The sequence below is a fragment of the Prosopis cineraria genome, unplaced genomic scaffold, assembly GCF_029017545.1.
Source record: "Prosopis cineraria cultivar Desert tree isolate PC_DT_omini unplaced genomic scaffold, ASM2901754v1 PC5, whole genome shotgun sequence".
In the NCBI taxonomy this organism is placed as follows: domain Eukaryota; kingdom Viridiplantae; phylum Streptophyta; class Magnoliopsida; order Fabales; family Fabaceae; genus Prosopis; species Prosopis cineraria.
This window is the reverse complement of record NW_026555336.1, coordinates 35004427-35076515: the sequence shown is the minus strand read 5'-3', so window position 1 is coordinate 35076515 and position 72089 is coordinate 35004427. Positions and strand designations below refer to the sequence as shown.

Genomic DNA, 72089 nt, shown 5'->3' with positions numbered 1-72089 from the left:
GCATTAGGCTATTAATAACAACATATATGAATTGTACGCTAGGTGACTGATGAATTGCCTCTGTGAGGGCCGGCCAGCTATAATGAATTGTGATTTTCTCTATGTTGTTTTTTTCTTCGTTTCCTATGTGTTCTAAACTAAATTACATCCTTCTTAGGGACTCTATTGTATCTGACTGCAAGGTGAGGCCTAGTTGAAGATCCAGAGCCTTGTTACTGTGGCTCTGGTTTGAAGCTGCAGGGAAGATGAGAGGCCTATTATCTGTGTGTGATAAAGTGAACATACAAGTATCTTGTTGAGAAGGAAGGGAAGGGGGTGGATGAGAATTCCATTTTGATTTCTGATCAAAACCATTAAGAATATTGATGGCGTCTTGATCATTGGCTTTGAAGCTAATCTGAGGTTCTTCATATGAAGAAAACCCAGAGTTATAAGAAGAGGGGTCATAGAACCAAGGAGAATTAGAGCCATCGAAGGAAAAACCAGGGTTGTTTTGAAAAGGCTGAAGGTAGTAGCTTAAGCTAGCCCTCCTGGCTTGAAGCTGCATCCTCTTCTTCTTCATTCTCTCTTTCTTGTGAGCATTTTGATGGCCTCCTAATGCTTGTGAGTTTGCAAATTCCTTGCAACAATATTGGCACTCGAACTTCCTCTCATGATCTGAGGTGTCTCTTGTCGCAGGTGAACTCTTGTCCTGCTGTTCAGTTTTCTCTCCTCCTGATGAAACCGAGTTTGAAGAGTTCACACTTTCATCTCCTTCCACAGGGTCTTTGACACAGCCATCGTTGATCTTAGATGGGTTCAGCTCAAACCCAAATAACCTTAGCCTCTTCTCCACAGAAGAATGGCCATTTTCTGCACTATCCCATGAAGGAGAAATATCACAGCCATGTTCTTTATCCATCTTTCTCAGGGAAAATAAGATATATCTAGGTAGAAATGCACATATTATTGTCTGGCTTCTCTTCCTTTTATAGACGCTCTCAGGGTTCTAGGTTAACATGCATTGCATCTATTAAATTACAAGTAGCTTTTTTAATAATACATGGACATACAGTACAGGGGGAAGGGGAACCGAAAGGGTCAATAGCAAAAAAGGATTTGAAAGAAAAGTCAGATAAGGGAAAAGCCGTCTCTCATGCAATGTTTGGTTAATTTAAAACTTTCATATTGTAGTAGATACACCTCAAACTTCTCAATCAGGGTGGATTCAGTGTGATTAGTTTAAGGGGAAATTAGATGGCGTAAAAGCACTTGATAATATATTAACATGTAATTATAATACCACTTGGCTTTTGTTTATTCCTTACGAGAAAGATAAATATTCCATACTTAAGACATGATTAATGTTATAAACTAACTGTAGCTGCAAAAGTCAAAGAAAGATAGGATGTAATCATCTGGAAGGCAGGGTCCTATACCTTAATTAATTAACAACATATCTGCTTCTGTACTAAAATGCATATCTAGTATTATTTTACCTGACCAACCAATGACTTAGTGGATTCCTGTATTGTCCTTTAGTGGATTCTAGCATTGTCCTCTACCTAAGCTCTTCGTAATATTATTAAGATTATTGTTTATGGATGCCAATGTTGCCCAGTTTCATCTACTACTGTTCTTTCAATTGAAGTTAACAATTAAAATTCTCAAAGTATCTGTAGCAAATGAGATTATTCAGCATTAGTTGAAGCTTCTCAGTAATTGTCCCACCACCCACATATACAAATAATTAAAAAAAAAATCTTAGTCTGTTCATCTTGACCATGTTTTATTAATGCTACGATAATGGTAAAGAAGTGGCAGTTGCTAAATGAAGGAATATAAGAAGTGGGGTTATGATGTCAGCATATATACTAATAAAATGTCGTCCACAAGATCTGGGCATATCTTCACAGAGCAAGCGAAGCCTACATCTTATACTTTTTGCAGCATAAGTTTCCAGGGGAATTAGGTCATCAAGTAATCTTTATTCTACAATAATCCTACAAAAAATAAAAGGCGGATTAGCGTTGGACAGTTGTTTCTTCTGGTTGGACCCCACACTTTTGTTGCTTTTGGGACAATTTAAAAACCATGAGATTGTGTTTTATTCCATTGTCTCAGCCCATATCTTCAATTGTTGGACTTCTTCTACCAATTAATGTTTCATGCTCATCAATTCCCTCTCCTTTTTTCTTTTTATTACTTCAAGTTTATTCAAGTTGCTTTTTCTTGCTTTGTGAAGGAGAATTTCCAAGTAGGAATGCTGTCATCAAGCATATCGCTATCCCAATCTGTGGAATAAAAAGGCAGCTTCATGGGAGAGATTGGGTTATGGTGGCTATTGGCTAATCAATGTAAGTGGGTGGGTTGGCTGATTGATTGATGGTTAATCCAATTACATTACACGTTGGTTTTTGGAGTATCATACAGTGGTCCCTACTTCTCATCAGGTACAGTTTCTCCCACCACTATCTCATGGCTTCTCTTCTGGACAAATTCAAAGTGGGTTTTTTAATTATCCTGTGAGTCCTCACAGAATGCCAAAACTGACTAGGGTTTGAAAAAACTCCATTAGAATTTCAGAACAACAAATATTGTTCCTTCTCAACAAATATTGTTCCTTCCGAGAAGGAACACATTGATTTGAAATGTCTGCTCATACCAAATACTGACGTATCAAGAGCACTCAATTTGTTTCTAAAGTTAAGTTCTCTCACCCGGAAATTTCACCCTCCTTTTTAGTGCCTGGCAGGTTTGTTGCAATAAGCTCCCCACTGTTTACAATATTTTAAGAAATATTTGTTTTTTATTGAAAATTATATCTTATATATATATATATATAAGTATATCTATGTATATTTTGATGATTAGAGAATGGGGTTTGAATTGAAGGGGTATGCATATGCTAAAGATGACGTCAGGATCATTGTTGAATGAAAGCGTAGTCTTGAAGCGCCAAGGAAGGTACTTCCCAACAACCAAATTCCATTATAATTTTACTTGAAACTGACTTAAAAAGAACTGCTGCTAAAGAGAAGTGTATTGATGAGAGAATCTGTTGATTCTCAATTAAAGTTGAAAAAGAGAGACTATCTTGGTTTTGTGGGACTACGAGACTGTTCAAGACAGCGTTGAAGAAAGAATAATTTAGAGCTGATCCACGTAGACTGGCAAGGGAATTCAAAGACGTCGTTGACTATGCATATTTTTTAATGATTGAGCACTTGAGACTTATAGTTATCTGCATTGTCTTTGCTTAAAATTACGCAATAGAAATGAACTGGGTAAAATTCATGACCTGGATGAGTTACTATACTTTTAATTAGCTCGGATTCTCTCTTTCTTTCTTTCTTTCTTTTTAAATCAAAGAATAAGGTTGGATTCTAACATAGGGATTAAAGAAAAAGAGAGAACTTTGATCACTGGTTAGAGATGATTATGATATGAATTTTAGTCTAGAGATATGCGAGACCTGCAAATGATCCTTCGTTGTATCTAGTGTAAAATTGAAATAATTTACAACTGCAACAAAACTTATTACATTGAGGCTCCCCACAGTATAATTTACTGTGCCAGGTTAACAAATCTTGTAATTTTTCATTGTATTGTAAAGCACTACTGTATAATTTTCCTTAACTTATTTAAGTAACGAGAAAGATAGAAAGCATAATATTTTCATTTATTCTCTGTTGTTTTTTTAAGTGATCCGCAATAGAAATCACGGAATAGAAAGGTGACACGATTACAAGACTGATATATTAAATTGTGAAGAGTTCCTTTTCAATCTCATTATAATAGCAAGAATTCACAGAATATGGGGATTTGACAATACATATTAAGTACAATAATAAAAAAAAAAGAGTGCTTTCTCTTGCGTATTGCCAAGTGGCAGGAAAATTAAGGGGGAAAAGAACAGATGGCAGCATTTGATACCATTAGTGCTTTGCGACTGTGGTACAAGACATTCACACCATCTTCGAAAATACTGCACTAACTTACCATGAAAATGTGAAATCAATTTGTCTCAACAAAGGCGATGATATCTTCAAGGAATGAATCGCCTACCAATTTTGAGGAAAAGTAGGCATTTGATGCTTACAATGAATACTCGTCACGAAAAAAGGGGGCTGAAAATATTCAATGTGTTTTGCTGACACAACAAAATCTTGCTGAATGCCAAGCACTATCTTCAGACAAAAAGTTACACAAACATCAACTTCTGTTCAGGACATTTTAAATAAATCCATTTCATACTCCCATAGAAATACAAGAAAGAGAATCCTTTACACATAAATACTTCTCATTGAAACCTAAAAATAGCGTTCTTGAATGCAAAAAATGAGCAAGTGGATACATTGGAGCTCAACCCCACAAGAGGTCAAGGCACGCTATTCTCAAGTGGTGATTCTCAGAAATGTGTGTTCGTCACCCATAAAAACCTGGTGATCCCAACATGCATCAGCCTCTACATCATGCAGGATAGATGTCATGGTTGACGTTTGGCACGAGGCAAGAGAGCAAGCAGAATTTTTTTCCGCGGACCCTGTAACTCGAGCAACAAATCAGGAACACAGATAAATCTATAAACCAACTCAGCATATGCACTAGAGCACGTAAATAAGAAGCAGAAGCAGAAGCATGTAGCAACGAACAGAAGCAGAGAACCTTAGATTAACAACCATCATATGATTAATGATGCATGAACAAGACAACTTTTAGCATGGCCAAAAAATGACATTGAATATGCATATGTGGCTCAAAGTGATGTTCACAATTCAACCTAAGCTTCATCCTCCTCCATATATGTGGTTGAATATTCAATTGAAATTAACAAAGCATATGGCATAAATGAAAAAAATAGTAACAAAATGATAGTTAAAAGAAAAAAGGTCTATAGCCTATTACCATGGGAATCCCAATCTCTTTAAGGTCATTTTCTCTCATCTGCTTTAGTGCAGTCATATCCACCTGCATGACAAATAATCAAATTATATTATTGTCATTATAATAATTATAATTCATACTTTTGTAATCATAATCATATTATCGTTACAATTCAAGAGGTTGCCAACTGCATAGTATAGACTCTAAAAGTCAAATTGTGCTGAAAGTTCAAGCTGTCAAGCATTATAGCAGGAGATATACTTTCAGCCATGAGCAAATCAGGGTCCTTGGAAGATAAAATGCATCCTTCTCGATTTAGGCCCGACTTCCCAAACATCTATTCAAGGGCTAAAATTTCATGAGTTTCTACTCCCCACTAGATGGATTGAAATGACAGCCTAGAAATGAAGGGGGAAAAAAGGCTCAAAAGTGATGGCAAAATGCAGGAATGTCTCTTTTAAGTCATCAAAGACTAAGATTTTCCTTCCTATATTCCTAATTTATAAACCCTATGTTAGGGGATGAAAACTAATTACTAAAGCGAACACAGGGACAAAAAATAATAAATAAAGACTATAGACACCATGTTATTTTTAAGTACTTTGGATCATGGAGTGAGCCTTAGGCTGTAATTATGAAAGATTCAAAGAACCAGAGATCTCATTCGTGTCATGTGGAAAATATAAAACTCTAGTGACATATCCCAAAATTTGGAAACGGTCAAAAATAGACTAACCCATTTGGTTCAATTACAGACCTACATGGGAATGCAATGGAATGTAATATTGATTACAATAAGTTTGTTTTGGTATGGTATAAAATTCGATGGAATGATATTTTTTTATCAAACAAAAATTTAAAAAATGCGAAATGACACTTTTGGCCCTAGACAAGGTAAATTTCCCCTTCCCTCTCCATCAAAATCTTCACAGAAAAATCTCCGCAGCAAAATCACATATCAGAAACCAGAGGCCAATATACCCCCACAAAATTTCTTCCTTCATCCCTATGGCGGATACAAGCTCCCCTTCAACGGAGTATTATAAAACCTCCCTATTTCTAACAATCAAATGCAAGACACAACATCATAAAAATCAAATCCGAAACACAGATCTGAAAGCTCAAATCTGAAACTCATTTCAAAGATCAAGATGCTAGTGGTGGCAGGCAGGTGTGAGCAACGCCAGGAGGGCAGGTGCAAGCAACAGTGGAAGTGGGGGAATGATAAAGGTGGAGTTGAACACGGGTCATAAAGGTTTGTCAGTGCTGGAGAAGAAGGCTCCACAATTAGGAAATCCATGATCTGGAAATCCATGATGCTGGCACTAGTGACGTCAATGGTGCAGATTCTGACATTGGAGAGGCAGGAAGGAAGGAGGAGGAAGGAGAGGAGAGGTAGTGGTGGCAGTGCAGAGGGGGGCAGCAGATGATCAGGAAAGGAGAAAGGGAAGGGAGGAAAGACGCTGGGAAAGAGAGAGAGAGATGATTTGGATGGTAAAACTGACTTTCTCCAACCTGCAATCATCATTCATAGGAGGAGGAGGTATGAATCTTGATTGCCATGTTTTTGGTGATCAAGATTACCATGGCCCAACCCCAAAGCACAACCAAACGCATCTTTAATGGTAATTTACCATCACCATAGTAATCTGAATTGAACCAAATGGGCCCTTAATCCACTGTGCATTGACATGGGAAAAGAATAAAATAAAGCAACAAAAATAAGAAAAAAAAATCATGGGGCAAAAAAGATGCTCAACGTTAGTTCCTATTACAGACAATTGAAAAGTCAACGTGCCCCATTCAAATAAAAGACATTCCCAATCACATTACGAATCCTTCACTGGTCAATGACTTGATAACTTTACATTTCTTTGAACAAAGTATAACTCAACATGAAATAAGGTTGAAAATATACCAAGACAAGCCATTAGATAAATAAATAAACTACGTACTTCCTCAGCTTTAAAAAGAATGGCATATTTTCCCAGTCCCAATGCATGCAACAGGCCATCAACAGTTTGGGGTGTCTTCTGTTCATTGCCCTACATGATAACCAATTCACATGTCAGTAAAACACTAAGCTTGCTCTGCTCAGAGAACTTGATAGAATTACAACTTTAGCCACTTTTGATGTCACACGTGCATGGGAGATGAGACTATATAAAAATAATATATACTTGTCTTCAAGGCACAATACTCCTCAATTTCAAAGATGTCAAAGTTCCTACAAAGAAACTAAAACTAAGACGCCAGAAACTGTCCACAATATAAACAGAAACTATCTTCCCCAAGAAAACCAGCATCTCACTCAGAATATAACTACAACTAAACCAGCATTCAAGCAACTAGCAATAGAGAAATGCAACAGGACTTGTTTGCCCGTCGTTTCTGCTTGAATAGCACTGAATAGCCACCATCACATTCACAATTTGTTCATTGAAGCATGCTTGCTAGCTCCCAATAGTAACAATAAAAGCAAACTTTGAAGAACAACAACCTTTCAATTGCAGATTCAAAGTTAAAGTAATTCTTACTTCTTACATCAGATGTTCAATAACAACTCTAGCTAACAACATCCAATCTGTACACCCACAACTTATGGCCATCAGATCATCCATAAATGAAATATAAGGCAAGGTAGAGGGGGGTCAAAACTATTACAAGCTCATTTTTTTTTTCCTTTTCAAATTACAGCCAAAGTTAACTCAAATGGACCAATTCTACAACTCCATTATGACCTCAAATTTGACCAGTCTACTGGAAAGCATTTCAACCAGATGTGGAGCTTCTAAGATGATAGAGCACAATGGCATAATGCAATCCATGCAACCAACCCCACCTAGTGGGATAAGGCTTGTTGTTGTTGTTGTTGTAGAACTGAGAAAAATCTCAATGGGCAGGGAGATTCAAAATGTACTGACCCTCCTGATTTAGCTCCCAACATGGAAATCACAATCAGTAACTTACTGTTAAAGGCACTCATTTGCATGAGGCAAGGTGCTAAAAGCTCCCCACACCTCTTGCAGGTTGAGGCGAGGCATCTTCAGCCAGGTGCTTGCCTAAGGCACCTTGCAGACACCAATTCATTCAGTCCTAAAAGCCTACTTTGAATATTTCAAAACGATACAGTTAGTTTAGGGATGTTATATGGGTAACAATGACCTTTCATTCCCAAAAAAACAATACAGTTACTTTAGGGATAGCGAAAACCCTAAACCCAACCCAATAACTCATAAAGATTACCATGGAATTCAATTAGTTCTTTAAGGTTTCATAAACAAAGAATTTTTCAATTTCTTTTGGAAGGGGGAGAGTTGACAGCCTTGGACCACATCACATGGGGCAATGAACTCTAGATATAACAGAAGGAAGAAGTCAAGATAAGCAGTTAATTGTGGGAAAAGTTTCTCCATTAACATTGGGAGTAGCATCGGAGAAAAGCAATTTGGAAAGTCAAATGCTAAGTAGAATTTACCACATATGGAGTCCGTGGTGCCGGAAGTTGCCCTTGATGAGGTGCTACAGGCTTAGCAGTTGCTAGAGGTAATGTGGATGCTGTGGGATGTGCAACAAAAGATGGTGCAGTGCTCGGAGGTCTTGAAGTCTCAACAGCATCCCTGTTTACATATGGGGCTGACCTGATATTATCATATTTCTTGTTTGAAGGCCTTCTCTGCAGGTCTTCCATGTTTCTTTGAGGGGAAATTCCCCTGGAAGTGCTTAAAAACCCATCAGGTGATCTTCTCCTAATATGATCCAATGTCCAAGGTGAATATGAACTTCTCACTGATTCCATACGTGCTAAGTCACCAGAACTTCTAGAAGAGGGGATTCGGCCCAACATGCTTGTTTCCCTTGGTTCAGGCAAGTTCTGCTTTGAATTAATATTGACTGCAGCAGGTTGAGCTGCCTTTGACAATTTTTCACGAAGGTCCATATGCCTCTTACCACCATTGCTCTCAGCCAATCGAGATGCATTTTTTCGCATAAGCTTCAAACGAAGGTCATCTTTGCCAATTCGCCCATCTAATAAATGATGGTGATGTGATTAAGACTATAGAAATTAAGCATCATAAATACTGTCCAAATAAAAATTCATGGTAGAGGAAGCTTACCACCATTGAACCCATTTTGCAAGCTTATATCTCCCCGCTGTCTGCAGTGGAAATGAACAAAGTCTTTGATGTAAAAAAAAAAAAAATGATATTGCATATTTTAATAATATCCAGACCCACAAGCAGCACTTCCACAAACATTACTGACTATTAGAGGGTCCAGTACACCATTTTTTCCCAATTTAAATAGCCTATTGACATATTATTCACGGTGAAGCTTCTGAACAAAACAGAGAATCTCAATGCAAATGATGTGTATTATGCATCACCGTCCTGACAACTACAGGAATAGCAATAGGGACAAAAGGAATAGCAAACACACCGTTTATAATTGCTGAGTTCATTTCCATTCCAAAAGGAACTCTCTGCATCATTGCCAAGTCTATCTCTCACAGACCTTTTCGTGCCAACTGGGGGAAAGGAAGGGAAAGAAACATCCGCCGTAGAGTGGTCCCTCTTGACAACCTATATCCAAATGCATGGTAGCTCATTCGAATAAAGTCGGTTAAACCCATCATGATCCAGAACAGAACTTATAATAGAGTAAAGTAAAAAAGTTGAAGTTCTTTCATATATTTTCCACGCATAGCATCTGACCATTAAAAAAAAAAAGGATTTCAACAATGACTGAGTTTTTCTCTCTCTTACAAAACACTTCATAAAAGACAAAAGTAAAGAAAAAAGAACTGAAATCAAAAGACTTCAATTAAAATCACCCGCCATCATTCAATGAAGCATTTACGAGAAAAGCCAATTCAAATTAATCCAGTTCGTAAAAATTCGAAGCAGCAAAAACTACACTGAGAACTTCTAAGAATGCAAAGCAGAAAAGAAAATTAAAAGAAAAAAAAAAGATATCAAACATTTGAAGCCAAAAAATAAAAAAAAGTACCTGACCACTACGCCCAAGTGTAATGGTAACTAGACTCCTCGAAGTATCAGACATATCGATAACAAAAACCCTAAACAATGAACTTGGAAGAGAATTCTTCAAAGACAAATGCTCCAACTCGCGCGAGATGCATCAATACAATGGATCGGAAAGCAAACAGGGATGCCCTAATCCCATGCTTCAACTGGAAGCTCAAAGAGAGAAAGCCACTCGAAAAAATGGAGCACCTTTTACAGAATATAATTATGCCAGGACTCTAGAGGTTTGAATAGAGGATTCGCGGCAAGAGAGAAGGATAAAGGGTTGAGGTGTACTCAACTTTTAATGGAAGCGGAGAGAACAATAGGACAACGAAGCGATAATAATATCGAAGGACGAAGAGAGATAGTCACAGCGCACGCCGGGAAAACAATGGCCGTCCGGTTAGCGCACGACGGGAACGCCGTGAGCGCAGGTCGGGGTTGTAACTTGTAAGAACTTGGGAGAAGACGGAAAATAAATAAAGTAATAAACAACCCTGTGCAGCTCCCGATCAGAAGTATGTGGGCCAGGCCGCTTTTTTGTCGTTTCCCTCTAGTCCCAGTTTTCTACTGATGGGCCCAGATTTTGGGCCAAAAGCCACAAAATATATAGGCCCAAATAATAAAAAAATATCGGCCAAGCCCTTGAACCCGGAAGGATAATTTACTTAGCGCGTTGGCGTCTATTTTGGGCTACCAATTCTCAGTGGGCCAGGACGATTGTTGATGAAGTCAAATCAAGGTTTTAATCAATCAGATTAGTTTTAAATTGAGAACACAGGTACGACAGAAGCTGAGCCAGCTGATGAACGCATTGCAAAAGAAGAGGATAGGAAGGTGCGAAGAAAAGAAGGACGCGTACAGCTGTTAGAATATTATTAGTGAATAATAATAATAATAATAATAATAATAATAATAATAATAATCCCTCCCTCATTAACCAGTCGCACTGCTTCAGCAATGCTTCATCGCAATCCTTTTAAATTTTTCATGTTAAATTATGTACAACGTGTTATTTATTGTTACCACAGTTCCTTATACAACTGATGTCATAATTCAAACCTTCTGGATGTGATTAAAATAAAAACCAGTGTGTAGAAGACCTTTCAAGCTTATAGTTAAGTTTGGTAATGGTATTATAGTTCATTCAATTTGAAGTAATAAAATTTAGTAAGTGTAGATATTATTTGACTACCTAGCTTGCTTTCTAAGCCTTTGTGCCAGCTTCATAGGATTTCAAATGGAGATAATTCTAATTCATAGGATTTGTCTCAGGAATCTATAAGAATGATCAATCTTAACAACAATTAGATTGAATTAAAGATTAAAGACTAGAAATTCATTGGGATGGAGATACATGCATGAAGGGATTTCAAATGGAGAGGACACAAAAAAAAAAAAAATACATACATGGATATTTGCACATTATTCTTTCAGCATTCAACAACCAACACTGATCACTTGCGAGCATGAAATAATATGCTTCATTAGTTACAGTTAATTAATTATAGGAAGCACCCCAAGCGGTATGAGTAACACGGTTTTATGAATAAGGCGATTTATTATGAATTTTAATTTATTGACTAATATTAATATATATATATATATATATATGGGCTTAAAATAAATTTCAAAGATGGCAGTACAAGTACAAGACATGAAAATTAATGGAGACGAGTGGGCGTGCTTAACAGCTATTATTGCGTTTAGGAAGGACAAAGCAAAAGTGTAATATGTTGACCCAAAATGTAAACAGAATCTAACCTATGTATAAACCTCTGAATCGCTTCACATGCTATGTACTAGTCTATAAACACACACACACACACAGTGATCGATTTCAAATCCCGTGTTTTAAAAGCTGATGGGCGTACAAAATTCGATTCTCTTAAATTCTTCTTCTTTGATTTCTTTGTCATTCTCCAAGTTTTTTTAAAAAAAAAAACGATATAGTGGATAGGGAGCTGATGATCTTTTTCTTGAAAAGATCAAAATCTATTGATTACTTTCTCCAAGCGGGCGTGACAGTTCTCAAACTAACTATATTGATTATTTTTATGGTTTAAACTTACAAAGATATTTATTACTACGCGAGACCTCCTCCTTTGTTTTAAAAGATTAGAGAGATTTCACATAAAATTAGAAGATGCGGTGCAATATGACTTCCAGTAAAGTTAGTTCGAAATATCCGTGTACCAACAACAATTACGAAATATGCTTTTTACTAATACTAAAATAGTCAATTTTTAGAAACGATGGATGAAATGGAAATTTAAAAAAAAAATTGTAACAAGTTATATTTTTATTCCCGGTGAGTGATGGTATTCTTAAATATATTTTCAATTTTATATGCCTTCTCATGCGTGAGTGTAGTGTGTGTAAGATTCTCAGAATCAAGCCTATTGATTTTGTTTTTCCACCTACTATTTCAGACCGAAGGCCAGTACATGCAGTAAATTAAAGTAATTACGGTGAGATCAGAGACAGTAATACATCTCATAGCTATAATCAACAGTTATGCACAGACAGCACAGTTGAAACTTGTAGTTTGTAACTTTTTATTAGCGAATGTCGAGGATGCACACAAAGGAGTATAGTTTAGTTGCTGAGTTTTGCAGTGATATATCTAAAATGCGATATCCCTAGATCTCTTTAAATGCAGAAGAAATATCAAAGGGATATATAGCTTCATCATATGAATTTAAACATCTGATAATCAATTGAAATGGGAAAACGCCAGAAAAAGCCTTCAGTGCTAAGAATTGGACAAAATATTGATTAATACTCAGGGTATCTCTCCATCTATTTTTATGTTATTCCGATCGAAGATCAGGTGAAGTAGAAAGGAATGGATGAAACATGTAAATCAAACCTACATGCTTGACCATATCTGGAATAAAGACATTTCAACACCCTAAAGAGTAAATAGTAATGATAAATGAAACCCTACCCGTTTCAAGAAAGGAACCAAATGAGAGAGAGAGAAAGAGAGAGAGAGAGGGCATCATGATGATAACCATTAAAGTCTACAGTACACAACATAGTAGATTCAGAAACATTCCAATTGCTACCCTCAAGAATAACATTTATTAATAACGTACATACACATGGGAAAAATCCAGATCTCTACGTCTCCAAACTCTAGTTAATTAGAACCACAATTCGATGTTCTTCAATATAATCCAATTTACAGCCATTAACAACACGAGAGGGAGATCAGAAAGTCATCATCGATCATATCATGAAGATATATAAAACAGCAAGCCCACAAACACGTACGATACCACACGCAATCAATCAGCTGAATCAAACCAAAGCAGAAACTATGGAAGAAGCTGTGAGAGGAATATAAGAAAGAAAGCATATTAGTAAATAAAGGGCGTGGCTAGATTTGGTTGATCTAGCCAAGAGTAGGTAGTATATGTCGGACCACAAGGCTTCAATTCCCCGAGAAGAGAGAGAGAGAGAAGAAAGCAGCGTCAAAAGAAGGAGGAGGAGGAGAAGACCGCTAGGGTTTTTTCTTCTTGAGGGAAAGCATCTTCTTGGTCTGCTCTAACCCTTCTCTGACGATGAGAAGATCTGGTTTCTCTCTGTTGCTTGTGGAAGAGTGGTCTGAGAGGAAGATGATGGCTTTTGTGCGGTTGGTGGGAGGTGGTGATGATGAAAGCGAGGACGGAATAATGATGAGACGAAGAGGGAAGAAGACATGATGATTGCTCCGCCTTGTGTTTTGGGGTTTTCGCTATCCTTCACACACACACACACACAGAGAGAAGAAATGAATGAATACTAGTAGTACTAGAGACATGGGTCTCCTTTTTATTATTATTTTTTTTCCTCCTCTTCTTCATTCAAATGGTGCTAATTATGGAGAAACACGCATTAAAGGACTCAACTCGCAGGGCGAAAGTTTAAAAAAGAAAAAAATAGACAGGATGATTCTTCTGAAAAAACATGATTAATATATGTTAAAAGTAATCAAAATTTATAAAATTCACTTTCAATTATGTTTGAAAAAAATTTATAATTATTTATAAAAATCAAAGTTACTGTTTAATTTTATTTATTCCAAATTAAAAAATAATTTTAAGCAATTTCTTTGTAATTTTTAAAAGCACAAGACTAAATGTTTTAAGATCTTTCTAAAAAAATTAGCACTGACTTTGAATTTTTTTAAAAAAAATTATTATTTTAAGATATTTTTTTCATTGAAAATTTTAAACGCTTCAAGAGGGACAGGTGTTTTTTTTCTTTCTTTCTTTTTTAAGAGAGCTAGAGGCGCAAATGTTTTCAAATATAACTAAATTATGTTTTTTACACATAAATATATTCATTGATTATAATTGAGAAGTTGCAGAATGGCAGGCTTTTTGTGAGTCCAGGGGAATGAAGGGGCTTGAGCTTGTGATCATCTACCTCATTTTTTGGAAGGCTGGGTTTGACTGCCAGAGAGAAGGCGTCCGAGAGAGGGAAAAGCTTTAATTTGACGGTAATGGAAATTAGCTGTTACCCCTTTTTGTCTCTGAAAAAGTTACAATCAACAAGATTACATTACCACCGTAAACTGTAATTAAATATCATAAATATACTACTTTAATTTGATTATTATTTATGTACTTTATCTCATAGGAAACACGCACAGAGAGAGAGAGAGAGAGAGAGAGAGAGAGAGAAGAGAGAGAGAGAGAGAGAGAGAGAGTGTGTGTGTGTGTGTGTGTGTGTGTCTCCCTTGACATGAAAGCTATTAACGTTAAAACCCTAACCACCACGGTGCCCTAATTTTACGCCACCAATTCGTAATAATTAATTTTTAGAATTCATCCCTATAATCCCAGCTAACCTTGTCTCTAACCTAATTAATGTTTTTTTTTTTAATAAAGAGTTTCCATATTCACCACCAATTATGCATGCATGTACCATATTTAGGCTTTAACATATGAACATGCATGCACGATATGGATTTAATGTGTTGAAGTATGCTGGATAATTCACCATTTGCATATATAAATATATATATATATATATTATCTCTATTCATATATATAAGGTGATTTTAATCAAATCTTGCGTATCAATAAAACTTTATTATTTATTTGAAATCACATAAAATCATGATGATTTTCTAGTTTTGCCCCTGATAATGTTACAATTAATATTATAGTGATAATATATAATGGGTAGAGTGCATAATTAATATTTCTTTTATTTTTTAAGGCAAAGAAAAAATTGTCTAATTACTCAAAAGTATTATGATACACCTTATATTTAGGACAAAATAAGCTTTTAAAAAATATCTTATATATAAAAACGAAGAAAGTACACATGAAAGGTGCCATGTAATCTAAACTGTTTATTTATATATTCTCCAGACTACAATATAAGACATCTTCTAGAAACCTTATTTAGTCTAAAATATAGGACATTGGATAACTTTTATAATTATTTTTTAACTATATCCTAACTTTATTTATTACTCTTTTTGAAAAAATGATGCATTAAAATTTTAATTAATTACCATTATCAAGGTATTTATATAGGATATTTAATGAGAGTAAAATTAAAAATATATAAAAAATTTTAAGAAAGTAAGGTTTTAACCTACATTTTTTAAAAACATGAATTAATTATCAATATCCTATATTTTGATTCAAAGGAGTACATCTTAAAAAGAGTTCTTTAATTAAATTCCTTGGATATAACTAGGAAAATTGACAAAGGTGAATTGGTATTACGCGTTGAAAGTGGGAAGGTGAAGAAAATAAACATCCGGCAATGATTAAGAAAATGACGCCATTACAACTATGATTACTTTTATGAAATTTATAAAGCCATTGCCTATCCTGGTTAAATATATATTAATTGAATAAAAAAAAGATTAATGCTTATCGTTTATCAATGTCACATAATAATTTATTCAACTGTCATCACCTTGATGGTGGCTATGTATTCTTCTGAAAATAACCGAGATGAAAAGTACTATATGCACTGGCCGGTAAACAAAAGTCTATTAACGTTCTTAATGAAAAACATTTTGACGAGTGAGATTATGCAGTAACTAGCCGGCTGGGATCAGATATTATCGAGATATATATATATATATACATATTAGTGCATTAACAAGAGTAATAGATATATGAATTCATCTATTTAGCACTGTTATACTCTTAAGTCTTATAGGCACCAAAAACAGTAACACTTGATCATTAAGCATTTGGACAGCGAATGATTAGGCTGACTAATTATTCATTGATGTAGTAATTATTCAGCGAAGAGGAGCAAAACTTTACTTGTTTAGCTTCAGAAGCAACCCCGACTTTAGGGTTGCTCGAAATAAATTGAAGTGTCGTCTGTTAATAAGCAAAATACCTTGACCTGATTTTGAAATTGATTTCCGATATGTATGCTTCAAATTTTTCAAACAACTCCTATGCTTTTGAACAGTTAGATCTGTTGGTCATCATAGTTTGAAAAATTCGACAATGAATCCATGACGGTGTTAAAAACATGCAGAGCTGGCTGATATAGGCTGACGTGGCAATTGAATTTGTGACAAGTGGAATATTAGAGGCTGCTTCAATATTGCTGCATTTAAGGTTTGCTCAAACATTAAGGAGGGAAGTAATTAGAAAGGTTGAGGGTATTTAAACAGAATTTATAGGGCTCTTATAAGACAAGTATATGCATATGCACAAACACACACACACACACACATATAGGGCTCTTATAAAACAAGTCAGAAGCTTAATATATATAAATATATATATATATATATTTTAGCACTCTTATTATCAATAAATTGGCCAGTTAATTAGCAGCCACCTGTAATTTTTAATAATCCATGTGTCATCAAATCCCTTACCATGCACATGCATGTTAGCACAGTCAGCTCTGCGTTTTTCGAAACCTCGGGTGATTTATCATCTAATTTTCAATCTATATTAAATGAGTTTTGTTGGAAAAAAATAAAACTATAATATCGTTATATTTACATAAAATAAAAATATATCATCGTTGAAAGAACTATCGTAATTAAAATCGATAATGCTTAAATCTAATCTAATAATAATTAAATATAATATAATAATTCTACAAAAAATTTATCATCTTTATACTAATAAAGTATGTAATATCTATTATTGCTCAAAAAGAGAGTTGAAAAAAAGTTAAAAAAGTGTTTTTGGTCATAATTGAATGTGAAAATGAGTAATGTAAATAAAAAACACAAGTTTGAATACCCCTAAAATTATTTATTAGAAAATTTGCGCAGAGTTTTGGAAATGAATGAAAAAGGAATAAGCGCGCAAAAGAAGAAACTGGACTTCATCTATATTTTCACTCTCTGTCACTGCTATCCAAACACTACAAGAACAATTTACGTTCACAAACATTAAAGACAATTTAGCAGTAAAAACTTTAGTGGACATAGTAAACAGTAACAAAAGATCTATCACCGTCCACAAATATATTAGCTTTATGTTTGACCCTAATATATATATATATATATATATATATCAACAACTTTGTTTTTTGGACTGCTATGTTTTCCCATTTTGCAACCTTTTTAGCCTATAATAGGTTACTTGATACATATGTGTGTGTCTATATATATAAAATATAGCGGAGGGAGATATGAGCGAATAAGTGAGGCTTAGAGGAGTACCTACGTTCATTTGATAAATAAAAAGGCACACAAAAAAGGGCGAGGCACAAAGATCAGCTTGCTCCTGCTTTTCAGCTAAGTGGTGGAAGCTTTTTTCCTTCAATGGCCCCTATTGATTCTTTTGGGGATAATGCAATATGCGATCGAATTTGTTGAGAAATCCAAGAAAGAAAAGGCGATATGTTACAAAAGTGACCATTTTTCACTTCCAAGAAGGATGCATACAAACCAGCTAATAACACACACGAACATTATATATTCCTTTTGCGTGTTTCTTTATTGGGTACTATCGTTTTCGTTGATCATTTATCCCACTAAACAACCTACAAGCTGTAATCATTCCATGCAGTGGAGACTACCAGTTTTGTCATGCTCTCTCTAAGACAACTTGAGCTCATTAATCTCACAAAAAAAAAAAGCTTTTATAAAGTAAAAGAACAATAACATTCTAAAAAACACCAATAAAACTTTCTTTATCCTTTTATGTAATTTTGTTGGGTCCTTGTCTATATTTTTTAAATCTCTTTTAGCAATTTTAAAGACATTTTTTATCATTTTCGATCAATTAACAATCAAAATTATTAGTTTTTTTGTTAATAATAGAAGTCAGGTTTCATGATTTATAAAAGTCTTAAGAGAAACATTACACCAAAAAAAGTTTAGGTCCCAGATTGAAGAAGTTAATTTACTCTTTTACCTTTTACAAATAAATCATTGAATTCTTATTTGGGTCTCGCTTTATATTATGGAGGAATATAGCATTATTCAAATGTCTAAAATGCATTTGTAGAGGTAATTATTGATAGGTAAACTAGAGTTTCTGTTTTTTTTTTTAATTATTTTTTATACCAATTATAACTAAAACTAGTATAAAAGTGAACTTTTACACCTCTTGCCTCTACAATTCGTATAGAAAGTTTAAACCTTTTGACACTAGTTTAATAACCATAGTAAAAAATTTAGTCTTTCAACATGGCATGTTTCTATATAGATTTTATCATTGGTGTAAAATCTCAATGTTAACTCAAGTTAGGAAAACAAGCCAAGCCTTTTAAACTATTCTACTTAAGCCTGTTTAATTCCAAGGTCAGACTATAGGATTGGAGGGTTCAATCTTCAATCATCAAACTTAAATAAGTCTGCCTATTGCATTCAAAACTAAACAAGTTGGGCATCTAGGGTTGAGGGCCGACTTGTTTTAATTTTTTTTATTAAGTATTAATATTTGTTGCATGAAAAAGAGGAGGGAGGGGGAAACCAAATATGAAAAGAAATGGAGTAAAAATATTGAAAAAGAAGTAAACTCTGCGTAACCTAATCACCTTCATTCACGCTCACCCATTCGTGGTCTGGTTACCTCTCCTCAATCCTCATCAATATGCTCATATGATAGTTTGATTTATTTAGTTTTGGACGAGCATGACAATATAACGATTTCGTTTGATTTTGAGAATTTGGACAATGATTTAGGACTTTGATATGATAGTATTTATAATTTGATTTGTTTAATTTTTAATTTCATGTCTTCATTTCAAGAAAAATTTCAAAACAAATAAAAGTACATAAAACCATAAGATCGACCACAAGCTTAAGGATTAGTTTTGTAAATGAAATCGTTTTTAGATAATTGAACCTTTTAGGCTAGAGTTTATAAAAACAGGCTAACTCAATTTTTTATCTCTCATTTTAGCTTGATATATTTTTTGTATAGTTAAGTTGTGAATTTATAAAATTGTGTGTTAAACAAGTTTCTTGTTAGTATGTGTAAGCAATTTAAATAACCCAAGTTAATGTCAACCCTTTAATTTTGATTTTGGGATCATGTCAACTCCTTTTATTGGCTAGATAGAATCATAATTAGGGTTGCATCTTTTGGGGCCTAACGAGAGAAACTCATTTTGTTTGATATGAAGAAGCCCCATACACCACATTGTGGGCTCCACTCCGCTCAAATTTTTCTCAAGTGCGTGAATCTCCATTTTGATGCTTATCTCTTTTGGTTTGACTTTCGTCCGCATGGGCCAATAATGTTTAACAACTTTGCCATCCCCGAAATTCGACCAGTATCTCGTGATTTCCACATATGATCATTGAAAAATGTAAAAAAAATTTAATTAAATTTTACCATTTAAAATAATAGTTAATTACTTTTAAATTAATCATATTATTTTATATTTATTTATATTAAATATTCTATAATAAATATAAAGTAATTCATTCAATAGGGATATTTTGGGAGGAGAAAATAATGATTACATATCAAAAGATTAAAAATATTTTATATTTTTAAATATTTAATTTTTTAAAAAATATCTTACATTTTTTAACAGAGGGAGTATTATTTTTAGACAATATTTTGTTAGAATCATAATTTTTTATTTTGTATAGTAATAATGTAGCAATATATAGCCATACATTTCCTACTTATGAGATAAAGAGAGCAATTTTTTTATCCTGTTTATGGGTCATATCAATAATTTTTTATTATAATTTTTTTTCCTTTCACCTTTTAATAAATATTGGAAGGAGAGAATATATTATTGAAGAATGAATATTTAATATAAGTGAAGTTAAAAATTAATTAAATTGTTAGATAAAGTTAATTTTTTTTTAATTTTTTTTGGTTAGATGAAATATGTTGAAAATGACTTTTAAATAAAATTAAATAAGTGTTATTTTTATATGTAGTGACTTAAAAGTCTCATTTCATTGTTTTTATGAATTCATGATCTTCTATCTCACATAGACGCATGCAGCTGTTTTATTCAATTTTTTAGGCAGCAAATGAAGCCCTAAGATTCAGTTTCCAATTTAGAATAAGGCGAGGTCATATAAGGGGTATATTTCAAACTAATTAAAATGCACGATCAATTTTAAGATGTTTTATGAATATACATGGCCAGAGAGTCTGAATTCGTGAATTAGGGTGTTGGAGTGTGGGTCCGTGACACGACACGGGGAAGAACTTGCGGGAGCACGAGAATGTTGGTAAAAGTTAATAAAGTTAACATGGTCACGTAAGAATTTGTCCCCTTAGTCAACGCGCTTTAGTTGACTTCTTCTTCTTTCTCACCTTGTATAACGCCTTTTTAATTGCTATTTATATGCACATAAAGGTTTATAAAGGGGTTTAACACAGCCTGTTATACAGGAAAATTAATAGAGGTGCAAGATTAGAATGTGTCCTATTTATTTGACAACTAGCTTGCAGTATCATTTTATTACTAAAAATATAATTAAAACCACCCCATTCCACTTTTAATTTAGGGTGAATTTCAATAAAGGACCCTAAACTTATTTGCATTTAAAGCATTTAAATTTTTAAAATTTCATTGCAGTCCAAGGATACCAATTTGATATTAAATTTTAAGAAAAATAATAAAATTGCCCCTTCTTTAAATTAATATCAATAGTTTCTTACTTCATTTATTAATTATCTTACTTTACTTATTCATTTGCTCACGAGATATTGTTAATTGCCCTACTTAACTTGTTTTCCTTTTAGATGTTTAAATTATTTCAAGACAACTTGTTAATTCTTATATTGTATATTATTTATTTATTTACAAATTATTATTAATTGCTCTACTTTACTTTGTTAATTACCAAACTTTCAATTAATTTCATTCCAAGAAAATAAACAAGCAAAGTATGATAATTAATAATATTCAATAAGTAAATGAATAGGTGAAATACGACAGTCTTGATATTAATTTTAAAATAGGAAAATTTTGTCATTTTCTTTAAAATTAATATCGAACTAGTACTCCTGAATTATAATGAAATTTCAAAAATTTAAAGATTTTGAATGTAATTAAATATAATCAAGAAGTCTTTATTGAAAATGCTCCCTTTAATTTATTATCTTTGCGAGGGAACCGATTAGAAAGCTTTCACTTTTATAATCGTTGGCATTTCAAATTATTCCCCTCCATTTCATCATGACTGTCGCGCGCTTAATTTGGAGTTTGATGCTGGCTCTCTTTACAATTTGAATAAAACGTTAATTATTTTCCTACATTTTAACTGTCCCTCTTTCTTATCAAGTTAGTCAAGTGCGACAAAAACAAACTCAAGGATACTTTAGTCAAATATAATTTGAAAAAATGGAGGCTCAATCATTTTCTTAGCTTCTTTTTCGTTTTTCCTTCTTTTAATATCTTCACCCAAATGAAGAGTGGGAATTATCTTCCTCTCATTTGTGAATGAATTGATAATTAAGAACCATTTCTATCATGAGAACATCAATGAAATCATTATTTGCTTTGTGTTTGAGCTTCTTAGTGAAACTTGAGAGGACGAGGGTTTCGATGGCCAGGCTGTGATAATTTTTTGTATAACCATTTGATATGTGGCACTCCCATTAATATTAAGTCTAATTTAAGCATTATTAAATTAACTTGGGGTGATTTTTTTTAATGTTACTCTTTCTATCTACGCAGTTTTAACTCTCAACTCTAATTAAGAGAAATTGAGTTTATCCCACTGATCTTGGTACTTCCTTTAATTTGATGTTGAAAGTCTCGATCCAAACAACCGTTCTTTAAAATTTTACGGCATACATAATAACACAAGAAGAGTGATTTTTTTCGGGCCCCGTCCCGAGTTATCATTCCAATAAAAGTTTACTTATAAACAAAATAATCACAATGCCTACATTTTGCAAGCCCCTCATTAATTTGTTGAGAGTATGTGAGAGTATTATATTAAATTTACAATAACTACTTGTAAATATTTTTTTTTATAAATTATAAGTTTGGTCAAATCAATCAAACATTCATGCAATTTTCATTCAGTGAATTTCTCTATAACAGAATTACAGTTCAGCATTATTTTCAATATTACATTAAACTGTGGCAAAAGACCATACAGCCACGAATTTGAAGTATGGAACACTGCCTATTGCACGTTGCTTCTCAGACTTCCATGGTTAGTCATTGCATGTTTCTGTCTTCGCCATTCCTCTGAAGCAGCAGCTTCTACAAGGAATTTGACACCCCAATGCTTATTTTGTCCTGTTTATTTCTATTTCCACCAAATATATACGGAATGAGTACTGTTAAGCTTGCGCATTTTGTTAGATTACGGCTTCTGGAAGAATTACCTTCATGATAATTAGGGTACGTTTTGCTCAATCTTTGATTCTGCGAATTCATAATTGTGCATTTGCGAGGATCAACGAGTTTGATGCTTGATGAAAATGGTTGCTAGGAATTCTATTTGGCGTTTCGATTAGAGGGCTTTGCTGACATTGTAGTATCTCTAGGTCCATCTCCTCGTTTTTCTCGGTTCAATTCAGACATGGACCCCATAAGGACGAGCTATCTTTGACAGTTGATTGTGGTTTCTATGTATATACTAGAACTTTTGATTCCCTTTTGTAATGTTCTTCTACCTAAGAGGCTAACACTGATGTGTCCTGAAACTTCTAATTTTTTGTTCATGTTAGAGAAATTCTTATATATACTCACCTTTCTCAGTCAACTAGTGAAAATACTGATAAAAACCTGTCAAAATGGTTGTTTAGGTCGATCCGATCACATGAATCATTACCTTAGTGACATGTTTATGCGGCTCACGTTACATAACTAGAAAAATGACCTGCTATAAGCAGAACTTCAATTTTCTCTTGGACATTCAGGTCATGTAATGGTTTAGCAGTAATTGAGGTTCTTTCTAAAATGTTTATCATGGCTGAAAGCAACAAGAGATATCTGCACCACCACTAGCGGGTTGGAGTTAATTGACATGACCAAATTAACTTTGCTATGCAAAATTTAATATTGCGGTAATACTTAGATTCACTGATATGCCTTACAATACGGGGTTTGCTATGTTTGGAATCTGATAGAACTGCACTTCTCAACCTTATGCTAACCGTTGGACTTGCAATCATGAGTTGATAACTGAATTGGTTGGTTGCATTGTGTCCTTCAGGTGCAAATTCTCTCTCATTTTGTTCACATGAAGCCTGACTACACGAGGAGGTATGGACTAAAAGTCCAGAGATTTCTGCTTCAAGAACGTCCTCAGTCGTTTGGCCTACATCGCCGGTTGCACTGCATAAATTAAAGTTCAAAGTTTTTGATTAAAGCATTTTGTCATATCGCGATCAGATTGCTATTAGCAGTTTTAAATCTAATCAAGAGTTAAACCATGTACAAGAAATTGCTAGAAAGTTACTTCGCGGTTTTTCACCATTATACTTAGCGACGTGGCTAAAACTAGGGTGCACACGAAACTTAGAGTTAGGGGAAAGAAGATTTTTTTTCTAGAACATAAACCCCACAAAGAATATGTTTTGATATATTCTCCTAATTGCCTTTTTGAAGAGGATATATTTTCTTGTTTTAAATCCTTCCTGCAGAATTAAGAATTCGTTTCTTTTAGACAAGAAGAGACAGCTAGGATATAAAAATGGAGAATTCGTACTTTTAGCCTAACTCATATAACTCCACTTGTAATAAAATAAGCAGTTTAAACCTTTTATGCCTCTAATAAAACATTACTTTAATCCAAGGTGGTTCAACATAATGTTGTAATATTAACATTACTTTAATCCAAAATGGATTAACATAAATTTGTACAAGCAGATATATGATAAAATATTGAAAGTTATGCTCCATCATGCGTTAGTTGTTGATATGCTCTTGTCGAGTCGAGTGTCCTTCGCGAGCCTTCTTCCATGTAGAGAAAGCAAATCTTACTTTGTGAGTGAGTTTGTATAGTCATCTACCAGAATTCTGAGGACATAATTACTAGTTTCATGTTTGGTGTGATGAAGAGGAAAACTGAGAGGAAAGAGTGCAGACTAGCCCCATCTACAGAGTTGCAATTTGCAACACAGAATAATGATGAAAATACGATGAGGAACTTGGTAATGGACTAATCATTCAGCCTTTTCAGTTAAACTCATGATCCAACGATGCTGTGGACAGATTAATCATCATTATCTGTGCTGGCTTGGGCTCCCGCTGTGAAAGCACTGATATTTAAAAAAAAAAAAAAATCGGGAACAAATGATTGGATGGATGAAGAAACAGTGGCCCATTATCCTTGATGTCCATCTAGGACTAATGATTTGTTGCTTCAGAATCTATAGAACTTGCTAACATATCTGTTTTTGACATCATATTTGGATTCCATTGCCCTGAATTAAATCACCAAATCATTCTGGTCAGCGTTGGTTGAACGGGTCTTTGAGCTATGATTGGCCCAGTATTATGCGTGAAGTAGTTTTGGTGCTCTATTGTTCCCTCTGGATGAAGTCTGAACAAGCAAAATCTGAAGATTATGTGAAGAGAGTTATGCATTATTTTCTAGCTCAATGATGCCTAGTGAGTATTTTTTGCTTGATGTTTGGATTTTGGACTTCAAGTTAGAAAAAAAATCAAGGACAATATAGTGGTCAGACAATGCTAGCATGGAAGTCCTTTCCTAATTCCTTCTAGGTTTGGTAGCAATTCAAAATTTCGTATGAAAGCTGAGAATTTTTTTAAGATTCCATTATTTGTGGTCCCAACAACATATTATTACTGAGAAATTTCTGCAGTAATATTCACACACACCCCAACTATACGTGAAGGAAAAGTTAGTCAGAAGTTTCTAGATAACCCTTCAGCTTTCGCTTCAACCTACACGACCATCCTGTCCTGCTCAAAAGTTAAAACAACAAGACGGCTCAATAGGGAAAAAAACTCACCGAACATTCTCTGACTTGAAAACTTTAATTAATACTATTAATCAATACGAAGGGTCAACAAAGTATAGCTTAACATAAAACTCCTATGATAAGTTAAAAATTTAATTGTATGGCATATAAAACTCTAACCTAACTGAAATCCTTTATCTTGAGTTATCTATACCAACCACCATCCAAACAATTCAAAATAAAACCCTTTCAAGAATTGATTTAATCAATAAATTGTAGCATACCCATCACTCCCTCTTGTGAAAACAAGGAACAAAGGAACAATTCAAATGTGTACAAGTATATGGCATTCAATCATCTATATGCCTTTTAATTCTTCACCCTCTTACTATATACTAATTCCCTACGGCAAAAACTTCTTTTTCTCCCGATATAAGAAAGATGGAGGTCAAATCTCAGAACAAAGAAACTTGTACTTTCCAAACCTTAATGTTACAATCCAAACTACCACTGTAAACCAGATAAGTATTGCTAGTATCGGAGCCACCATTATTATTATTACAGGATTTGTTAGAGTCAACCGCCATAGCCAAGCACTTCACTGGCCTTTTATGACCTTCTAAGACAGCAAGGCATGTATAACTCTTGTCAAGCCCCCTCCTCCATATCCTAACACCCTTATCAGCTGATCCACTGCACACCAAATCCTCCATAGCCGCCAAGCACAGTATAGCCTTCGTGTGCCCTCTCAGAGCACCCGCCAACACCATCTTCCCTCCATCCTTTTCCCACACCAGAATTGATCTGTCACACGCACCAGAGTACAACACTGACCCGTCGGTGCTTAATGCCAGTGCATTCACGGCTGATTTGTGCTTCTCTAAGGTTTCCACTAAGGAATGATTCTTCTCACCTTCATTCTTTTTCCATATTTTGATCTTCTTGTCTGCAGAACCAGTGTGAACAACCCCATCACTGGACAAAACCAAGGCGTTTATCGCGTCTTCGTGCGCCCGGACGGATTCTAAACACTTGAAATCTGAAGTTCTCCAGATTTTGAACGTTCGATCCCACGAAGCAGAGTAAAGCAGGGTCCCGTCACTGGACAGAGCGAGGGAAGAGACGGCGTCGACGTGATGAACCCACGTGCACTTCTTGTGCCGTCGTACCTGGACATAGTTCTTAGCCGAGAAAAGCTTGCAGAAACGATCTCCGAGAGTAGGGAGAGTCGCAACGGGTTTGAAACTCTGGTTCGGATAGTCAGGTTGGATCTTCCAGACCCGGATTTTGTGATCTTGATGGGCGCTGAACAACTTGTCGCCGGAAACAACAAGGGATTTCACTGCTCCATTGTTGGATGCCACGACATCGCCATGGGGATTGCTAGTAAAACCGGGGCCTCGGCTCCATGAGCGAATATCGCTGTTGAACGAGCCAGCGTAAAGGAACTTGCCATTGAGGGTTAAGGTGAATATGGGAGAGGAAGGTGTCGAAGTGAGTGTGGTTACGAGCTGGTGATGAGACTGAGGAGAATTCTGGGTTTGATAGGGTGGTATCACCGGAGGAGTTAGCGAAGGAACAGAAGGTAGACTTGGCTGAGAAGAAAGGGAAGAAGCAGTTGATGATTCGGAATGAAGGTGATCGGAATTGTCATGCGTCGGCTGTTCTTGATCCTCTGTGACATGGCAACAGGGAAGTCCCATTCTTGTTTTCTGTATCCTTGTTGGCTTCTCGTTTTCTTGGGGATTTCGCTAGGGGTGGTTAGGTTTATATAGCGCGGGATCGTTAAAGAGGCGGGTGCACTTTAGCACGAGCGAGTAGGCGGATGCGCATTTTAGCATGTCGGAAATGAATGCGAAGGTGGACAGATGATGACCTGGCCGTGGTTGACCATGAACGCTCGCTTTGCACAAACGACAGTGTTCTATTCCCCTTTTGTTGAACCCCAGTCACCACTTCCAACTGGGGATTTTGGGATTGTCGAGAATTTTTTTTTTTTTGGTTCCAGAATTTTCAGGGAAATCATTACTTGCATTGATTATTGAATTTGCTTTTGACGTACCATCCTACCAAACTCAGCAGAAATATATGCATTCAAATTTATTAGGAGATTGGATGAGCTTTACTAACACTATCTACTAAATTCACTACAATATCCTGCCAATATTGTATTCCTTTTTTAAATTTACTTTACAATTGATCTTCTTAACATGTCTAATCCAATTCATTAATGATTAAAAATATTTTGAATGAAATAAAAACGTCATTTGCAAATAATGCCTTATAAATAAAACGGAGGGAGTATATTTTAAAAGAACGAGTGTTAGGCTTGGAAGGATCAAGGATGTTTAAAATCACATCATATTCTGTAACTTGTGACAACTTGGAGGCAGATTATGTAAAGCACGAATGATATCAAGTCAAATATTAATGTTAAAGAAGGGGCAATAAGGGAAAAGAGCTGAGGGCGTGAGGGAACAAGTTGGGGTGCTTTCCAGCACACATGTTTGGCTGGCGAAGGGATATGAAGAAGGAATTAGAGTGGCTGTTGCTTTGGCATTACTAGTGGCTGTTTTTTTTAATGAGATAAGGGCCACATCATTCCATCAAGTTGGAGGAAATTTCCTCATCTCTTGCATTCTTTTGCGTTTGGACTTTACTGTCTCCGCTGTCTTTTAGTAATCAAATTCAAATCACTCATAATCATATCAGGTGCTGCTTGTGGATAGCATCTGCTTGCATACTACACCATGCAGGGTTGATATTGGCATTTAACTATGATGGGAGCCGACATTAAAAATTATATATACCACCAAGTTTTTATCAATCTCATAGGTTTGTGAACATGTGATTTTTTCAGGCTCAGCCTTCATTGATTAGATTTTGGACCAGACCCAGACTATTTTTATCGTTTTAGATTTTTATGATTGAGTTTGCAATTATAATATCACATATTCATGCTCTAAAGCATAAGTTAAAATGTTCTAAAATCTAAAATGACTAACGCAAATTCTAATTAAAAAAATATAAACACTTTTTTAAAATCTAAATTTAATCCAAAGATATAAAATGTCGCAATTTTCCTGGGTAAAAATAAACCCAAGCTTAAACAATTAGTTTGGACCCGAACCTGTTTTTCATGGTTTAAAAGGATTAAAGGAATCGTGTTCAAAAGCTTTTTTAAGCTAATATACTTGTGTTTTCAAAACGCTTGAAAAAGAAAGCATGCTTAAATAGGTAGCTCAATAAACTCAACTTACGCTTCCAACTCTACTGGCTGTGGCCCCCAGGCGTGATGTCCTTCCCTCTCGCGACCATGCTAGCGTACGCGGTTTATGTCCTCCAAGGATGTTTTCAGGTTCAAATGGAGAAATTTTAAAGTTAAAGAGGAAGAACATAGACTAAGTCCACCACTTCCATGAATAATATTGGAAATGGCTGATGCTGGAAGTTTCTAGATGAGATCATGAGACCACGCTAATTAAGGCTTTTGTTTTGTTCGTTTGTCTGCCCTCTCTGGAGTGTAGCAATCTCTCTGTGACGCCATTTGCTTTCTACTTTATTTTTTGAATGCAGACTGAATCATTAATTACTCGGATAAACAGTACAGATACAAAAAGGTCAGACAAGCAAAACGAAAACTAACAAAGCAAGGGGGGGAAAAACAAACATGTCCCTCATCTTGTAGAAAAGGTGGATACTGATCAAGGACCTCCAAATCGGAGGGTCATATAGTGGCCATGTTTGGCTAAGATATCAGCAAGAGAGTTTCTTCTCTAGAGATGAAATTGAAAGATACATTCCACTTCTTGTTGAGAAGATCAAATGTCATGAATAATGTGCTGGAAAGAAGGTTGTTGAAGCAATTCCCTTGTGAGAAGGTTGATGGCTTCCCACAATCCGAGAGAATTAATTTCGATGGTACGCAGGCCTTTATTCCAGCTAATTTCCAGAGCTTTCGCAATTCCCAGAACCTCAGCAATGACTGGTGGATAAGGCTGAAGTTGCAGTAAAACCCAAACATCCAAGAACCATTGGGCAATCTTGCAGCTCAAAAACTCGCACCATTTGCTAACACCGAACCATCAACATTGATTCCAATGCTTTCATTATCCAGAGAAGAACTGATATGAGGCTGAAAGTTAGGAACCCTTTTCTGTCCAATATATATATTCTACTAACCGCTTATCCATATTAATTAAAAATATGCAATTTTTTGGGTCAATTTTCAAGACAGCACCATCATCCTCAAAAGTTTCTGGCATCTTGTTGTCCGAAGTTCCCAACAAAAATAGAAGATTATGTTCCACTGTACCTTGCTTAAGTAACTCCTCCCTGCTTCCTTCCTCGCCTGAGCCATTCATCAGCGGGCAGTATGAAGAAATCACTCCACTATTCTGGGCAGATGAGTTGTTTCCACAGATTTACAGCATGCTGGCAGTCCCTAAGTGTATGCAGAGTAGTTTCAGCTTCCCCACAATTGAAATTAAAGGACAGTTCTGGTCAGTGCTAATTCCTCTTTTATATCTAAGATTTGCTGTATGGAGTCTGTCTTTGTTTGCTTTCTTTTTTAAATTATTGCTTTGGACGTGTTTGTCAAGAGGTTATGGATTTGGACATCTTAAGCGACTTTAGATGAAATGAAGTGAAAAGAAATAGAGATGAAGGGATTACTTTCTGAAATTTCACTTGAATATCACATTGTCATCATTTCAACTGTACCCCATTCATTTCTTTTTATTTTTTTTTTCCACCTGAAATTATTCCAACAGAGTGTTTGGTATATATAAACAGTGAGAAGGTCATTTTTCACTTTTATAGTCGTGCTTTTATTATTACTGTTTGCTTTTCCAGCAAGTCTCAAGCTTCTTGGTTGTTCTCCCATCAAGTAGTCCGTTAGCTAAATATGGCCCCCACATTTATTGGCAGCGTGCTAAATGATTGCAAGAATCTGAAACTGAGCGCAAATAGTTTTGTTATTTCAAGATTTTTGCTTTTTGCTGCTTCTTTCTGAAGCCACATGTTTGAGTGGCAATCTTATTCAAAATATTGCCAAGCACTAAATGTAGACAAGTCATTTAAAAAAATTTAAACCTTGATGCATCACTAGTAATATATAAAAATTTGGCAATAAAGCTCCATCCCTTGTGGTTTTTTTTTTTTATCCTCATGCACGTTTTTCGGGTAATTTAGTTCCATTTTCTGAGCAACACTAAAGCCAATGGGTCGTGCTTTTTTATTTTAAAAAGTCGTTATTTGGGCCTTTATTGGCTCCCCGAGAAAAACCCGCACTATTATCTGAGCCCGCAGACATATCACCTTTTTTTTGAACCAAAAAAAAAAAGATTGTACGTAAAGTGCAGGATCAACATTAATGTCACTTAATAAGACGCTGCGCTTTAATGGCTGCATGGAATTTTTGCTCAAATTATAAAGCATAACTGAAACAAAATTTCAAGACAAAGGACTTCGGGCATCTTCTTCAAACAGAGCAGGAGAGCACCTCTGGCTCTGCATTTGGATGAAGATGACGGTGACTTGGACACTTGGTTGTTCATTTAAGTGGACTTGTCTGTACATTTTCGTTATCGTCTACTATGGCTAATTTGGCATAACTTGAACTAATTCACCTTAGAAAATATGTCATTCTCTTTAAGTAAATTAAGCTCGTTGATAGTAAAAATCAGTCTAATCTAGTAATTCATATCAGATAATATTATATATATATATATATAACTAAATCCGTGATACATATCAGATAATTTTTAAAGAATGCATAACTTACAGCAAAGTATATATAGAAACGAATCTAGGAATACATATATGGGGGGGTAATTAAAATCACCTGAATATGGGGATGCTAAAGCTAATCTTCTTTTATTTTTTGCAAACAAAATAAAAAAATTCCAAGGAGCAGTGAAATTTTGGACATTAGTTCCTGAGTATATGCCTTTCATTGATGATTTTACTAAATCCCAGAATCTCTTGCTAACATGAATTGAATGAAGTTCAGATGTCAAATTTTGAAAAGCACAGTTAGTGAAAATCATATGGTCATCAAATTAATAAGCCAAAGTTCAATCCTGAACAAAATAATAATAATAATAATAAAACGCATAAAACATTCTCGAAGCCTTATTCAACAAAAATGTATAAACAATACCTATCATAATATGGCACCATGACAATGCAGAGCTGTGCAGGCGCCAACAACTACATCAATAACTAGCTATAATATAAGAATGATACATTCTATAATCACAACAAAAAATGTGAAAGAAAAACAAAAACGAGGCTTGGTCAAGGCCAACCCAATGGGCCAATCCCTCCCCTTAAAAAATATCTATAAAAAAATAAAAAGAATGAAAACCTACAAAATCAAATGGGCTAATCCAACGGCTACCAAAAGGAGGAGCCCCCGCGTTGACTCCACCACACTGAGTCGCCGTCCGCCATGGCTGGAATCGTTCTCCTGAGAAGTCGTCACCGTGGTGGAGCCGTTGTAATTAGGGTTCGATCCATAAAGCTGTTGGATCCCCTGAATATCATCATCCGCCAGAGTCACCTTCCTCGTCCTCGACGATATCGTCGGGTACATGATCGCCTCCTCCACTGATGAGTGTCCCAATCCTAACAAGTGCCCGATCTCGTGGACTGCTACAGATTCCAGATCCACCGCCGTCGACAGCGACGATTGCGCCACATCACCGGATACCACCCAGTTCTCTTGACCGTCCAGATGGAATCTCCCGTTCGTCGGTGAAAACGCGTGGGCCAGAGTCCCCAAAGGTCCGTCGAATGGCTCTCCGTCTCCGTGGTCCCCAGAGTAGAACGCTATCCTGATGTCCGCCGATTGATACGATGACGCCTCCGTGAAAGTCAGCGTCGTGACCTCGGACCATCGATCAAAGGCGGTGGCGAACACGCTCTTCACGTTGTCCGTCAGGTCGTTGTCGGGCAAGAAAGCGTACGTCAAACTCTGGCTGCCGGCGGGCCACCGCGGAGTCCCGGGGAAGAAGGTGTAGTGGGAAACGGTGTGGAAGTGTAAATCGTTACTCGCGGCGGAGGTATTCTCCTCGCCGGAATTCATGGTGCTGGTGCCGTTGATTATATCAGCGACGCCGCATCGCGGACGAACAATCTGCTGAAGAGTGTCAGCGTCGAGCTCGCCGGTGACGTTGAGATTGAAGTTCTTCTGGTAAGTTTTAATGGCTGATTCAAGGGCGTCGTCGAAGTCGTCGGTGAAGTTGGAAGGGGTGGTAGGGATGTAGCCGAAGTGGTTGAAGTACTTCTTGAGTTTACCCAAACCGTCGTAGCTATTCCCTGGACGGCAGCCAGTGAAGTTCCGGAAGGCATCCCAGGCGCCGGGAGGCACGTTTTTGGTAAGCCAAGGAGGTATGGATGAAACATTAGGGAACAATCGAGCTGAAATGGGCGTGAAAGAGACAGAGAGGTAGAGACAAATTGCGAAGAAGAACAGATGGAGTCTCATGTTTAGGCAAGGGAATTGATTGGTTAGAAAAAAAATGGAGAAGGAAAATGAGGATGAAGATGTATATAAGAGTTGAAATGGAGAATCAGAAGACGGCAAGTTTAAGCGTATGGAGTCTCTGTTAAAAAAAAATAGTTTTGACGCGGAGGTCGTTGAAAAGTTGTCCGTGTCATTTCTTTAGAGCCCGTCCTCCGCAAGTACAAGGAAGACGCGCCATCTCGGTAAACGCCGTCGTTTTCTATAGTGTTACTATGCTTCACGACTGGAAGCGGTATCGCAAGGTAAATTGTTTGAACCACATTGCTGCTGTCTGTATAGTGCATACAACCATTTTAGCTCACAAACACAAAGGTTGGTTTATAATTTATCTCATAATTCATGAAATCATTGGTTTAAATTTCTTTTACAGATGTGTGGATATTATTAGTAGACAGTTTTAAATATTTTTAAGAGCACTCTTTTAACTTAGAGGTATTCTCTATTCTTATCAGAATTGCTGGTTCTAAACTTTCATGTGCCAGCAAAAATTTATTAAACGAAATCACTTTTTCTATATTTGGTAAAATTATTTTTTTTTGTTAACGTCAGGTTTAAATTTGTATTTTTATAAAAGAAAATATTTTTTTATAAAATATTAAATTATAATTTAACTCTTGATGCCAACTTCATGATGTATATATATATATATATATATGAAACATGATTTTATAATATTTTAAATAAATTGTGTGTGTGTTGTTGTAATTTTCTCAAAATTTATGAGTTCCGTGTAAATTAGATTTTTGATTTAGAAACGGGAAACGCATTGACTTTTATATATCCATGCATACATCTTGCTTTTGTCATCGCACTGCAATTGCAGCTTGGAACTTGGAAGTTCCCTTTGTCATGTTTTATTTTATTATTAAGTAATATAAAAGTTTTTTCATTTTTCGGTTAGCCAAACGGCCAAACCTTACTTTTTTTTTTTTTTTTAAGGAGAAGAATCCTTAAGTAACACTAAAAAATTAAAAAGAATTTGAAGTGGGAAACGAAGGGAGCAAAGTAGCTGAACAACAGAATAAGATGGCCAGGAGGAATAGGACACGTGGGAGAAGCTTATAGGCTTAAAAGTAAGACCTTCCGCCGCCTTGACACTGACAAATAACTAATCTTGACTATTGAAAAGTATGTTTTGTCATAAAAATTATTAAAATATGTTTTTTAATATTTATCTCAACTTGTTTATTTTTATTTCATCTGCCAAGTAAGTCCTTGTTATGTCAATTATGTTTGAATCGTTCTAGAAAGGATGCCATATTTTTGATGTCTTGCAAAATCAAACTTCTTCATATTTTCTACTTTATTGCTCAGTCCGTTGACACATTCCTGCCACGGTTTTTTTTTTTTAAATGTTTATATAGGCACTGGTACTTGAAATTTTGTTATTTTACAGTGGACAACAGTAAAATTCAAAACTAGTTAAAAGAGCCATGTTAATAATAATATCAATGTGAAGATTTTACATGAACCTCGAATAATATTTTTCACAGCTTTGGACAAGGAATCAGAGCGTATTGACATATAGACCCAGATACATCTTTGCTGCTATAATTCTTTCATTCACAGTCAAATTCAGTGGATAAACCACCTATGCAGTTAATTTTTTTTTTTTACCAACTACGAGATCAAATATTGTTGGTGAATTATATTCAAGTATTGTCTGTTTGATTTTGTCGAATGTAGTTTTTCAGCATAATTTACTTTGTTTATAAGGCTCAATTTTTTTTTCCCTTGTGAATCCTTTCTACCCAACTACCGATAATCATTTGTGCTATATTTGTTTTCTGGGTTGATGCTAAGCGTCATGTCTGACGTTTAGACACGGAAATTAGAACGTTCGATGGCAGTTGGTATTGCAACGCTTGAACGGTCAAACTTGGACGCTTGGCAACTATACATTTAAAGTATCTTTACAGGTTTTTTCTTTTTTTTTTTTAAAGAAAAATCTGGCGAGTCCTTTTCCAAAGAAGCTTCCGACGAAAAATGAACACCCTCAATATTTTTTTTAATTCCCCAAGTTCATAATTACTTCGTTTAACATATGTTTTACGTGATTAAAATCATCCTAATTTTTCTGATGATGATGTAAGACATACCACATTGTATGCTATTCCACTGTACAGAGGCCGACGCATTCCTTGTGAACGCAATGAAGTATTTATTGTCTGATTTTACATACTATATTTTTAAGGGTGGTTTGGATAGGAATTCGTCAGAAAATTAAAATTAATCCTATTTAAATGAGACGCAAATTATTTTGACTTTTACTTTCTTACGGATTCAATAGATTTTGATAATAAATATAAATAATAGAATGATTTATTATTATATTATTGCTGAAGTCTGGCGCTGGTCATAAAAATGGAATTAAATTCTGATAATTAAGAACATATCAACTGGCTGTAGGCAAGAATGATTAAGTTACAAGTAGTTAATTGGAGTTGCAATATTTTTATACAATTAAACATCACGTAAAGTGTTTATTTTTTTTATTTCAGCATTTTTCTAACTGCAGAAATAAAATTAACATGCTTTTGACATTACACTTACAATTTTCAGCTACTAAAGTAATTTTTTCTGCAAAAGTATTGTATTAGAAAACTTTATCCAGGACACGATCCAACACTAAACATGAATTAATATCACACACCAAATTAAAGCCATGCATCCAAATCCAATCACCGCGAATCCTCTTTCTGCTGACAGAGTGATCCCATTAGCTAACCTTTTTGACACAAAAATCTGTACAAGAACTCTTATGGAAATAGGAGTCAAAGTATTAGAGGAAAATACTTTCTAAAAGGCACCGAATGACACAAATACTTGATAACAGAGACCAAAAATTGTCTTCCGAAGACCCATACAAACACGAAAAGAACTGCAATTTGCCCATTTTACCAAATATGAAGAACTCAAACCCAAGGGAAAGAGAAACTCGCATGGATCCCTAACACACTTACACACAAGGAGGATTAAACCTCGGGACCATATGATCAATTTGTAAACCTCTAAAATTATCGCAGCATATAAACAGCATTCTCGTGAAGATACAGTATTCTAGTATTCTGTGATTTGCAGGCCATGCCAGATTGGTATATTCCCAGTACAGGAAAACGTGGTAACGCTTTACCGAGCTATCAAATAAAAAAATGACGCGCGGTCATTTGTTTAAAAAACCCTACATTGCCTCAGAACAGCATTTAAGTTCCCCCCTCCCCTTTTTAAGTTATTGCTTGTATAAAGCCAGCAGGCAATTCAAATAACATCAATAGGTGTAAATACGTTGATGGTAAAGCGAATGGATTTAGCATCGTGAGGGCCTGTCATAAGTTGGGGGAAGGGAAGGGCAGTGTTCATTCATGTTGCCGTATGGTTCCAAAGTGTTATAGCCAGGTAGTTCCATTCTATATTCACCAAGAATCTGGCAGAAGGGAAGCTGGTCACTCTCATTGTTGCACCAGCTTGGCAGTCGTGTTTGGTTATCTTCAAAAATCTTGAGCATGTAGGCATCCCGAATCTGCAAATAATAACATAAACACATGACTAACTGATTGTAACCAGCAATCATTCATCCAGATTTACAAAACCAAACCAGGCAAGGTCACTGAAGGATATCAAGACTTAACAGTGAACTCAGTTACTTGAATGAAGCTGGAAACGGATCCAAATATTCCAGCCTCTTTATACATCGAGAGAATGAAGGAAACACATGTTGTTGATTTTCCATCACTATATACCCACTCATCTTGTTCTGGAATGGTAAGTAATTGATCGAAAGGTATCCCACGCTTCTCAGTCTCAGCCAGAATTTCATGCAGAGCCAAACCCTGGAAGCATGCAAAAATGTGAGGACCCTATCAACTACAACAGAAACAGCCATTTCATACTTCATTGAAGTACACGCGTTGCTTCCAGCCCACTAAAGTATAAATTATTAAATTTATAAGTGATATCTTCAGTGAAATTTGGCCCATGCAAAAGTATTTTAACATTTGACGCTCAGTCCAGTACACAGAACTTCAAGAAACCGAGCATTTCATTCATCCTCATGGTTGAAGGGTATTTAACTCGTAAAGCTCAAATTTAAAAGATCAAAAATCTTGGGGAAAAAAAAAATTTACACTTGACCATAGTAGGGAAAGAAGTCAACCATTAAGCATGTTGAATAACTCATCAACACCATTATTATTGAATAACACTATCAACACCATATATTTTCAATAACAGGTTGAACTTTTAGTCTTTTAGGGCCAGAAACATAACCAATCCAAAGAGCAATTGGTATCCCTCATAGTTTTGACAAAATATTTCTACACAAAATAAAAGAAATTAAACAAAGAAAGCATGTATTTTTTTCTCCTTTTTTTCATTGGTGCATGTGAGTGAGAGGGAGAGTTTATGTAACATCTAGATGATAAAGGAATAGAAAAAAATAAATAATCAAAATACATAAAATAGAAAAAAAAAAAAAAAGAGCACAGATGGAAAAAAATATCATCTAAATGGTTCAGACCCCGCTCTTTATACCTACCTCAGTCCCTAACCGCTTATTCAAAGCTTCATTCCACATATTTGCAGCATAATCTGGTTGCACTCTAGTCCACATAGACATGACAGAAATTACCTGCACAGAAAACATATCACTCATAAACAAACTTCCATTACCCTTCAAGTTGATGTCTCCCTTGTATTTGGGATCTAGAAATTCAGTTACCACTGATAAAGCATGTACATATATTACCACACTAAGATAGCAAGGCATAGCCAAGATTTTTTAAAATAGAAAATTCCCCCCATTACATTGTCCTTTTTCCATTCTTTCGGGGTTTAATGAGTTGCCTTCTAAAGTCAAAAGGCACATTCTTGATTCTCCTTCCCAGACTATCCTTCCAATTCATATTTGAAAAGGTTTTTAAATAATTATTTGTTACTTAATTTGTCAATAAAACAGTTTCCTGGACCAAGGAATACAGCAACCGCTTCACAAAACTCGCTCATAACATGCTTATGTCACACAGCTCATAAGGGCAAAGATGAATACCAAGTGAGCATCAAGAGGTGGAGGATAGTTGTCAGCGACTGTGTCAATCCAACTAAATATCATGTTATGATAACCATATGGCTTGCCTGACATACTCCGTGCATACTCCCATGCGGCAGTAGAGTTAAATTTTGCACGCAACTCTGGGTGCAATGGGAGCAGGGCTATCTGGGGATTAGAACTATCTTTAAGAGCCAGTTCCCACCATTCATCCCATGGTATTACCACTATTATTTCTTCACCCTGCGTAGAGGTAGACCACTTGAATGAGATAATCATTTTTATGGTCACTGATAAGGAAAAGAGAACAAAGACTAAATGCTTTAAATCAAACCAATAATGAAGCAATTAACATATTCAGTCTACCAAGCAGTACATAACGACTTCAATTTCTACTAAGATAATTTTGAAAGGATGTAACAAAAACATTATATCTTAAGGCCATGCTTGGTTGGAAAGGGGGGGGGGAGGGGAGGATCCCTCCAAATGTCCCCCAATTTGTAGCCCCTCCCCTCCATTATGTTTTTGCCAAATAAGGGGGGCCACAGGGAGGGGAGCCGCTCCCCTCCATTTTTCAAACAAGGGGAGGGGAGTCCAACCAAACAGCGTTAAAGTGGCGTATACAATTATTATATTTCAATTAGCATACCTTTTCATTCTCATGCCCCGATTCACCAACCCATAAGTTGCCCATTTCATCTTTTAAGCAAACTGAAGTATGACCAGCAAATGCACCAGTTACCCACTTTTCCAATGTCTCAAATCCTCCCCACCTGCCACGGATCTTTGACACAGCTAAGAAATCTCCTGAATGAACATCTGCAGGATTTATAGTTGCACGCCAAGGCTTACTGCGCTTCTCAAATGTAGCTCCCATGTGTTTCTTCAGGAAGTCCAAGTTGGCTTTCTGACCCCACACAGTGTTAGAGAATAGAGGTAAAACGTCAATTAGGGATAGCAGGGTTCCCAGCATCCCTGATGGCATAAGAAACACAGAAACCCCATGTTGCTTTACCTGCTCGAGGATGTTAACCTTCAGTAACAAGGATACGATGTTCAAAATGAATCACAGAAAAAGAATAGAAAATACATATTCCATCTCTGCAGGCTCTTCCCACGAGTCAAATTTCAAGGTATGTTCTCGAGAAGAGAAGTAGTAATCCCATGTAATTCTGTAGGGAGTTGCAAACACATACAGATCCATACAGGTCCAGCTGTGAGCAGCGGATGTCTGCAGAAGGACAATAATTAATATTTCAGACCAGTTAAAAAAGAAGAAAAGAGTAAGAAAGGAGAGAGCGTCAGAATGAAACTTAATATAGAAGCATGAACCAATGAGGCGAGCAACTTCCATCCAAATCAGCTAGTATTATTCGATTGCCTAAACGAATAAATGGAAAGATGCACGTTTAAATTGAATTTCCAGAACAGATATGCATGCAGGTAATGGCAGTTATTTCCATGAATCAATCAGAATAAAACGCATTATCAAGTAAAATCAGTAATATTGATCCAGAATGACGATGCCCAACCACTTCCAATTTCCATATTCATGATGAACAACACGTCATGCAAGATGATCAGAAATGATCTCAGTTCGCGAAAAAAATCGTTAAAACTTAAAAACACACTGCCTGGTATACATAACAAAGAGTTATCTTCTATTTTGCTTGACCACGAACTTAGGCAATCCATCATATCTAGATTGTACAGGGAAAACAGATATAGAATAGAACCTTCAAGACTTCACATAAAGCAGAATAACAAACCTGGAGATAGAGAATGCCACCTCCCAAGCCTGGATCATCCCTGTCCCCGGCGGTGAACTCCAGCTTAGCTTTATTTTCATAAAAGCACGCTCCTTTCCACTCAATCGATGAATTGTCGGCAGTCACAGACCCAACAAAATACGGGAGCAAATCCACCGCACTGTGGAAGTTATTAAGAACGGGCCACGAAATCCCACGAGGAAGAACAGGAAGCGCATCGTTTACTCTGAAAGGAACCTTGAAAGCATAAGCAATACCTGACCCGGACCCAAACCCTAGAATCCATAGCAGGACAAAACACAGGGGGGGAGGAGGAGAAAAGGCAGCCATGGAAAAGGGATTCTGGTTCTTGACAAAAAAAAAATGAAAGAAAGAAAGAAACGAAGAGAATCAAGGCAAGTAACTTGGATTTCCTGAAGATTCAATCCATTAGGGCATTTGGATTCCAAATCGGGAAAGGGCAGGTTGTTAAGGGTCAAGGGGCCCGGGAGGCGACCGTGATCTGGAGAATTGGAGTAGATCACTAGATAGGGAATAATCCTTCGTCGATACCTCATGTGGGACCACATGGATACGTGGCGGTATATACAATATACATGTGTCGGTTCCTTCTGGGCCAGAGTGTCCGAGTGGGATCATAACCGTTTTCGCCATTATAACCATTTTTTTTAATACTCATTATTATCACCTTACTGTTTTCACAAAAGCATGCAAGTAAAAATGATAATCAAATTCTATTAAAATATTTAAATAATAATAATATTTTTTTAATATCATACTTTTTTTTAATTTTTAATATTTTTTAATAATAATTTTAAGTTAAAAGATTAAATTATCTCTTGTTTAAAATAAAAATAAGAAGTTTGAATTTTATTTTTTCAACCATAACTTTTATTTTATAAATTTTAAAAATTAAATAAGAAATTATAAATTTTTATATGAATTTTTTTATAATTGATAAATAAATTTTAAAAATAATAATTTCTATTATAATTTTTATTTAAATAATAACAATTTTAATTCCTTTTTTAATAATAACAAGTGGGTAGACAAAGCTCCCTACATAAGAACAATGTTAGCCGTAAACGACCAATCCTGCTCTAAGATATCTTGAAGGTCATCCAAAGGTTGGAAGATAGCATGAAACCCAGGAGTTGCAACCATTCTAACTTTAGCAAGAGAATCTGCAGCTATATTGCACTCATGACAAGTATGATGAGGATGAAATTCATGAATTGTAAAAATTAAATAAAAAGTTATAACTTTTCACATGAAACTTTTTTTACTATCAAAATTCAAGTTCTGAAAATAATTAATTATAATTTTTATTTAAGTTGTTACAACTTTTATTATGTAAATTATAAAAATTAAATAATAAATCATAATTTTTAAATAAATTTTTTTATTATCAAAGTTTAAATTTTAAAAATAACCAGTTATAATTTTTTTTGAGCGATCATAACTTTTATTTTGTGAATCATAAAAATTAAGTAATAACCCACGTGAACTTGTAATTTTTTATTTTAAATAAGGAGTAATTTAATCATTTAATATAAAATTATTGATATCAAAAAGATACCTAAAAATTTTAAAAAAATTATGACATTTTAAAAGGCCTGATTATCATTTCAAGAGGAATTATGCAATACTAATAAATTTTTTAACCGGCACGAATACTAATACATTTAATAGTACTTATTTCAGGGTATTGCATACTTATTTTTGCCCATGAGTCTAAAGTCTAAACACATTTATTTACGCATCCATCCACACAGTTTGAGACTTGCTCTGCATCTGCAAAAAAAATTGGAAAAAAAAAAATCAATGAGATACCTATATAATATATTAATTGAATTTTATAGCATGTTAAACTTGGTGCAAGAAAATTTAATTTTTTCTCTGCCACATGGAACGTACATATAGGAGGGAATATATTTTTTAAATTTTTTATATTTAATTTACTGAAGCAGGAAAATAAAACCGTCAAAATTGATCCTCAATTTGTTAAACATATGAACTTCAGGAACTAATAAATTGGCTTGTGTTTTTATTAAAAAAATGTTTTTGTAAAAGAAATTAAAATGCAAAAAAATTGAGCACCTCCAAATCTAAATTTTTGAAAAATCAACAAATTCGGAGAGCAGAGGCTAGACGGACATGACATGTAGCAGTCACTTTAGGGGGAGCGGGAACTTTTAATAAGTCTAGATTACAGAACATTAACATGTAATGAAATGAAAAGTGAATCAAGGATGAGATTACAAGAAATAATTAAGAAGTTGTTTTGGCCAATCCCTAAAAAGCACAAAAGACTTGTGAATATATATAAGATGCATTTAAATAGAACCATATTTTGGCAAAAAAAAAAAAAAAGAGCTCATTACGTTTATCAAGATGCTATTTTGAAATCGTACAACATTACATCAAACAGGCACATAATTATACTTTTTTATTTAAAAATATTTTATATTTTTAATTAAATTTTACTTCTCAATAAAATAGTTATCTATTTTTTAACTAACCCTATCTTTTTATATTAACCTCTATTAAATACTCTATAATAAATATAAAATCATTATCAATAAGAGTATTTTTGAAAAAAAATAATAATTACACTTTAAAAGATTAAAAATATCTTATATTTTTTAACGAATGAAGTAATTTTTTTTAAAAAAAAATTGTAGCACACTAGTGAATGCATATGAATATATCGCGGATTTGATCGGACTTGTAACTTAACGCAATTGATGTCTAACTTTTTTAATTAAAAAAGAAAGAATAAAAGAGGTAAAAGAAGTTACTTATGTTAGAGCGAGTACTGATGTTGGTGCAAGAAGCATTAGCACAAGGCAAAGCACATTGATATTGGCCATCATCTAAGTATTTTCCATCGTGATGGTGAATGCACTGAGCAATGCAGGCAGCAGAACAGATTGTGGTACTAATTAGCCGACCACTAGCAAAACATTGCGGCATGCAAGACCCAAAACATGTAAGGAATGACATTGCTTCTGATTGCCCTATCACCACTTGCAACACCAAAACCATCACTATTATTGATCTCATCACCTTTTCCCCCTTCATTTCTTTCTTATCTCCAAAGTGTGTCTATATATATTGCTTTTCTCTGTTTATATATTGACTTCGCCCTAGGATGGCTTATATAGGGTCTGAAATGAATTAATAAATCTGATTCTTCTTGGAAGATTTGAGGAGAGAAGAATTTTTATTTCTTTATTAATAAAATATCATATTTGTTGTCGTGTTGGTCTAATTTTTTTAGATTAAAATATATTTTTAGTTTTATAATTTTACATAAGGTTTCATTTTGATTCATTAATTTTATAAAGTGTCTTTTAAGTTCTTTAATCTATGCATTGTTAGTTTTATCATAAAAAAATTTACATTAAATTTTAAATATTAACAAAATATTTTTGGATGTTGACATATTAAATTTAATTTTTTAAAAATAACAATGATTGAGACAAAAAAAATAACCATTCAAAATTAAGGGTATTGGAGAGAGAAAACTGAAAATATATTTTATAAAATTAAGGGATCAACTTAAAATTTTATATAAAGTTAGATAATTAAAAATATATTTTAGTTTTTTTTAATGTAGATTGAAAAAGAAATAAATGAATTAATAAACCAGATTGTATTAGATTGATAAGGAGTGAAGAATCCTTGGCCAATATCTGATGAGTTTAACAACTCATAGAATATTCCTTCTAGATTTTGACTTCGTGACGTAAAAATGGAATTGCAAGTTGTATTTAAACATAAAGGGGAGAAAAATCTTGTATTCATAATCCATAAAAGTCAAAAGAGATCTTATTATCAAATTCTAAAAAATCTTGATTTTAATGGATCAGATTTTTTTTAAAAAAAATAAATGGATCATATTATGAGTTTTAAAAGTTGAATTTAACTGCTAGTGTCTAACGTTTGAAATTGTTTTATTTTAATCTACACTATTCAACTTTTTGAAAAATAGTTAGATACTTAATCTTATACTTAATATACCTATTTTCAATCAAGTAAAAACAAATGGATCTTCAAACGTTAATAATAGAGTTTATTGTAGAATGAATATTATATATAAAAGATTCACATATCCCATACTTTAATTGAAAATAAGCATTTTAAATATACAGAGTTATATATATATATATATATATATATTCTCTAATTTTTTTTTATTTCAGTGACATGGCTTTTAATTGTGCATGAATTTAGCCTTTGTGTTCATCAAATCCAAATGCTATGGTTTAATTCCTTTTTGTGCAATGGTTTAATTCTATCTACTTTTTTATTCAGGCGTTATTTTTTGTTTTATTAATATCAAATTCATCTAAATACTGGTAAAATCAAACTAAAAAGAAAAAGAAGTAAAAGAATAGAATCAACTTTAAAAGCCAACTCATATGACACATGTCATCAAAAGGCAAAAAGTTGTTTCACGTGGATATGAAATTGGTGGCTTCATTGGTTATTAATGAATACACTACTCAATTGCCGAACTTTTTTTCCTTTGTCAAGTACATAGAACAATGGACTTGCCTTTGAACAAAATCCAGACTTGCTATTAGCTTGCATGTTTGCATGGAAGCAAGTCCAAACATGTCCATGAACCATTGAGATTGGTTTATGGGTGATGAATGTTAAAATTATGAAAATGCCCAATAACTCATTATTAGTGTTAAAAAATTATTTATTTTTTTGAATTCTGATTGTTAATCTTGCTCAAGCATAAAAACCAACTGAACCAGAGTGCTTCTAACTTTTTCTTAAGCAAGTTTGAATTTGCCCTTGATTTGCCTATAAATAAGGCCACTCTATCATTCACAATACCCAAGCAAGTATTTAAGCATTTTATAAAAGATTTTATCCACCCCTTAATAGGAATTTATTCAAGACTTTCCTTGTGATTCATCCATCATATAGGTTTCACCAATAACATGTGCCTTTGTGGCTTAAGTCCCCAACTATTACAAGTCAACAAAAGATAATGGGTGTATATGTTGCTTTTAATTTAAATTTTGACTTAAAGGCGTTTGTCATAACCCAATCCACAATTTTTTCTCTTTATTTATTATTATTATTATTTTTGGGCTATGACAAGTTGTTGAGCTCTTCTTTTGATTTGAACCTTAAGTGCCCAAAAACATTGCATCAATAGAAACTTCAAGATGTTAATTATTCATTTAAACAAACTTTCAACATAAATTACCCTTTGACCCTTGTAATTGTTCAATTAACAATCAACATTAGGTCAAATGTTTCTTTAAGGTACCTTGCATCAATTGTTCAACTTTCCAAAAAAAAAAATGTTGTGTCAATTGAAAGTTAAAAACATTAATTGCACTTAACAATAAACTTTTTAGACCAAATTATCATTTTATCTAACAATTATACTCAGTATCATTTGTGAGGAGCTGTTATGTTGATGTTTGCACTAATGATACTAATTGTTCATGTCCTCCGTAACATCCTTCTTTTTTGAGAAATCCTTTAAAATTATTTTTTAGTCTAAAAATAAGAGATGATCATATTTAGGATAACGTAGGACAGTTTGAGCTTTTAAAAGAACGTTGATTAATTGTAAATAAATTATCTTAGAGGATTTAAAGTATCTAAAAAACTGAATAAAAAAGGGCAAAATGATAAGGTAACACAAGGGGAAAAGGAAAAGATAAGAAAATAAATAAATAAAAATTAATAGCACGTTTAAAAATAGAGAGAGGTCGCAGCCGCAGGCAAATAAAAATTTCAAAAAACCATGTTCAGATGTTTTTAGAATCGGTTGAGATTTTTTAAGATTAGGTAAGTGTTTTAAATTTATTTTATTCTAACTAAGATTATTAAATTTAAGTGGATTTAAAATGGGAGAGAGATCTTAGAGATTGGATAAAATTGTTGAATAGTGATTCTAAGATTATATTGGGGTAATAGAAAATAACTTCAGGGAACTCTAGATAACTTTAAGTAATCCTAAGATGTGTGGAAATTTTTTAGAGCTCTCAATAGCAACTTATAAATTAAAAGTTATTATAGAAAATAAATTATAACTAACTGCAATTTATTTTAATTATTTGGAGATGAAAATTTAACATATTAGATGCTTGGTACTTATAAAACATGATCACGAGTACTCTGGAGCTGACAAGTGATAACCAACATAATTTAAAATAATTTTGGAAAGTTTTCTGTATAAATTGAGAAGCCCTAAGGTTAGAGAAATCTTAAGTAAAAATTGATAAGAATTTTTTGGAGTAGTTTTAGGGTTACAGATAACTCCCCTAAGTATTCTAAAATAGCCTCAAATTGAGAAATAAATTTAATTTGATCTTAATTTTCCATTTTCCAGTTTGTTGAGGTATTAGGAGTTTCCTAAGAACTCTTTAATTTTTGCTTTAATATTTGAGTTAGCTTGAAGACCTCTTGTGGGGAGATCTTGGGGTGAATTTGATTTTAGGTAACTTCTTTTTAAGTTACCTTGTTTGTTAGTACAGATAAATAATTGAACCTTTTCTCTTCTACTAATATTGGATTGAACCTAATAAATGCTTGTAATAATGTTTTATGAAAACTCGATGTAGTGATGAACAAGATAAATGTTTGGAAATTTTTTGTGAAACTATGGTTAATGGGAAATCCATATAAAATTTTTTATAACTGTTTGTTTAGAATTTTTATGACCGAATAAACTCATGTTGATCATAATTTGATTGATTAGAGCTCACTCAAGTTGGTTGAATTGATATAATATATAAAGTTTGACGATGTCTATAGAATGATAAAATATGTTAATCCAATTAAACTGTAGCTTGTTTTTCAATATTGCCAATCGACCAAACTAGCAATACATTTTAATAATACTTCTTTTAGGGTAATACATAATTATTTTTGCCCACGATTGTAAAGTCTAAACACATTTATTTACGCATCCATCCACAAAGTTTGACACTTGCTCTGCATCTGCCAAAAAAAATGCAAAAAAAAAAATCTATGTATTATATTAATTTAATTTTTAGCATGTTAAACTTGGTGTAAAAAATTCAAAGTTATTCTATATCACATGGAACGTATATATTGGCTTGTTATATATACTGACGTATATATACTGAAGTAAAACAATTAAACCGACAAAATTGATTCTCAATTTGTTAAACATATGGACTTCAGGAACTAATAAATTGGCTTATTTTTGTTAAAAAAAATTGTTGTGAAAAAATAACATGCAAAAAAAGAGTGCTTCCAAATAACTAAATTTTTAAAAAATCATCAATTTCGGACGGCTGAAGCAAAATGGACATGACTTGCAGCAATTACTTTAGAGAGGGGAAAAAAAACTTTTTAGTTAGTTTATTACTGAACACTAACATCTAATGAAATGAAAAATGAATTGATGTTGAGATAACAGAGAAATAATTACTGGCAAAAAAAAACAGAGAAATAATTAAGAAGATGTTTCCGCCAATCTTTGAACAGCCCAAAAGTTTTGTGAATATGTAAGATGTATTAAAAGAGAACCATATTTTGGCAAAAAAATGCTCATTGTCTTTATCAAAATACAATTTTGAGACGGTACAGCGCCACCTCAAACAAACACATAATTGTAGTTTTTTTATTTAACAAAAAAAGAAAAAAAAACATAATCACTAATCCCCGTAGTTTTATTGAATTTTATTTTTAGTCTATATAATTTTTTTAATATTTTCAATCTTTATAAGTTAAAAACACTAAAACTATAAGAATTTAAAAATAAACATCTCACAATCTTACAAAAATTATAAGGATTGGATACACTAAAAAAATTATAAGAACTAAAAGTAAAATATAATAAAATTATAGAAATTGATGATTGTATTTTTTTCTTTTAAAAAACTATAATGCACAAGTGAATATTTGAATATATCACGGATTTGATCTGCTTGTAACTTCATACTATTAAAATATGTTCCTCTAATTCAAAAAAAAAAAATCGAAGGAGATGAAAGTAATTACCTATGTTAGACGAAGTACTGATGTTGGTACAAGAAGACTTAGCGCAGGGCAAAGCACAATTGTATTGGCCATCATGCGAGTCTTTTCCATAATCATAGCGGTGAAGGCATTGAGCAGTGCAAGCGGCGGAACAAACTACCACTGTAACAAGTCAGCTACCAGCAAGACGTGGTGGCATGCAAGACCCAAAACATGTAAAAAACACTACAGAAAAAAAAATAACTTTCAACAGCAATTAATAAAAAGTTATCATTAAAAATAAACAATTTACGACGATAATAAAAACCATCATTGAAAATGTGACTTTCTACGACAACATTAAAAATTACTGTTGAAATAGTAATTTTTTGCGACAACAAGATAAAGTTGTAGCTGATTGTCAAACTGTTAGTGGCGACAAGTACATGTCACTGCTCAAGGTCTAAGTTTCAATGGCGACTTGCTAAAAGTTGACAATGAACAGTAACTTTTTAAAGTCGTCACTGATTATCAACATATTTTAAATAATATTATAATTTTTTTAAAAATGTATGTTATGAGTTTTAGCGATGACTTTTTAGTGTCATCACTGAAAATTTAATTTTATATTATCATCATAATTTTTATTTTTATTTATATAATATTTAACATTTTAAGACATTAATTTTGTTGTATTATTGTAATTTTATAATGAATATATAAAATAACACAATGAGTTTTTATTTAATATATTCTATGATTAAATTGTAACTCTAAGATAAGGTTAAAGTATTATTTAATGCTAATGTATTCGAGTAACGAATTAAGCCAAATCATATTATTTTATGTGTGTGTTTGGATTAAAAAATTTACAACTGAGGTTAAGATTTAACTGAGATTAGCAAACTAAGGTTGGAAGAAAAATTAGTAAATGTAATATGATTTATGTTTAAATATGTTTTTTTAGAAGTCAGTTAGATAAATTAAAATTTGTTTGGGTAATTTTATTCAAAAGCCAGTTAAGATGTTTAATGACCAAAATAAGCATAAAATTTTTAATATATATTTTTTGACTAATTAATAACTAAAAAATTAAATTTAAAACTATAACTAATAAGTGAAAAATCTTAAATATTCAAAATAGAAGAGAAAAGAGAGAAAGCATAAGCCATCGGATTAACGTAAAAGTCAATAACACTACTTATTTATAATAACTAGACATATGATACTTAAATTTATTCATTCATAGAATGATATTTTATCTAATCTAATTTTTCAATTCAAATTCTACATTTAACACTAGTAACTTTAAAGCTTGATGCCAATTTAGAAACATAAATAATTATAAACTAATGTATAATCATTAATATTTTTACTATTTATTCTTAGATACTTTATATATTATAATTATAAATATAAATATTAAAATAAATAATATAACAACCTCAAGAAGTGAAAAAAATTAAAAAATACAAATGATATTGTATTAACCATATTTATAGTTTACTTTAAACAAAATAAATAATATAAGTTACAATTTTATAAATTAAAAGAATTAAATTAAAGTATTTAAGGATAGTAATAATATTTTATAATATTTAATATTTAATGTGTGTGTGTGTTTGTATAGTTTAATAATACACACACACACACACACACACACATATATATTGTAGGTTTATTCTAACTTAGTGGCAAAATGGTTAAACACAAAAAGAGATGGTCATGAATTCAAATCTTGAAAGAGACAACTTTCAAAATAAAAATATAAATTGATGATATAATGACACGTGAAAGGTGACATAATGTCACGTGATATGAGGTGGGGGCGACATGTGGAGGGTGACATAGCACCATATGGTGTGAAGTGGGTCGCCACATGGACAGTGACGTGGCGCCACTTGTGTAAGTGAATCAAAATTATTTTTTTGCAGCGATAAATGTCCCTACTGATGTGTGATTTTTGCGACGATAAAATATCGCTGTCAATTTTTAACTTTTAGTGACGACTATCTTTTGACAACGATAAATTTTCCTTTTTATGGTCATATTTGTCGCCGTCGATTCTTAACTTTCAGTGAAAATTTTTATTGTCGCCACAGATTGAATCAATCATTAGAGCTTTTGTAGCGACTTTTTGTCGCTGCTGAAAACTTTCAACGATAACTTTTTAGCTTTTAGTGGCGATAAATATTGCCGTTGAAAGTCAATTTTTTTTTATAGTGAAATGACATTACTTTTGATTGCCCTATCACCACATGTAACACCAAAACCATCACTATTATTGACCTCATCACCTTATTCCCCTCCATTTCTTCTTGGATTTAAATCCCCTCAAAGTCAAAAGGGGATTTTATTACCAAATTTTAAATATTTTTATTTTGATTTTAATGGATAAGATTTTTTTTAAAAAAAATTAATGGATCATATTTTGATTTAAAAGGTGAATTTAACTGCTAGTGTGTTTTATCCAAAAAAAAAAAAATCTTAAACAAAAGTCTCCTTATTAGCCTTTGAGCAAAGTTCGAGCTTACCCTTAACCTGTTTGTAGATGTGTTAATAAGCAAGTTGGGACTTATACAAACTTAATTGTGAGTAAATATGAACTTACCCAGACTTGCCCATAGACAAACATTGATTAACCTTAGGTGGAAGCAACTTGGCCAGGTTGAAATTACGTGGATTGTGGCGTTAAGGCTCTAATGGCATTCATAGTAGCTAGACAAGTATTTAAGTTATTTGCAAATGATTCTACCTGCTGCTCAATATGAATTTATTTAAGGCATTTTTTGCGACTCACCTACCGCAAAGGTTTTACCGGTAACGTATGTCTTTGGAGCCTAATCAAGGCCCTTGTTGCAAGTCAATGAATAGATGATGGGTGCACATATGTCACTTCCAACCTAAATTTTGACTTAAAAACATTCATTCGTTCATAAAATTCAACCCACGGCTTTCTTTCAATTTGATTTTATAACAAGTTGTTGAATCTTTTTTTATTTGAATGTTGATCACCCAAAATAATTGCATCAATTGAAAGTTTAGGATACTAATTACTTTTTTAAATAAATTTTCAAGATAAAATTATCCTTTAACTCTCATAATTGTTCAATTAACAATCAATAATGGTTAAATCTTCCTATAGGGTGACATTACTTCATTTTGTAACCCTCTAAAGAAGTATTGTGTCAATTGAAAGTCAAAAATACTAATTGCAATTGCAATTAACGATAAACTTTCAGAACAAAATTTTATAATCACCTTGCAATTATATTGGGTATCACTTGTGTAGAGTTGTAAATGTTGATGTTTACACTGAAGATACTAATTGCTTGTGTCCTCTATTCTTTGTTTGGGAGATTTACGTCTAAATCCCTCACAACATAAGTAAATACTAAAAAAATCTCGCACCTCATTAATCTTGATGAACAACAACAGGAAAAAGATTCTGCCTTTCTCAAGATCCAAATTAAAATGCAATTCATCTATCCATTGCAAATCATGTCAAGTGCCAATACATATAATTGTATTTATTTTAGATTTTAGATTGTTACATTCTTTGTTTTTGCTAACAATTCTAATTTCTAAACACACCCATTTTTGCATCTGTCCGCACAGCTGGAAACTTGATCAACATCTGCGGAACAAAATCACAAAAAAGAAAAAAACAAATAATTAATGACAAAATCAATCAATATATTATAAATTCCGAGTATTGTTAACTTAACCGGTATAGAAATTTATTATCAATCAACTACTCTGTAAAATTACAATATTCTTTTACAGTGTGACTAGAAAGAAATGGAATTAACGAAATGAAAATAAGTTACACACACACATACCTGAGTCCTTGGTGATAGTGATGTTGGAACAAGAAGATTGAACACAGGTCAATAAGCAATTATGGTTGGTATGATTTGGGAGTTGTTCATGTTGATGTTTGCACTTACGAGAGCACTTGTCATAACATGTTTGCAAAGAATTTCCTTGTCCAACACAAAAACCTATGCAACCCTCCATGCACTCTGCTGATTTCGCTTCGCATTGTGATATCATCACCCCTTGTAACACCAAAACCACCACCACCATTGATCTCATCACCTTCTTTCCCTCCATTTCTTTCTTTCTCTCCTTATGTTACGTATAAGGTATTGTGATCTCTTGTCTCATCATCTCACAATGGTTTTTATAGAGTCACTTAATTGCATCTTCTATGGTAATAAATTAATTAATGGAACAAATTGCTTTAGAAAGATTTGAGGGTGATACAAATTAAATTTCTCGCCCTCCATTTTTTTTCCTTTCTCAATATTAGGCAACAATATATATTATTCTGATAAGAAACAATAATATATATCATTTATTTATTTTTAATTGCTTACAAGTGTCTTTTTTATTAAAAGCAATATTATTCCATCAAATATAAGTACCTTTTTATATGTTTTGAATCCTGAAAATCTCTCTCCGTTTTGTTTTCATGTCATTATGTCAGTTTAATTAGTTTTGTAGAGTACACAAAAATGAGAATAGATTAGTTAATATAATAAATCAAATTGTACAATGATAAGGAAAGAAAAATGCTTGGTAAATATCTAATTCATAAAATCCTTCCCTTTTTAGATTTCGCGTGATGTAAACATTAATTTCAAATTGTACGTATTAAAAAGCGAGGAGGATAGAAGTCTCTAATTTAGGTTCTTTCTTTATTTAATCATCTTAAATGTTTTAGATTTTGTTGGTATATAAGAAAATCATAAATGTTGTAGATTTTGATTTTAATGGACCAGATTTTATTTTATTTTTTAACTTTAATTAAAGAAGCAGGAGGCATGATTAAAATGGAATTCCAAGGGAGAATTTAAACAACCGGTATTTGAAATTGTTTTCTTTAAAACTAATTAACTTTAACTTTTTTATCACAAGAAGCCAGAGATAATCAACTAGCACATGTGGCAAGGGCAAAGCGGCACAATTACTAATTATAATTTGACACGATCAAATTACAAACTTCCATCAAACTTATTCATTGTCACAAACAAATTACACCAATTCTATACTATGAATAATGTCATAAACCCAACTCCATCTTATATGCAACAGTTACTATGGTTTTACTTGATTTTTAATTCCACTTAAAATCAATGGAATTAATCAATTTTATAAATTAATTACATCCCATAACATAATCAATTATGTTCAAAATCAATTATGAAAAAAAATTAATTTTAAAAAAATCGATTAACAAAATGTGATGATATTTGAATAATATTTTTGAAATTGATTTTGATTACTGAAAATATTTAGATAATTGTTCAGAAACAATTATAAAGAAGAGAGAAAATGAAAAATGCTCAAATGCTGAGAATTAATTTTCAAATGGAGAAAAAAAAATAGCTTATGCCAAGTGGAGTTTGAGAAGGTTGGGGGTATTTGGATAAGATTTTATAAACCCATGATTTTGAACTCAAAATTGATTCTGAATGTATATCCAAACATGCCTCAAGAAGTTCAAATCAAACTCATGTATTTAAATGCTTTAGAATGTAATTTGTCCAGCGAATTCAAATGTTTTCCAATTCATCTTGAGAAAACAGATCAGAGTTGTCAAACATCTGGAAGTTTAAAACATTAACTTATCCTACCAAATGATAAATTAAAACAAATTTGTCAAAAACACAATCACCTGACCTCCTTATTGCCTGTGGTGATGACATTGAGCTTGAGCAAGTATCATATCACGTAGTAGTCACATGCATCATTAGGTCCAATCAATGTTAAATTAGGCCACTCGTCAAATTCATCCCAATTGAGATGGTTTATTTTTATCTATGCTTTTTTAAGGCATCCAAATTAAATTTTTCAAATTATTTAAATTTGTTCTCTGGTCTCTCCCGAGAGGTCTATATAGGGTTAAAAAGATATAGCTACATATGAGATGGTACAAAAATGGATAAAATGAATTAATAGATTAGATTGTTGGAAAAATAACAATTAAGGACCTTTTAAGAATATTAATTTTAATTAAGAATCATAATATTTTGAAATCTCAGTTAAAGATTATGGTCATTAATTGAGATAAAAAATATAGTTTGTGTGGTGGAAGTCACTAACGTCACTTGAAAATTCACTAACTCAATTTAAAAAAATTATTAACATATATTATAAAAATATAAAACTTCACTTGAAAATCGATTCTTTGACAAAAAAACACCATTTCAAAATTTATTTACTTGACTTGAAAGAATTTTTAACGTATATTATGAAAATAAAAAACTCTACTTGAGAATTGAATATTTAACAAAAAATACTACTTGAAAATTCAGTATCTAGACTTAAAAAATTTTTTAACATATATTGTGAAAAAATAAAATCTCACTTAAAAATTGATTGTTTAACAACAATTCACTTGTCTAAATCTCATTTAGATCACATTCATTAATGGGTCTTTTTTTTTTTTTGGAATGCTAATGGGTGATATTTTATTTCAAGGGTGAATTTTGACAACTAATGTCTAGCATTTGACATGGTTTTGTTTTAATTTGGACTATGTAAATTTATTTTTTAATTTCAATGACATGGTTTCTAATCTTTCATGACTTTAGCTCAAAGCTTGTCAAATGGAAACGCTATGGTTTAATGTACTTTTTTAGGTGTTTAATTAAATTCGAATTTCTTCCTTATTTAAATTTATTTATTTATTTATAGATTTAAATATTATAATCAACATAAATTTAAGGTGAAACATAAATTTAAGTTGAACTTTTAACTAGGAAAGAAACCTCATGGTGAGAGAACTACCTCCAATTAATCTTGAGAATACTTAAATTGGACCTGATAATATTGAATATCACATAATTGTATTAAAAAAAAAAAAGATTAACATGAAACTCATGCCGCTGGAGAAGGAAAAAAAATCTCCATTTAATGCCACATGAAAATAAAAAGCAACATAAGGTATGTATTTGAGTCCAATTTTAAATGAGCAGGGTATTATTGATATTTTATTATTTTATTTTTAAATAAAAAAATCCCATGCCCCCACTAACCACTGACTTAAGGTGCTCAGTTTGCCACAAATCAAAAAGGGTTATCTTTGGGGGATCATTATAAAGTTCATCATAAGCATTAATCTAACAAGCAATAAACTATCCAAAAGTCTCATCAAATGAACAAATAGTGGGCCTTAATTATAAATAAGATTTTTTTTGAATTCACCAAAATGCCCCTGCTTTGAGATAAAGAAACACATCCCTCGAAAGGAAGAAATCATGGAGTACATGAAACCCATGAAATGTACTATGAATGGTATCGTTTGTGCCCGGCTTCTTCCTTAATTGTCATTCCACCTTTGAAGCCAATGTTCTTAACGAAAGCTCAATGCGTACAATTGGCCCTTTAGCGACGCCAAGAAGAAACTGCCAAACAAAGATATCATCAAGAACATCTGCTTTCTTGTAATTGTCGCTCCAACCTAAACCCCCGAGCCTAAATTTCGATCCAACACAAACACAATCAATGTTAAGATACCAGAAGTGGGAGCGAGAGCATGACCGTGAGCACGAGTGAAATAGGGCTTACGATTAGGATTGTGAAACAGCCAATGCTTGCGAGCGTGCTCGAATGGAGAAATTGGCAGAGAAAGAACATGAGAAAGAGCTTGAAGCAATCAAGGAGTAGTATCTTGTTTCGCGGAAGCCTAATTTCCTTGAAAATCACTGCACTCAGGCATTTGTTTGGTTTTCATGTCCATGCTAATTTCCAATAAAACACTACACTTAGCCTAATTTCTAGTGAAATCACCACGGGAGAAAAAGAAGAAAAAATTTCAATAATTACTTTTGTTTTCATGCTTCTCGTCTACCATGATTCCTTCATTTTTGGGTGTGCGTTTCTTTTTGTAAAATTAGGGGCATTATGGTGCATTCATAAAAATTTTACTTATAACTAAGTCTCAAGGGATTTCACAACTATTTGTATATTCGGTGGAACTTTTAGATAGTTAGAATGCTCACAAGGGACTTTGCAGTGATTTTCCAAATTTTTCTTAGTCCAGATCGTGAAATTAAATTAAAAAGTTCTACCAGCCATTAAGTAAACTATTGCTTTTAAAATAAATACCCCCCCTAATCATCATTCATCAACATTCACGTATGCGTATGTATTCTTAAAACGCAAATGATCCTACCGATCATGCGCCCAATAATTGGATATTGGATTTGGGCTCCCCCAAGTTTTCGCCCAATCATGGAGCCCAACAACATTTATTAAAATTAAAAAGCCCACCTTTGTTAAACTGAACCATAGCTGACACGCCCCGACGCCCACTCTTCAGATCCATTCGCTCCTGGAGTTGTGAATATTAAGGGAAGCTGATAAATGATTTATAATATAAAAAAAAATTTATATTCAACTTTATATATTTAAAGTATTTATTTTTAATTAAATTAAGATATATAAATATTTTATAAATTATTCATTCTAGAATAAAATGTATAAAATTTTTCTGAACTTTGAGATAGTTACACATAATCCCTCTCACCGTTAAACATTTAAAATTAACAACCCTAACATTTAAGTTTGTTTTTCAAAGGCCCCTACCAGTAATTAACTCAATTATGTTATTAATAAAGTTTGTTATATCAGATTAATCAAACACATATAATACATGATATGAAAAATATATTTTTTTAATTTGTTTTAACACAATTTAACAAGAGACAAAACTATAATTTTTACTTTTAACTGACATGTCGATACACTCACTTTTTTAAGTTATGTGATATTGTTTTCATTATTCATTGTTAATATAATTTTAAAAAATATATAATTTTATTATTCTGTATCAATTAAAATGACTTTTTATATTAAACAAATAAAAAGATAAATATCTAAATTAAAAGCTATTATTAATAATAATTATATTTTAATATATAAAAACAATGTACCATTGGTAACAACAGAAGCATGGATAAAACTAATAAAAAAGTAGCTATTTAAAAAAAATATAATTTTTATATATTTATTATATTCAACAAATGAAAGGGAAAATATTTAAAAGTTATCATTGATAATAATTATATAATAAAAATTTATCTTTTAATATAATAATACTATGCACCATTAATAACAACAGAACCATGGATAAAGCTATTACAAAAATAGCTATTTAAAAAATAATATAATTTTTACATATTTATTATTTGCTTATATAAATGCCATATAAGCTTCTATGTGACTTTTCTTAATTTGACATGGTAAATTTTGTTAATAACATAATAGAGTTCTTAATAAAAAGGGAATTTTTTTTTGGCCAAATAAAGTCAATTTTATTAATCACTAATAAAAAAATTATACACACTAATAGCTAAAACCAAACAAAACACTCAAAAAAATTTAGAAATACAAGCTAACACATGTCTCACCAAAAAACAACAAAAAACAATTCAAAACTAGAAAAAAAAATCAACAAATAACAAGAAAACCATATCAAAATCAACCAATACCCTTTATTTACATTCGAAACTAAACAAGGAAAGCCAGAACACTTCTACAATTTCAGATTAGAGGATAAGAAAAAAGACAAAGGGGATGAAGGAACCTTCATCCAAGCATCATGGTTCATCCCCTTTATAGCCAATCCTGCCAAATAATCAGCAAGTTTATTGCCTTGGCAAGACGCCAAGGAAAAGAAAACATCCTCCAGCAACCTCTTCAATTGCCAAAGTTCACAAACTAGAAACTGACTTTGCCACTCACAAGCCTACCACACAATTCTCCATCAACAAATCAAATAAGATCTCACAATCTAGCTTAAAATAAACCTTCTGTCCATTAAACTTCTCTTGCATCTTGAATGCTTCCAATGAAGCATAACGTTTAGCCATAAAGGAGATTTCAGCAACACAACTTTTACTCAGACATCCTAAAAACAAGCCAATAAAAAAATCACACCCAAACCTGCAGCTAGAGACTTATAATTCCAAGCCCCATCAATATTGAATTTAACACACCTTATAGGAGGTTTTTTCCACTGTAGATTCCCATCCCTTTGCATTAACCCCACGTTACTCTGCAAACCAACCTTTTTATTGTCATACACTGATCCAGACTTCAAAAACTTGTCAACTAGTGTGGAAACCAGCCTTATCACCTCCTCAGAATCCACCTTTACCTTACTAAACACCCATTGGCACCTAAACTTCGAAATCCACCAACACATAGTTGCAATCAATGCTTTCCCATGCGCATCTGAACTTAAATCACTCCCAAACATATCAATAAGCCAGCTCTTAACATTAGTAACATTCTTCTCAGAAAAACAGAATCCCAAAGAACAGCACAACCAACAGTCTGCGGCCCAAGGACACAAAAATAACATGTGTTCAATCATTTCATTCTCACAGCCACAAATAGGACATTCCGGATTACTTGCACATTTCCTTCTAAATAAAATGTCCTTAGTCACTACAACATCATGCAACAAACGCCACATAAAATGCTAAACCTTAGGAGGCACAATCAGCTTCAAGACTTGCTTCCATGTTTGCTTCTAAACCTTCAAAGAGGATCCAGGATTCTTAATCAATAATTTAGCATCATTAATTTTTGCTATATGATAATCAGATTTCACTGTATACACTCCATCCCTATTCCCCATCCAAACCACCCTATCTTCTACAGCTACAAAAGGGGCATTTGAAAACAAAATTAATATTAGGGGGATTAATTTTAAACATTTAGAGGTGAAGAGGTCATATAGAATTGACTTAAAGTTCATGGGAGTTTTATACATTTTAACCTTTGTTCTATAACAAACTTTTATTATTAATGTTGCTAACACATTAAAATTTACTTATCTCAATTCAATTGGATAAAAATATATTAAATATATAAATTTTACCCTATATAATACGTGCGCATAACCTTGTTTAAGTAATTAATGAGGGGGAAAACAAGGAGGCTGCGGGCACATGTAGCATTGGTTCAAGTTTATTGTTACTTTTTGACAGGATATAATAAACCGTAACTATGGATATGTGTAAGCATTTTTTTTTTTTTTTGTTTAGCTTAGAAACATTGAATTCCTAAGACTCAGTTCACGTGAAGTTTTGCATTTTTTGGAAAGAAAAAAAAAAGGATCTTCTAGTCTGGCATACAATCCTAGCTAAAACCTAAAAGTCAAATAATTTGGTTCGTGTTTAACCAACATAAAAGTCAAATAGTCCATCACCATTGTTTCGTTTTTGCTCATGGAAATGCATGCATGTAATATAATGATTCTTTTCAGCATTAAGCACAAAACAATGTGCCTCGACTAAAGGTTTTATGAGGCTCTCCTTTTCGTCTCTTACTTGGGCGCACACTCACGTACGAAATCAGTTTTGGTTCTTTTCACTCCGGTAACTTTTTATTTTAATAATTACATAATTTAAAATGAAGATAATTTTATAACTGTTATTGTGTCAAAAAAAATTATACTTTTTTATTATATTAATAAAATTTGACTGTTGAAATTGAATTTGAACCATTTAAATTTGCATAAACAACACAAGCTACGAAATAGAAGAGAATTAACTAGAATAGCCTAATGCATTTATTATGACCCATACAAATACCGATATACACTGAATGACATTAATGTTAGATCATTACATTTATATTGTTCTCATTGGACAGTCCTAATTCTAGACGCATCCAGTTACACATCCATCCACGCAGCTGCTAACTTTGTTCATAGCTGCAAAACAATATATAGAATCATATATCATCAGCGAGGAAAGAATATTATATAATCAAGTTATTAAACCGTACGTGATTATACAATGACATATATCATTTTCTAATGAAATGGGGCTGGAATAAGATTGAGAGCGAGAAATTAAGAGAAAGAAAAATCACATATGAGAAACTTATATTTACAAGAACTTATGAATTTGTTGAACACATCCAAAAATTTCATTAGACTTGAAATTATTTTTTTACCAATCAACGGCTGTTGGTCAATGGACGGAGGTGGTTGATCAACGCCAGTTAAAAATGTTTGAGTTCAAGGACATTTATATTATTTTGTAGGAATAATTAACCACAACCAAATTTCATAGGACTTGAGAGTATTTTTACAACTTTATTGGGACCCGTAAGGTATCCTCCCATTATTCCTACATATAAGATACTCCCCAATCCAAAGTATAAGCATTTCCTCTCATCTCATCTCAATTCAAAATATAACTAACATATTATACATGTAAAAAAAAATCACATTTTACTCTTTATATTTATTAACTTAAATATTTATATAAACATATCTCTCACTCATCATATAATACATTCGTAAGTGGGACTAGGGGTATAAAAAATACAACATGTGTTTTTATGGAAATAAAAACTTTATTGGTATGTAAATTTTTTTCAAAAACTATTTATATTTTGGATTGGAGGGAGTATTCTCCAAAAGCTTGTCTTGTCACTAAATATAAAAGGCATCATGGTATTCCTGAGTAATTAAACAATTTTTTCCTTGTCTTAAAAAATAGAAGAATATCTTAACAGTGTGTTTTACCTGCTAAAGCCATGATATTAACTGTGATATTATTAAAAGCAAAACTGAAAAATCATTATAATTTTATATGATTTCAACTAAAAAATAAAATTTTATTGATATACGAAATTCAATGAAAAACACCTCATATATAGGACACAAAAAATATATATATGTACGTGCCAATGTCAAAGGGGTCGGTGATGTTGGTGCAAGAAGAATGAGCACAATCGAGAGAGCAAGAGTATTGGGTTGGAGTAGAGATTCTTGGATCAGCAGCAACGCAGGACATGAAGCAACCGGCAGCACATAAGATTGCACGAAATATAGGTTTTCCAGATACACATTTTGGCATGCAAGAAGCAAAACATATCTGGAAAGCTGATAGTGCTGCTTCGCTCTGCGCTATTGCTAGATTCAACACCATCCAACACACAAATATTGACCTCACAACTTTCTTACTCATCTTCCCCTCCATTATTATTATTAATTATTAATATTATTATTTCTCTGATCTGTGTATGTTGAGGGGTCTCTGGGATCTCTTGCTTCACCTTAGAATTGTTTATATAGCCAATCATAGAGTTGTATTGTGTCTACATGCATGAATGTTATTAGTTGATTAATAAGTCAATGGCTGAATTTGATGTTTGAAGTTTATGGTTATCCATTATTCCACTTTATGGTCTCTGCCAGTTTCTCTGTAATTAATTAGAGTGGATGTCTCTGAATTTAATTAGTTTTAATGTGCCGTTTTATGGGGAATCACAACATATATATTGATGGCGGACTTAGGGTGCCTTTGGATTTCTGGGGTAAAATAGAGTTGATTTATAAACATGATTTTGGGAAGAATTAAAGCACAAGTCTATTTATATTGAAATCAGCAAAAATGTTGAATATGAATACAGGCATATTTATATACATTGATAACAATTTTGCCCTTAAACAATTAAACTATAGGTCCATAAATTTATAGGATTTTAAACTTATTTTTTTTGTGCAATATTCCTTTTCAACATTTGTGAATGGTTTAATGTCACTTCAATCATTAACAAATATTAATTTTGACTATTAATTCACCAAAAAATTACAAAGACCTCAAAATTATAAAAAGTGACAAAAAATTATAATTTTTTTATGACACTTCTTTGTAACATTTTTTGGTCTTTGATATTATTTTCTATAATTTTTTTATTAATTAATAGTCAGAGTTAATTTTTATTAACAGTAGGAATAATATTTTATCCTTTTTTTAAATTAAAAAGGAATATTATATGAAAAATAAATTTATTTAAAGAAATCACAACATATAATCATCATGATAATTCATACGTGATGAGTAAGAAATTATCAAATCATAAATTTTTTGTTGTTATTGTCCAAGATATCCCCACAGTCAACAGTTATAAAATTAATCTTTTAAAAAATTTGAGTGCTATTGAGAAATTATCATCTCTCAGGTAATATTTTTTTGTACACCTTGAAATGGAAATAAAAAACACAAAGAAAAGGAATAAATTCAGGATCCGTAATCCGTCCTTGGACATTGGGCTAAGCATAATCCAAATGTTCGAAGCCCAATACCATCATTGTGAATCATTGATCAGCGAGTTCGATGATGTCCTCAATAAAACATTGTCGAAGTCAATGATCGCTCAGAAAATTAACGCAACATATTCCACGCACTTTCGTTTTATTATTAAGTTAATACCTTTTACTGAAAAAGGGTTAACCCTTTTTCAATAACAGAAAAAAAAGGGTCCATAAAATAAATAACTAAATGCCATGGTCTGCTTTGTATCAAGTTCCTCGGTCCATCTTATCAAAACTTTAAAGAGAATATATATAAATATATATATATATATATATAGATTATAATTATAATTACTTCATTTTTGTCCATTTATATTCCTAATTATGCCATTATTAGCATTCATTCCTATAACATCAAAGATTGGCAAGACCCAAAAAAAAAAAAGATTGTTAAAAAACAAAAAAGATTCGTATAATATCATAGCACCTCTTTTTCTTTTCTTTTCTTTTTTGTAGCTTTGTTATTCCTTTGTGGTCTTTTTTGTTTGGTTGTTTGGCTGCCGGAAATCTTGCAATACTCTTGTGTTTTCACTTTTCTCTGAGGTGATGAATGCCTCGCACTATTCAGGTAAAAGTGTATATTTTTTACTCCTTTTATGTAAGATATTTTTAATTAAATCTTACCTCTCAATAAAATAATTATATATTTTTAAATTAACTATATCTTTTTATATTTATTCTTATTTAATAGAGTATTTTATCTTAATAAAATAATTACTTTTTTTTAAAGTAACCATATCTTTCTATGTTTATTCTTATTTAATAGAGTAGTTTACCTTAAAATAAATATAAAATAATTTATTCAATAGAGACACTTTTAAAAAAATGATAATGATTGCATATTAAAAAATTAAAAATGTCTTATATTTTTAAATGGGGTGGAGTATATAAAGTTTTAGTTTGGCATTTTTATTTTATAAAATATATTTTCAGCTCTCTAAACTCTAACCTTGATGCTATTAACCTCAAATAATACTTTTGTACTAATTTTTATTATTTTAAAAATTTAAACTTTAAGTTAATATTTAAAAATATTTTTGTCAGCGTTTGAAAGTTTAATGTTCATTTTTTTAAAAAAATAAAACTAACGGTTTGTGTTAGAATATTAAAAAGACAATTCATAAAAATAAATGATAAACTTTGTTTAAAGATGAAGCGCCAAAGTGCATTTTTGTAAAAGAAAAAAAAAAGTTTCGTGGCAACATCTGGACCATGCCTTTTTTTAAATGTAATATTGCCTGTTCATTCATTGTTGACATTATTTTCATATCTAAATTACCCAAAATATAAAAAAAAAATTGAAGAATTTGAATTCAATAAGTGATTTAAAATATACACTTAATGAGTGTCTCACGACATAGTAATAACAATTTAATTAAATCGAATGGTTATAAAAAATTTTATTATATAATATTCATAAAATATCAAATGCCAAATTCTTGGAGGAAATATAATATACAAGTAATGTTTTGACTTAGAGGATTGTTTTGAATTTTTTTAAAAAAATATATGTGGATAATTTTCAAACATTGATAAAATATAATAACGTAACTATGCATAGAATACATATCCAAAATGGCATGCATTAAGGTTAATGAGAAGGAGCCGGGGAAGAACCGAAGAAGAAACCATTTTTTTTTAAAAAAAAAATTGTTAGGATTTCATCTCAGAAGGAATGGTCCATATCCCATCTCCTTCAATCAAATGATGCCGTTTGAAGGCAAATCAGTGATCAGAGGGGAGACTAGTAGAGATACCAAACCACCACAAGAGTGTAAACAAAACATTTGGTAGTTATATATATGAATATGAACATGAACAAGTAGTTTTGACGTAACAACCAAACTTGAGATTACATATATAATGGCAGTAACTGAAATCTTGATTAGTTTGAGAAAAAAAATTATTATTTTAAAATTCAAAATTATATATATGATTTAGGAATGGTTTACAATTTTTTTTATATCTTGATTCTCATGTCCCAGTGCCTAAACCCAAATTAAGCTGGCCACAGAATATGGTTTTATATTAACAATGATTATTATAAATACAAAGTATGAATTTGCATAAAATAACTATGGATGCCAAAGGCCCACTAGTTTAGTGGTATGTAAACTTCCTAGCAAGTGAGAGGTTGCAGATTTCATGTACTTGTAACCTTGGGTTGTTAGTATCTGCCTTTTAATTGAAAAAAAGAAAGAAAAGAAAACAATTATGAATGTAAACTTATTTAAGAGTCCAAACCAACACTAAACATTACTTCTCCTTTTTTATTAACTATCTGACTAGATCATTTTCAATTCAAGTATTATTAGGTCAAATTGAGAGTAGCTCTCTTCCTAATTGAGAATAGTTCAAATACAAAATCTTGTACTTAAGTAAACATAATCTCTTATATTAGAATGAATGCCTATTGGTAACGTTGAACATTTATAGATGATGTATGCGACAATTGATTTTGTGGTTGATATTCCAACATGTTTACAGTAGATAACAGAGACGTTTGAAAAGATGAAAGATGCTGGAACTTTATTTAGTGTTGGCCATGACACATACCAAAGAAGAGAAATGAGATTTGATGTGTACATGGTTGGTAAAGTGAGATAGATCTAAAGTTCCTAAGATATTGCTAATAGTGCAAAGTTAAAATATACATAGAGACAGATGCTCCAAATCAAGATCAAATTTGAAAAAGCAGATGCCAAATCTTGAACATAAGCCAAATATTACAATAACGAACCCTTATGTATGGTGTGGACCCCTCCTTTTATTTCGTCTTCTTCTCTGAACGAACCCTTTGCATACAACTAGCTAGCTAGCTTAGCATCAAAGTGTCCTTGTTGATTCTATTGAACTTTGTGAACCTCCGATTCTCTTGGTGATCAGATGCAAACCAATCCAAACAGTTAGTTCAGTTGGTCGGCCATAAGCAATTTAATAATTGAGTGAACATCATCGGTGCAAACGATGAAACGAATCAGCTCCATTTCTTTCTCTTGGGATTGAACATCATTTTCCAAAAGAAGACAAGTTTACTTAGGCTTGTTATTTATGAGAGGGGATACCAACACCAACCTTTTTTTTGGCATCCAAGAGACCATGAAAATTTGAAACATCCTTTGAGAGTAAGGAAGAGAGATCAGTTTTTTTTTATTATTTTTATAAGTCATGTCATTAAATTTTTATTATAAATTTTTCTTTTACACCCAATAAATGTTTGTGAAAAAAATACATTAAAGTATAAATATTTAATAGGAGTAGAGTTAAAAATTTATTAAATTTTTAGATATAATTATTAAGTTTTTCTTTAATTTTAATGAAACATATTAAAAATAACTTATAAATAAGATTGGAGGCACTACAGTTGAAAAATATGTCTTATTATTCAGTTAATACCAATACATCATACATGCATATTTCGGTAAAGTTGAGTTTTAAAAAGTCGGATCATATTTGGGAATTTCATTTTTGAATAATTATCAAATTTTTTGAATCCATTTTAACTTTTTGCCCTTGATTTTTTGGACTTAAATTATTTAAAGTTGAGATTCATGGATTTTTTATTAAGTTTTCCTTTCTTGATATTTTCCTTCATTTTATTTTTTAATAAAATATAAAATCTTTTCTCTCTATTTTAAAAATATAAAACTTCATAAAATTCACGGATTCTCAAATTTTGGAATCCATTAACTAATTTTTTTAGCTACAAATGATGCCTTAAACTTCTAAAATTAATTATGATACAAGTATATATAATTAAAAAACAATGACTGTTATCTCAACATTTTGTTAAAATGATATATAAATAGAAACAGATGTGTTGTTTTGACGAAAGTGAAAGTTAAAAAGAATCGGAGGGAGTAATTCTTTTGGGGGTCAAAAAACAATAATGTGAATTCTTTTTTTTTTAGCAAAACGTGAATTCTTTTTTGGAAAAAAATATAGGAGCTTTTTTTCAGAATGTAGCCTTTTGCTTTTCGCATGGAAAAGAGCCCCGGATTAGAAGGGTATAAAGAGAAAAAAAGTTTTAAATGACTTATGTACACTCTTTTTGTAAATATTGACTGCTTTTCACACTATTGATTTGCAAGTCTTCCCATTGACCATCTTAGGCACCCGGAGAACCCAACATGATAAAATGTTACAAAATTAACAACAAATTTCACTTTCAGTGTAACTTAAAAAAAAAAAAAAGAAAGAAAAGTGTTAACTAATTCACAAACTTCTCTCTCATTGAGATTGACTTTTTTATCAATTTCTATGAGTTTTTTTAAAAATGAATTTAATTGATACGTTCATAAATTTTCATATTTAAAACTTGCAATAACATCTAATAATTTTTGTACATATAAAAAAAATCAATCTACTATTTCACTAATGAAACATGATAAATATATGTTTATAGCAGCGAATTTATGACATTTTAATTTTTGAATATTTTCTAACTTATAGATCATGCACAAATAACCCTCCAATATATCATATTATGATAGTAAAATAATAAGTTAATAAGAAGTAACAGATATATCGAAAAAAAATTACAAATTTAAAAGCACTACATAATATAATTCTGGGAATAAATTGTTGAACACCTAAAACAATAGTTAACAGTATTTGTTAAAAAGGTACTGATTTAACAGCATTTGTGATTTTTATGGGTAGAATGATGATTAAATTCTAAACATCACTTATTTATTAGGTAGAGCACGGGTGACTTGGACCACTCGGTGCACCGAATGCCTCCAAAAATTTCTCTTATTTTTCCCTTCCCTTTTTGAATCACATGAGGATTGAACCTACAATCTCTTGCATTAATTAAAGGAGAAGGTTGATGCCATTGAACCAAATAATTCTTGGCAGTAGTATGGGTAGTTGATTAGTCTAACATGGTGTTTCATTTTCAATATTTAGAAAAAGAATAATTGGGCTCATGGAAAATGGGAAATTATTCGCACAAGTGGATTCGACCTTAAATTAAATCTTAATTCAAAATCCTAAAATACCAAATTTTTTAGTGGTTTTATTTATACATTCTCTCTAATAAACTCTATTTGATATATATACGAAACTGTGGGATGTTGAGGTGCATGGCGGAAGTCACCGGTGACGGTGACGGTGGCGCGATGCCGAGTAGAAGAGATAAATAATAATGGCAAGGAATCTGGGAGACATAAAATATTGTGATATACCTTCCAAGGTTAGGAATGATACGATACTGCGATTGATTATGAGATGGATGGCAGACACCAGAGAGATCAATCTTGGAAACACACTATCGCATTCAAGAATCCCTCAGATTTGATCTGGAAAATGTCAGATGACAAAATATTAAAAAAGGGTTTGAATTGAATTTTGAATTCGTTTTTTTTTTTTTTAATCTTTAGTCTCCAAACTCGAAAGTTCAAAAGCCATTCAAATTTGCAACTTTTTAGAATGGGGAAAAAAAACAGTACGATAAGGTTGGAATTTTGTTTGTTGTTTTGGTCCCACTCCCACTTCCTCCACAGATATTTTTTTTTGGCGTCACCGTGTCTCTCCTCTAATTTTCTGGATTCAACAAGCCTTGATTATTAAGCAAGGGATAAATTGGTAAAAACACAAAATATGTTCAGCTTTAGAGCACAAACTGAATTCACCGACGAAAACATCGGGACGTTGAATGCTCTTTCTTCTCAAAAGATTCTAATAGAAAACAGGGGGATTCTTTCATACAAAGCTTGGGGGAAAAAATGACAAGGCCATGTCAGAATTGTACGGAGTTTTTTTTTTTGGTAAAATCCAATGAAATTAGCAATGATTTCAAAATTAGACTGGATTAATAAACCACTCTTGTGAGGCTGTTGAACTGCAAACCAAAGCAGTTTTGAGTACACTACAAGAAAATTACTTAATAACAATTCTGGAATTGCAAACTGCTACCCAAATCACTACAAAATATCTACATATTTTAAAAAATAACCATTTTTTAGTATTCTATTTTTTAAAAAATCATATTTATTTTTTAATATTACATTTATAATTTATTTTGAATATTTTTTATTGAATATAATTAATTATATTTAATTGAATATATAAATTTATTAAATATTTTATTTTTAGTATATTATTTAACCGGTATTATTTAATATTTATAGATAAATATATTTTATTAAATTTATTATTGTTAGTGTTATAAATTAAAATATGAAAAAAATATGGGTTGTTAAATATTTGGAGAAACTTGAAAAAATAAAAAAAATTATTGGTAAATAGTAGAAAATAAATTAAATAAAATAAATAAATTATATAAATTAAATATTAATAATAAAAGAAAGAAATAAATCAAATAAGATAAAAAATTACCAAGAAGCTAAGCTGATAAGTGGAGTTGGAAGGAGAGAAGAGAGAGGAAAAAAAAGGGAACAAGCAAATGGAAACAGAGAGCTATGAGTTTTTATATGCTCTGAAAGCTATAGTGATTTGTAAAATTAAAAAAATGGATCGAGCTTATTTAAGTTTGATGATTGTTAAGGTCAAGCTCAAGATTTAAATTTTCAAAACATAAAATAAGTTTATAAGGGTCAACCCTAATAAGTCAAGGGTTTAAACAAGGCTAACCTTGTAGGGTCAAAGGCCAACTTATTTATGACCTTTTATTTATTTTTTTAAATATTAATTATTATGTCAATATTCTTGATATTTTTGACATTATTAATAATATTTTGAACACTTAGTAGTTATTGTGTTTTTTTTAGAATTGAACTTTTCATAATAGTTTGATTTATTTAATTCTAAATAATGATTTCTTTATCCAAGCTTTAAAAAATAGTTTGATTTAATTTAAAGTAAAGAATGATTTGATTTATGTTATGTCTGTGTTAATATTTTTTAAATTATATTTTTGACAGTAAGAGTATTTTTACAATTATACAATTTGAGAATGTATAATTTGAATTAAAAATTTATAAAATTTAATATTTTATTACTTGAAATAGGACTTCTTTTGCATAATCATGATGCTAACGTTGCTATTATTGTTTAACTGTTATTGCCTTATTGAGATTTAGAGAAGAATCGTTTGATTTAATTAATTTTTAACTATGGGTAATAGTTAAGTTTGTTAATATTTATGACATGAATTGAGAATATTATAATATTTTTTCTTATTTTATGTATTTACTTGAAAGAGCAAATATTTTAAAAAATAAATAAAAGGGCCTGAAACTCATAAGGTCAACCCTGTGCTTATGAGATCGAGGGTCGAACTTTGTAAATGAAATCCTTTTGCATGAGCAAATGTTTTAAGTTTAGTCCTTTTTAGCCCAAGCTCATCAAAGACTAACCTTTTAGGATTGAACTAGTTATTACTAGATGGTGATTATGATTGTTGCAACAATTTATTTAGTAGTTTGAGTGACGGTTATTGTGGTGATTCACCTCAAACCAATACAATTTGAGTTGTGGTTTCTATTACAACAGTCTGCAATTAAAATTGCTTCTAATAAAAAAATTTGTAACAATTTTCCTTTTAAATGGCTACAAATATAAAATATTGTAGCAGTTGCTTTTGGCAAACCACTATGATATTTGAAAAATAATTTTTTCAATTTTATTACATTCAATAAATTTAACATTAAAGGAAATTACTTAGCTTTTATTGACATCATCTTTCATCCAAGTTCCTATTAAAATTATTATAATATTATTAGTATATAAATAAAATATAAATTGTTTTTTAGACATAGTAATTTTAAAAAAAGAATTTCACTTGACTAATGGTAAGTGATCTCCTTCTAAAAAGAAATTCTGCAAGTTATTTGATTAGAATGGTTCATTGTCATAAATGATATCAACATCATTATCACTCATATCATAAAGATCTTGAGGCTTCAAATGAACAATTATATTTTAATTTTAGTGTTTTTTTTTTCAACATTATAAATTTGTTGTGCCTCTAAAGCAAGCATATAAGGCCTATCATCTTCATGTTCATTGGTGTAAATTAGCTAAGAGAAGTTAATTGAGGTGATGTCCAAATTATCAGTTGTTATCCCTCAAGCGATTGCTATATTTGCCCATATACATTTGAATATTTGAACACAATCACTTTAAAATGTTCTTGATAATTCAATTTAATTATATCAACAACGTTGCCATGATAAGAGACACCTTTGTAATGCATATCACTATCAGAGGAACTCGCATAACTCCTAATTTCAAAAGTTATAAAAACCTTGCAATTTTGGGTCTGCAATCTTGATCACTTACAACGGTGTGAATCCTGAACTTGAGCTTGTTGATATTGTACGATGTAAGCCTTTTTGTGCTATTAATTGGATTGAGAGCGAGAAATCTCAAATCATGCGAGTAATGTATTATTTTCAAAAATAGAGTTTCATTGAATAACATGAAGCAAAATGATCATGCTTATGAAAAACAAAAAAAAAAATAATGACGTATGCATGTAAAGAAATCCTTCATTGGTGAGTGGATCTCCCCAAACTTTGAAAGAGCACTATGGTACGGTTTAAATATGTTATCCAAATGATATGGACATTACTTTTGGGAAAATGATCTTTGAACCCTAAAATTTGCAAAATATCACATGCTCTGTTCCCTTTTTTAATGTATAAATGCCGCACTGTGTATTAGACATGGAGCATTTAGTTTTTGTTATCTCAAAACTTATATATATTAATGTTTATAAACTGATATCAAAATCAACGTATCAAGTTATTAAAAAAAAATCGATCACGTATTCGAAATTAAACAGTGGGTGATAGTGAAATATTTTTGGCAGGAAAAAAAAAAACAGGGGACGGAATTTTTTTTTTTATATAAAATCATTGACTTTTTGGTTTGGTTATGTGTGTGTGTGTGTGTGTGTGTGTGTGTGTAAAGGTTAAGTTCTTATTAATATTCCGCAAAGAGGGGGATTGATAAAGATTATCAGGTTACTTCCCCTGTTTTTCATTTGCCACGTATTTTTTTTGGGACAGATTAAATTATATTTTTTCGTTAAGGTTTGATGGGTTACATTTTTTATATTTTTAATTTATTTCAAAAAAATATAGTAGCTCAATTCTTTTAGTAGTTGATTTATATCATAAAACCATCTTAGTTAGTTTACTTTCTTTCAACAAACTATTGTTTTAGGATCCCTCATGCCTACGCCTAAAAAAGCAGCTATGAATGTGATCCTCGAAATAATTAAGCTTTTAGATTAGGTTTCTATTTATCCGTTGCACGTCAATGCTCAAGACATCTCATGAAACAAGTGCTTGGACGTTGATTTTCTCTACTTGTTATCATTATTTTTCTTCTACTTCTTTAATTATAATTATTGACACTGCTTCGTTAAATGAATCTATTTTAAGTATAATTTTGATGAATGATTATAATTAGGAAAATTAAGAGAAAATAATAATAAAGAATGGAGAGGTTTTTATGTCCGTGTTGCTTTACTTTGTAATAATATCATACCAACGAAAAAAGTTGATTTTTTTTAATAAAAGAGCTATAAATATACAAGTCTTTTACCTAATTCTCATAGATTAATAAAATAAATGAAATTATTCATTTGTTATTTTTTTTATCTCTCCAGGAATACCCCTGCCATTTATTTGGAGTACTAATCATAACTATAATAATTTAAATAGGGCATTAAATAGAAGTATTTTTGAGAAAAATTTAATGCGCTGGAAAAAGTTGGTAGGGTTTTATGGCAAGACCAGAGTTTCTGAATAATCCTAAATTTAATACGGATGGAGTATAAGCCTTGAAAAAAATAATTTACTCCTCTAATTTTATTTATATAGAGTATAGATAGAAGATTAATTTTGATCTTATTTATAAGACACTTTATTATTTTTTATATTCATCTTTATCTATCTTTTTTTATTAATTTTTTTATCTTTATTGGAAGTGTAAACTTATTAAATTTTAAGACAGAATTAATAAGGTCTAAATTTTTTTTATTTTGATAAAACATGCTGGAAGTAATTTATAAATAAAATTAGAAGCAGTATAAACTTAATTTTATATACTTAATATGCTTGTTTTCAATTAAATCAAAACATGCGTATCTTTTAGAAATGAATTATTATATAACAAATTCTTGTTAGTAATATTATGAACACATCAAAATCTACATGTCTTGATTTGATTGGATATAATTATATCAAATATATAAAGTTAATTATATAAGTCCTGGTTATCATAAACTTCTTCAAACCACATGTATTGCATGCATAAACAACAAATAATATGGCTTCCGCAAAAGGATAACCCTGTAACAACTACTTCCTCCATTCGAAAATATAAAGTATTTTTTAAAAAGTTAAATGTTTAAAAATGTAAGGCATTTATAGTTTGTTGATGTGTAACTGTTGCCTTTTTTTTAAAAGTGCCCCTATTAATGATTGACTTTATATTTATTGTAGCGTGTTAAATATGGA

The 72089-nt window shown here is 32.2% G+C and overlaps 5 protein-coding genes and 1 long non-coding RNA gene across 6 annotated transcripts in view; 1 reads left to right on the top strand and 5 right to left on the bottom strand.

The window, feature by feature from the left end:
• LOC129312009 (zinc finger protein 5-like) overlaps positions 1-963 on the bottom strand; it is a 987-nt gene extending 24 nt beyond the window's left edge. The window contains exon 1 of the mRNA XM_054954546.1: positions 1-963. This exon is cut by the window's left edge and continues 24 nt beyond it. Within this exon, the coding sequence (XP_054810521.1) occupies positions 143-901 (759 nt within the window). The 5' untranslated portion in view covers positions 902-963 and the 3' untranslated portion in view covers positions 1-142.
• Positions 964-1877: 914 nt separating this feature from the next.
• Positions 1878-3307, top strand: LOC129310400 (uncharacterized). The gene is made up of 2 exons (XR_008593107.1): positions 1878-2734; positions 2875-3307. It is a non-coding gene; the product is annotated as an uncharacterized LOC129310400 (long non-coding RNA).
• Positions 3308-4116: 809 nt separating this feature from the next.
• Positions 4117-10357, bottom strand: LOC129311293 (uncharacterized). The gene is made up of 7 exons (XM_054953509.1): positions 9877-10357; positions 9307-9449; positions 8985-9025; positions 8345-8895; positions 6822-6911; positions 4888-4950; positions 4117-4525 (listed from the first exon to the last, which is right to left on the bottom strand). The coding sequence occupies exons 1-7, from the start codon at positions 9928-9930 to the stop codon at positions 4469-4471; spliced, it is 999 nt and encodes a 332-aa protein (XP_054809484.1). The 5' UTR covers positions 9931-10357; the 3' UTR covers positions 4117-4468.
• A 15082-nt stretch (positions 10358-25439) lies between these two features.
• On the bottom strand, positions 25440-27003 carry LOC129311565 (protein JINGUBANG). The gene has a single exon (XM_054953907.1). It carries the CDS (start codon positions 26908-26910, stop codon positions 25663-25665), a length of 1248 nt encoding a protein of 415 aa, XP_054809882.1. The 5' UTR covers positions 26911-27003; the 3' UTR covers positions 25440-25662.
• Positions 27004-31283: 4280 nt separating this feature from the next.
• LOC129310584 (metalloendoproteinase 2-MMP) lies at positions 31284-32818 on the bottom strand. Its single transcript, XM_054952474.1, has one exon. The coding sequence runs from the start codon at positions 32697-32699 to the stop codon at positions 31578-31580; it is 1122 nt and encodes a 373-aa protein (XP_054808449.1). The 5' UTR covers positions 32700-32818; the 3' UTR covers positions 31284-31577.
• A 2920-nt stretch (positions 32819-35738) lies between these two features.
• Positions 35739-40054, bottom strand: LOC129311991 (uncharacterized). Its single transcript, XM_054954527.1, has 7 exons — positions 39552-40054; positions 38873-39013; positions 38432-38797; positions 37783-38025; positions 37273-37365; positions 36368-36568; positions 35739-36258 (listed from the first exon to the last, which is right to left on the bottom strand). Exons 1-7 carry the CDS (start codon positions 39879-39881, stop codon positions 36046-36048), a joined length of 1587 nt encoding a protein of 528 aa, XP_054810502.1. The 5' UTR covers positions 39882-40054; the 3' UTR covers positions 35739-36045.
• Positions 40055-72089: the final 32035 nt, after the last annotated feature.

Bases quoted from the DNA above. Each gene is read 5' to 3' on its own strand.
- LOC129311293 (XM_054953509.1), bottom strand. From the start codon at position 9,930: ATGTCTGATACTTCGAGGAGTCTAGTTACCATTACACTTGGGCGTAGT. The intron at 9,026-9,306 runs GTGTGTTTGCTA...TTTCCACTGCAG, and splicing joins GAACTCAGCAATTATAAACG to ACAGCGGGGAGATATAAGCT. The intron at 6,912-8,344 runs GTAAATTCTACT...GTTATCATGTAG, and splicing joins CACCACGGACTCCATATGTG to GGCAATGAACAGAAGACACC.
- LOC129311565 (XM_054953907.1), bottom strand. From the start codon at position 26,910: ATGGGACTTCCCTGTTGCCATGTCACAGAGGATCAAGAACAGCCGACG.
- LOC129310584 (XM_054952474.1), bottom strand. From the start codon at position 32,699: ATGAGACTCCATCTGTTCTTCTTCGCAATTTGTCTCTACCTCTCTGTC.
- LOC129311991 (XM_054954527.1), bottom strand. From the start codon at position 39,881: ATGGCTGCCTTTTCTCCTCCTCCCCCCCTGTGTTTTGTCCTGCTATGG. The intron at 38,798-38,872 runs GTATTTTCTATT...ATCCTCGAGCAG, and splicing joins AGCCTGCAGAGATGGAATAT to GTAAAGCAACATGGGGTTTC. The intron at 36,569-37,272 runs GTAGGTATAAAG...GCATGCTTCCAG, and splicing joins ATAAGCGGTTAGGGACTGAG to GGTTTGGCTCTGCATGAAAT.